A 71,389-nucleotide genomic window follows, 5' to 3' on the forward strand; every position below is an offset into this window, starting at 1 on the left:
TTTATACTTTGCGTGTCTGTGTGGGAGCAACCTGTTGAAATCTTTACTTAATATAGAGCTGATCTTCTGTATATAAAGATAATTAAAAATGAATCTTAATGAAGAATGGGATGGGAGAGGGAGTAAATGATGGGATGGTTTGCGGATGGGAGGGTGGTATGAGGGGAAAAACCTCTATAATCCAAGAGCTTTATTTTCAAAATTTATATTTATTAAATAAAATTTTCTTTAAAAAAAGAAAGAAAGATACATAAAAGATCAAAATCAAATTTGCAATGATGAAAATGCATGAGATATAAACACTGGATATCAGGTGCAGTTATTGGTAGACTGAATCATGGAAGAAAAGATTCCTGACCTTAAAGATGAACACATTGAAACTTTCCAAAACTACATGAAAATTTTTACAATGCAAGTTGTTTATGATATTCAGATATGATCTGTATAACAATAATAGTACTAAATGGTAGAAGAGGAAATAGAGTTATATGGAATGTAATGTTTGTATCTCATTAATTTAGATACTATTAATCTGAAGTTGTTTCATATAAAACATATTGTACACAGTTCAATACTTTTAAAGATTTATGTATTTGTTTGTTTGAAAGGCAGATTTACAGAGAGAGAGAGAAAGAGAGAGAAAGATGGAGAGGCAGAGAGAACAGTCTTCCATCCACTGGTTCACTCCCCTAATGGGCACAATAGCTGGATCTGGGCCAATCCAAAGCCAGGGGCCTGGAGCTGCTTCTGGGTCTCACACGTGGGTGCAGGAACAAAAGTACTTGGGCCATCTTCCACTGATTTCCCAAGTGCATTAGCAGGGAGCTGGATTGGAAGTGGAGCAGCCAGGACTGGATTCGAACCGGTGCCCCTATGGGATGTGGACACTGCAGGCGGCCACTTTACATCTATGTACAGTGCCTTCCCTATAAATATTAAAAAAAAAAAAAACAAAAGCAAGCAAGAAAGAAGGGTACTTGTCATCCCTCATCCTATTCCAAGAAGCCCAGCGTGGAGAAAAACATTTTGCTTCCCTTACTTAAGTCCAGTGCTTGGACTTGATATCCAGCACAAGGCCTGCCATGTTAAAAAACCAGTGTCTAACAGGGACCCACAGCTCTGTCCCTGGACTCCTAACCACAGGCTAACATTTTGGACTTGCATTAACCCAGAGGTCAAGGGATCAACTCCACCACCCTTCCCCCAGTCTCTGGAACAAAGCAGAGCAAGACACAAGCCAAACAGGAGTAGGGTAGGAGAGGGAACTTAGGACCTTGCCTTACAGCTCAGAGCCAGGTGGCAGCAGTGAGACCCAACACCTGGCGAAGCCCAAGCCTTCTACCTACAGGTCAGAACTTGCAAATGAAGCCTCAAGAGTTCCCCTGGCATTGGAGCTCTGTGTTTGCAGTGAGACAGACTTGTTTCAGCATGTATTACTACCAGCTTCATAGGGGTCTAGCCTGCACCCCCAAGACTACCCAGCCCAGGAACTGTGAAACCCACTTGTGATGTAGCTGAGTGACAATCTGTTTGGCCAAAAGGCTGTCTTTAGTGCCCCTTCCCTTACCTTGGGCAGAAGGCAAGGAGCTACAGGACTCTGAATTGGAACTCAATGCTGGGCTAATAAAATCTACATTGGCCAAATCCTAATGGTCTCTGTCTATACATTAGTGGCTGCAGGCAGAGCTTCTAAGACCTGCTCCAGCACCAGGCAAAGACTTGTGCCCCACAGGGATGGGCTTATCTCAGTGTATATCACTGCCAGCCTCGTGTGTGTCGGGCATACATCCCTGGGATTACACCTGGTCTGTTGACTGTGTGTCCCAGGTCAGCATCAGGTAGTCCCAGCTCAGGAGTGTGCCAGCTCAGTATCAGCCTGACTACCCACGAGGATGCTCTTATCACCCCTTCCCCATCCTTGGGCAGATAGCAAGGAACCATAGGACTGTGTTTGGGAAGGCAATGGAAAATGGCTCAAGTACTTGGGACCCTGCCACCTATATTTGAGACCAGGATGGAATTCCTGGCTCCTGGCCTGGCTACTGCATGAATTTGGAAAGCTAACCAACAGATTGAACCCTCTCTGTCACTGTGCCTTTCAAATAAATAAATCATTTCTTAGAAGTTTCAAGGGAAAGAAACAACACAAAGGAATCCCAGTACACCTGATTGCAGACTTCTCAGCAGAGACAGTACAGGCCAGCAGGGAGGGGATGAGACACTGTCACAGTTAAAGGAATAATACTGCCACCAAGAACACTGCACCCAGAAAAGCTATCCTTTAGATATGAAGGAGAGATAAAGACATTGCCAGACAACAAAAGCTGAGAGAATTTGTCACCACCAGACCTGTCCTACAAGAAATGCAAAGTTTCCAAACTGAAGTGAAGGAACACTAATGAGTAGGAAGAATATAAAAAGACTCTCTGGTTAGAGTATCTATACAAATATAGAAATTCAGTACGTTCCAGCATAATGATTTTCATGGTGTGTAATCTATTCATATCTTTGTTGTGAAATAAACATATTAGTATGTTATGATGGGCAATATAGAAAGATGACAGCACAAACATTCAAACTATGAGGGAAAATGATGTACATTGAATATTACTTTATATTACTAATCTCTCTTTATTTTCCTATTTTATGATCCTGTTAAGTTTCTATCATTTAAAGTAGTTTGTATAACCAGAGCATGATTATGTAAGCCTTGTGCATACATAATTATATAATAGACTTACCAAAAACAATAAGCAAAGAACAGAAACGCAGTACAAGAAACATCACTTTCCTATAAAGGAAGATTATGAGACAGGGAGAAAGGTAGGGGATAGGATGGAAGGAGGAAGGAAGGGAGTTAGGGAAAGAGGGAAGAAGAAATTAGAGAGAAAACTAAAACTAGAAGGCAATATTAAAATTGCATTATAAGACTTACTTACCAATAATTACCTTAAATGTAAACGGATTAAATTCTGGCCGGCGCTGCAGCTCACTAGGCTAATCCTCCGCCTGCGGTGCCGGCACCCCATGATCTAGTCCCAGTTGGGGTGCCAGTTCTGTCCCAGTTGCTCCTCTTCCAGTCCAGCTCTCTGCTGTGGCCCAGGAAGGCAGTGGAGGATGGCCCAGGTGCTTGGGCCCTGCACCCGCATGGGAGACCAGGAGGAAACACCTGGCTCCTGGCTTCGGATGGGCACAGCGTGCCGGCTGTTGCAGCCATTTGGGGGGTGAACCAATGGAAGGAAGACCTTTCTCTCTGTCTCTCTCTCTCACTGTCTAACTCTGCCTGACAAAAAAAATGGATTAAATTCTCTAGTTAAAGGTATAGAATGACTGAATGAATAAAATAGTAAAAAAAAAAAATCCAACTATATGCATTTTACAGGACCCTTATTTCCCTTAAGGACACACATTGACTGAAACTGAAATAACAAAATAAGATATTCCATACAAGTGGAACCTAAAAGAAACCACATGCAGCCTCACTTACATCAGACAAAAAATATTTTACATGCAAAGCACTAAAACAGGAAAAGAAAGGTCATTATATAATGATAAAATGTTAGTCCAGTAATAATACATATGCACCCAACATGAGAGCATCCTGATACATAAAACAAATATTAATAGACCTAAAGAGAGAGAGACTCCAATATGATAATAGTAGGGGACTTCAGCGCTCCCCCTTCAGCAATGGACAGATCATCCACTCAGAAAAACAACAAAGAGGCGTGAGCTTGAGTTAAGCTGCCTCTTCTGACTCCAGTCCGTCTGCCCTGCTTCCGATCCTTCTCCCCGACAATCCCCAAGGAAGGCAGCAGAAGATGGCCTAAGTCCTGGGTCCCTGCCACCGGGAATTCAGCCCAGCCCTGCCCTGTGTGCAGCTATTTAAGAGTGAATCAGAGGACAGAAGATTTCTCTCTGTCACTCTTTTGCTGTTACTCTCACTCTCTCCCTACCTCTGTCTTTCAAATAAATAGGTCTCTCTCTTTTCTTGTAGAAAGCTTTTATTAATAAATATAAATTTCATAAGTACAAATTTGGGATTATAGCGGTTCTTCCTCCCATACCCGTCCTACAACCCCCAAACCCAAACCCACCTCCTTCTCCTTCTTCCATCCATTCTTTATTAAGATTCATTTTTAATTATCTTTATATACAGAAGATCAACTCTACATTAAGCAAAGAGTTCAACAGTTTGCTCCCACACAGACATGCAAAGTATAAAGAATTGTTTGAAGACTAGTTTTACCATTAATTTGTACAGTACAGCACATTAAGGACAGAGGTCCCACACGTGGAGTAAATGCACAGTGACTCCTGTTGTTGATTGAACAATTGACATGCTTATTTATGACGTGAGTGATCACCCAAGGCCCTTGTCATGAACTGCCAAGGCTATGGAAGCCTCCTGAGTTCACAAACTACGACCTTATTTAGACAAGGCCATAGTCAAAGTGGAAGTTCTCTCCTCCCTTCAGAGAAAGGTACCTCCTTCTTTGATGGCCGCTTCTTTCTGCTGGGATCTCACTCACAGAGATCTTTCATTTAGGTCATTTTTTTTTTTTTGCCACAGTGACTTGGCTTTCCAGGCCTGAAATGCTCTCATGGGCTTTTTAGCCAGATCTGAATGCCTTCAGGGCTGATTCTGAGGCCAGAGTGCTGTTTAGGACATCTGCCATTCTATGGGTCTGCTGTGTATCTTGCTTCCCATGTTGGATCGTTCTCTCCCTTTTTTTCTATCAGCTAGTATTTGCAGACACTAGTCTTGTTTATGTGATCCCTTTGACTCTTAGTCCTATCATTATGATCAATTGTGAACAGAAATTGATCACTGGGACTAGTGAGATGGCATTGGTACATGTCACCTAAATGAGATTGAATTGGAATCCCCTGGTATGTTTCTAACTCTACTGTTTGGCGCAAGTCAGCTTGAGCATGTCCCGAATTGCACATCTCTTCCCTCTCTTATTCCCACTCTTATATTTAACAGCAATCACTTTTCAGTTAAGTTTCAACACTTAAAAATAACTGTGTATTGATTACAGGATTCAACCAAAAGTATTAAGTAGAACTAACAAACAAAAAATACTAGGAGGAATAAAGTATTAAGTTGTTTATCAATAGTCAGGGCAAGGGCTGATCAAGTCACCGTTTCTCATAGTGTTCATTTCACTTTAACAGGTTTCCTTTTTGGTGCTCAGTTAGTTGTCACCGATCAGGGAGAACATATGAAATTTGTCCCTTTGGGACTGGCTTATTTCACTCAGCATAATGTTTTCCAAATTCCTAACAGGGATCACTTTTCAGTTAAAATTTAAACACGTAAGAACAATTGTGTGTTAATTACAGAGTTCAATCAATAGTACTAGAACAAAAAAAAATACTAAAATGGATAAAGTATTACATTGTACATCAACAGTCAGGACAAGAGCTCATCAAGTCACTGTTTCTCATAGTGTCCATTTCACTTCAACAAGTTTCCCCTTTGGTGCTCAGTTAGTTGTCACCGATCAGGGAGAACATATATTTGTCCCTTTGGGACTGGCATAATTCACTCAGCATGATGTTTTCCAAATTCCTCCATCTTGTTGCAAATGACCAGGTTTCTGTATAGTATTCTATAGAGTATCCAATTTCTTGATGTAGCCACCTATTGCTGTAAACTTGCCTCTTAATACTCCTTTGGCTGTATCCCATAGGTTTAGATATTTTGCGTTGTTATATTCATTTGCTTCCAGAAAGGTTTTGATTTCTCTTTTGATTTCTTCTATGACCCACTCTTCATTCAAGTGCTTGTTGTTTGGTTTCCATGTGTTTGCATATGCTTTAGAGATTCCTGAGTTGCTAATTTCCAGCCTCCTTCCATTGTGTGCTAAGAAGCATGGTATGATTTCAATTCTTTTGGATTTGCCTGACTACCCAGGCAAATATTATACCCAGTAGGTATAATATTCATCTACTCTGTCCCAAGGACCACACAAAGGATCTGTGTAGTCCTCAGTGTAAATTCCAATTCCTCTGCAATGTCTCTTACTGTGTAGCCAGGGCTTACCGAGCTTGTGGCATCTTCTGCAAGACTACTCAAAGTCTCAGCCACACTGTGAGTTCTCCCATACTCCCTCAGTTTTGCTTTTTTTTTTTTTTCACAGTCTCAGGTCAGAAGCGTCACATAGTCACAGTTTCTAGCCACCTGTTATCTCTCTCCATCGGAGTCAGGAGTCTCCACTCAGCTGATAGCCGGGCACAGACACGAGCTGGTGCAGCTGTTTCATATGTCCAAAATGGCACCTGCTCTATCTGCTTGTATGGCTTTGTAAGGTGAGTGGAGAGAGACAGAATCGTGTCCGTACTGTTCCTTTTATTTTTCCTCTCCTCTCGTTAGGCAGGTGTACTTCCCCTATGGGGCTTCAAGCCTCGTTCCCTCTAGGCTCTTCCTGCCACTTTTCTGCCAGTGTCTCAGCTACTGCGAGTTCATCTCACCTCATTTTCCAGCGCGGTAACAGAGCTCTTGGCTGCTGGAGTCCTGAGCCGTGGGCACCCTCCACATAGGTCCTATGCCCTATGCCCTCCACATAGGTCCACCAAGTTCCTCTAATTACAGAAGAGATTCCTCTTCCATTGTTTCCCTAACTCTTCCCTGAGACTATACCATCTCCACTTTAATTAAACTGTCTTCTCCTGCCCTCTCTTCTTCCCTAGACTCTTGAAAGGAGATGGGCTTGCTGTAGCCCTGTGCCTCCAGGGCAATGGCCTTCGGGCCATGTGCTCTAGGCTTCCTGGCCTAGATGCTCATCCACATGGCTGGTTCCTGGTGCTGGGTATGAACCCCTATTCACCTCTCTCTCTTAAATAAAGCTCTCACTCTCCTATGCATCTTTCTCACTAAATAAAAGCTTAAAATGTACAAAACAAACAAACAAACAAACAAAAAACTGTCTTCTCCTGGACTAGATCAGTAAGCTCCCTCCACATTCCACCATCTTGGAACCTCCTTTTTATGTATCTTTCATGTCTATTTTGAAACTTTTGAAGTTATGGAATGTGTTTAGAGTAACTATTAAACTTTCATTTCTGCTCATTATAACCTCTGTGTCAGTCTTGGCTTAAATTAATTTCCTTTCTCTATCTTATGAGTGGTATTTTCATATTTTCATTTCATGCCTGATTATTTTGATAGTAGACATTGTAACTTTACAAGGTTATGTGCAAGAGATATTAATATACCATGATATTCTTGAATACCTCTTATTGGAAAAATTTAAGTTATTCAGGAGATGTTTGAGACTTTGGGGTTTTATTTTTAATATTTGCTGGAAAAAGCATAAACTGTTTATTCCTGGGCTAATTATTCACCCCTCCTGACTCAAAACTCTTCCGAATAGTCTGTCGAATCCCAGCGATTTATGAGGCTCATTCTGGCTGCTGGGAACAGGCACTATTTCCAGCTCTGTGTAGCACTGGGCACTGTTACCTACAGACTTCAGGTGATTCTTCCCCTGTACTAGACTAGTTCCCTTACGTGCATGAAATAATGAGCTGAAGACCCCAGGGAGGCCCTATGCAACTTCCTTTCCTGTATTCTATCTTTTCTTTGTGCCTTCATCTTGCATGTTCTCACTGTTGAGGCTTCTCCAAATTCACACCTCTGTCCCCTCCACTCAGTGAGTCAGCTGTGCTGTTAGGGCTCCTCCTCCCTCACTGCATCCTGCAAAACCTGTCCAGGAGGGAGCTGGATAACTGTAGCCCTTCCCTCTTTCAATTCCTTCTCTCTCAGAGATCAGAATTCCTGTTGCCCAGTGTCTGGATACTTGTCTGTTTTTTCCTATGTCAATGTGAGTCTGTAGTGTTTAAGGCACAAAAATAAATCCAATTCTTCTTATTCTATCATGTCACAAAACAAAAGCCAATGAACTGAATTTTTATAGCCAATTATTTTTGATAAAGATTTATTTATTTTAAAGGCAGAGCGACAGAGACAGGGAAACACACACACACACACAGGGAGAGAAAGATAAATTTAATTCCATGGGTTCACTCCCAAATGACTGCAATAGCTGGGGCTGGGAGAGGCTGAAACCAGGAACCAGGAATTCCATCTGGATCCTCCACAGGGGTGGCAGCAGCCAAGTACCTGGACCATCCTCTGCTGCTTTTCTTAGGCCTTAGCAGGGAGCTGGATTGGAAGATGAACAGCCTGGACTCAAACCGGTGCCCACATGGGATGCCTATGCTGCAGGCACCTGCCTCGGATTCTGGTTCCTTTAAAAGGAATGGAGAAAGACAGAAAGAACAGCCCAGAAAACAGGCCCAGAATAAGGACAAGGGCTGAATAGGTCTGAAAAGTCCTGTCTTGACACCACAGGGACTACTGTCAGCAGGGGCTACTCTGGGCCTTGTGAGACAGGAAAGACAAGTCACCCTGCTGTCAGAGACAGCAGACTGCTGGAGAAGAAAGGAACCTAGCTCATAACAAGAGCAGGCATAGTCCTCTATGGAACCCAATACTGAAAAGGTTAGAGCTGAGGGCTTGCCCACACGAGCTCTGACTGCCCATGGTGCTAGTGTGAGAATAAGGCTTGGGCTTTATCCTGAGTTCCCGAGATCACAGATCCTGGCTGGACAACTACTACTGTGGCACAAGATCAAAGGGGCAGCAAAGGTGACACGAGGATACCTGTTGTCCACTGTGTGGATAGCTGTCTATTTTTTCATATGCATACCTGAACTGGTAGAATTTAAGGCATAAGAATAAATCCAAACTTTGTTATTCTTTTGGGGATCAAAGCAAAAGCTAATGAACTGAATTTTTAGCAAATCATTTTTAAATAAATAAATATTTATTAGAAAGATGAGGAGAGAGAGATATTTTTCCATTCACTGCTTCACTACTCGATTGGCAGCAACAGTGCTGGCTGGAACAGGCTGAAACCAGGAGCCAGCTACAAAGCGATTATGTCAAAGTCCACGATGGAGTGAGCATAACTGGGCCCGGCTGCACAACACTGGGCCCCTCCTCAAGATTCCTCAGTTTCTGTCCCTGCCTGTAACAGACTCAGCATAGCAAACACATGGATCCCAGAGGTGCTCTGGTCTTCTTCCATTTGTTTCACCTCTAAAATTGGAAGGCTCTTCTTATCCTTTCATTAATCCATCAACTTTTCAGGAGAGAATTTTAAAAGGATATTTATATCCAGACTCTTACTCCCAATAGGGAAGTAAGAAGTTGAAGTCCAATGTTGCAGTTCATAGTTAAAACGATGGAGACATCCCAGCCCCATGTAGCTGGAACAGGAAGTTGGTTGGGAAGAGAATACAGGTCAGTGTTGGGGAGGCTTTGGTGGGCATGCAAGGCCAGCATCCCAGCATCCTACTTCATGCCAACAGGAGCACTGTCACACCGACACATTCAGATACAAGCTGAGAAGGAGAAGTCAGGAGCTCTTAAAGTCCATGCTCGGCCGGCGCCGTGGCTCAATAGGCTAATCCTCCACCTTGCGGCGCCGGCACACCGGGTTCTAGTCCCGGTCGGGGCGCCGGATTCTGTCCCGGTTGCCCCTCTTCCAGGCCAGCTCTCTGCTATGGCCAGGGAGTGCAGTGGAGGATGGCCCAGGTGCTTGGGCTCTGCACCCCATGGGAGACCAGGAAAAGCACCTGGATCCTGGTTCCTGCCATTGGATCAGTGCGGTGCGCCGGCTGCAGCGGCGGCCATTGGAGGGTGAACCAACGGCAAAGGAAGACCTTTCTCTCTCTGTCTCTCTCTCTCACTGTCCACTCTGCCTGTCAAAAAAAAAAAAAAAATCCATGCTCGGATTGGGCGGGATTTGAACAAAGCTTGCGTCACGCAGTGCCACACAAGGGATGTCTCATGCTGTAGCAGCAAACAATGAGAAACAACTCAGATCAGTCACTGTATGTGGTGACATTTGGACCAGCCCACCACACACTCACATTCAAATCTGAAGAATTCCCCTCTGCCCTGACCCTTCTCCAGTTCTCACCTGTAGAAGCTGTGAGAGACGTATCAGAATCCTGGGTGCTGTCGCTGCCTGGGTTGGAATAAAACAGGATCTGGTCAGAGCCCAAGGCGGTGTGGCTGCAGGAGGAATCATGGGGGGGCAGGTATGCTCCCCCATGGGCTCCTGGTACACCATCCCAGGAGTCTCAGGGGTCACCCACGTCACACTCACCTGTAGACTCAGCATACCTCCTTCCATTATTAACTGTAGAATGAACATAATACGCATGAGGCCAAGGATAAGGCAAGGCCATGAGGTCCTGGACCCCAAGGATGTTTCCAGAACATGACTGCAGGCCCAGGGCAAGATCAGGAAACAGGAGGACAGGAGAAGAGAAGGAATGGAGCAACCACCTCCCTGGAGGTCTGTCCTCAGTAAGGGGCTTTCCCCAGCGACCTCCAATGCTGGGAATCAGGTCCCCATCACGGCAGTCATCAGGGTGATGCTTCACCTTCATTCTCATACACACTTTGTAAGAGAGCACCAGCTAACAGGGCCCCTAGCCTGATAAGCATGTGCATGCATGTAAGCACATGTATGACTGGTACTTCCCAGTAAGCAGGCAGCAGCTCCCAGTGGGACAAGGAAAACTCAGCCTGCAGCCTTCACCCCTCCCTACCTGAGCTCTTCCTCTTCCTCATCACAAATGCAACCACAGCTGCTGTGACCACAGCTCCGAGGACCAGGCCAGCAACTACTCCCACATGAGCATGGTGGGCTGAGCAGGAGGCTCTGAGAGGGAAGGAAGGGGAGGTGAGGGCTGTGACCCCAGGGCTCAGCCCTGCCCCTGCTAAAGGCCCCAGCAGGGCTCTGCCCTCCCCACAGAGGCCCCGCCCCTCCTGCCCTCCTCACCCCATCTCAGGGTGAGGGGCTCGGGCAGCCCCTCGTGCTGCACACGGCACGTGTATCTCTACTCCTCCCCAGAAGGCACCACCACAGCCGCCCACTTCTGGAAGGTTCCGTCACCCCCAGGCCTGGTCTCCACGAGCTCCATGTCCTGGGTCTGGTCCTCCCCATCCCGCTGCCAGGTCAGTGAGATCTCCGCAGGGCCCAGCACCTCAGGGTGGCCTCCTTGTCAGAGATGGGGTGGTGGGCCACATGTGTCTTGGGGGGATCTGAAGGGAAGATTCAAGAAATTCAGAGGTTTTTCTGGATCTCCCATGGACCACTGAAGTAGCCCCAGGACCATCCTAAGAATGGACAGGACACTTGGAGTGGGGCAGTGAGTGCAGACCTCAGACACCAGGCTGGACTCAGATATCTGGAATAATCGCCCATTCCTGTAAAGTTCTAGAATCAGAGTGAGCCCAGGTATGAAGCTCAGGTCTCAGAGAGTTCATGTCTGACCTGAGTGGAGGTCAAAGACTGGAAAGGGAAATCAGTCCTCTGGAGACCTCGGGTGGGGGCCCTGACACCCAAGGTTGAAGGTCATACGGCTCAGTAATTTCGGGGATCCTCTTACTTTTCAACACGGCAGAGACTGGATCCCTTAATGATCCCAGAGAGGAGCACAGGCCCTCAGATTCACTGCTTCACACAGGATCTGGAAACCCAGCAGGATTCTTCCGCCTCCGGAGCTGAGGGAGGCAGTGCTCTAAGCTGGATACTCTCTTGTTCTCTCTCTTGTGAGACTCGGGCTGGGAGACTGACCCGTGATAGGGAGGTGCCCCGTGGCCCCACGTACCTACGCGCTGCAGGGTCTCCTTCCCCATCTCCAGGAACCCACGGAGCCACTTCACGCACTCGCCCTCCAAGAAGGACGTGCACTGCTCCCCATCCCACTCGGGCTTCCAGATGTTAGGCCTGGTGTCCACCACGGTCCAGGAGTGCAGGTGCTCATTTAGGGCAAGGTAGTCGGCGCCATCGTATGCGTACTGACTGTATCCCCGGAGGAAGCGCCCATCCGGCCCCACTTCGCAGACTGGAGTGTGTGAGACCCTGGCCCCGCCAGTCCTGCGGTCAGCCTGGGCACCACAAGCCAGTCACCCACTCCACCCAGAAACAAATGCACCCACTTACTGCCCCCGCCCCCAGAGTCCGACCAGAGAGGATGATGGTCCTCGCCTTTTCCCACCGCAACTGAAACCGAACCACAGGGAATCCCCGGGCTCTTGCTGGGTGAAGGAGATGCGCGCGTCCTGGGGCCACAGGGTGAAGCTCTGAGGAGACTCTGGCAACCCGGGAAGGGGAGAGTTCGCGGGCTGTGATCGGCCCGTGTCACTCACCGGCCTCGCTCTGGTTGTAGTAGATGCGCAGGTAGTTCAGGACCTCGAGGTAACTTAGCATTTCGCCCTTCAAGATCTGCGTTTGCGTGTCCCAGAACCCGGGCTCCACCTGCCGCCCCCACGGCTCCCGAGGCTCGGCCCTGGGACTCGCGGCGTCGCTGTCGAAGCGCCCGCATTGCGTGTCGTCCACGTAGCCCACGGCAGTGAAGCGCGGCTCCCCCAGGCCAGCCCGGGACACGGTGGTGTGGAGAAATCTCATGGAGTGCGAGCCTGCGGGCGACAGGCGTTGGGGTCCGGCTCAGAACTCCTGGGTCCGAAGTGCAAAGGACTCAAGGTAGTGAAGCTGCAAAAGGTGACTGCACAAGGGACTGGGTCAGGGGAGGGAGCAGGACCGGCGCGGCCGAGGTGGTGGCGTCTGGGCCGGGGGCTGAGGAGATGCCGCTGCCCGGTCCCCACGCTCCTGCCCCACAGAGGTCGTCTCCATCCCGACCCCGTACTCACCCGCCTGAGTCTGGGTTAGGGTCAAGGCCCCTGCGAGTAGCAGGAGGAGGGTCCGAGGCATCAAGGAAAACATACTGCAGTTCTAGGAAGAATCTGAGTCCCAGCGGCTCCGGGGATTTTATAGCTGAATTCCGGCGGCACTGATTGGCTCCTCTGGAAACCTTACGTCCAATGGGAGTGAGATGTGGGCGCGCGTCATGAGTGTCCAGGCAGAAGGATCTGGCCCGAGTTGTGAGAAGGGAAGTGAAACTCTGGGACGCGGGGACTACCCGCCGCTTGGCTTCCCCGGCCCAACCCTGCCCTCGGACCGCGACCCTGAGCGCCACGCCAGAATCTGAGACTTTGACCCCAGGTTTCCATGGGACCTGGCACCAAGGCTCCTTTCGCAGCACCTTCCCGAGGCAGGGCGCGGGGCCTAAATCAGCAGGTATCAGACGTTTTGGCTCTAGGATCTCAAGTGTGTTCTTTGGAATTAATGATAACCCCAAGGATAATTTTGTCTTCCGTTATATCTACCAACTTAGAAATGACAATCATTTAAAAGATTTAACATGTTAGAATATCCCATGGCACATTCAAATAGTCTCTCCTCTCTCTTGCAGGCAGCCCGTCATCGTGTTCCACCATGAGGTCTTGCCAGAGGACCAGTGCCAGGGCCTGGTGCGTGAGCCTCCAGGGCTGTGAGTAAAATAACCTCTCCTCTTTACAGAGTTATACTGCCTCAGGTGTTTCCTCTTGGGATTAAAAACCGCTCAGTACATGGAGCAAAATTGGAATAAGTCAAGGATAGCCTACAGACATTTTCAGAGGCTATGGTGTCAGTGTCTTACTTTCCGTGTCCCTTAGACCTCCTCATGCTGGATGATGGGAAATGAAAATGGTGGAGAAAACCTAAGGGGGAGCCAACAGGATGAAGGCAACCGGGGAGCCTGCATAAGGGAGAAGCCAAGGGCTGTTCAGGGAGAGTGAAGGAGGTCCATGATGTCAGCCCTTCCCAGGTGTGTAAGCATGGAGGCCACGCCTGGCCCGGCCAGAGCTGTGGGACAGGCACCTTCACAAAGATGACGTGGTGGGCCACTGAATGTGCTTGGATGTCTTCATGAGAATAAAGTGCATTTGTGTTACTCTAGCATAACGCTACAGACGGGGTAAATGATACAGAACAGAGGTTCATTGTCACAATTTTGCAGGCTGTGAATTACAGGATCAAGGTCAAGGCTCTGGCAAGGACCTTCTTCCTGCACTCTCACAGCCCTGGGGGTAAGGGTGCAAGCGAGGGGGCCACAGAGGCCAGAGTGGGAACACTGCTCCTGGCCTGATGGCGTTCAACGTTAGCAAGTGTGGAACCCTCTGGACCCACACAGATCCCATCAGCCCCATCTCCTAACACCACCACATCAGGGATCACGTTTCCAACACACAGACTTTGATAGACACATTCTAACCATGGAGCAGATCCTAGAAGTGAGTTTGGGAGAAAGTTAGTAATGAGTACAAAAGAAACTAACCAAGTTAAGGAACAGACATTGGTTAACTCCAGGGAAATGAAAAAGTCAATTAAACAAAAGATAAGTAATTATAGCTACTAATCTGCTTGTTTCTAGCATTTGTGTAGTCATAAGAATGTAAACACCGAGGGGCCAGCGCTGTGGCACAGTGGGTTAACGCCCTCGCCTGAAGTGCCCTCGTCCCATACGGGCGCGGATTCGAGACCCGGCTGCTCCACTTCCGATGCAGCTCTCTGCCATGGCCTGGGAAAGCAGTAGAAGATGTCCCAAGTCCTTGGGCCCCTGCACCCACGTGAGAGACCTGGAAGAAGCTCCTGGCTCCTGGCTTTGGATTGTTGCAGCTCTGGCTGATGCAGCCACCTGGGAAGGGGAGACAGGAAACCTGAGAAACATATACAATGTAGTCTTTTTTTTTTTTTTAAGACTTATTTATTTGAAAGTCAGAGTTACACATAGAGAGAAGGAGAGGCAGAGAGAGAGAGGTCTTCCATTCGCTGGTTCACTCTCCTATTGGCAGCAACAGCCAGAGCTGTGTCAATCTGAAGCCAGGAGCCAGGAGCTTCTTCCCAGTCTCCCACATGGGTGCAGGGGTCCAAGGGCTTGGGCCATCTTCTACTGCTTTCCCAGGCCATAGCAGAGAGCTGGATCAGAAGTGGAGCAGCCAGGATCAAACTGGTGCCCATATGGGATGCCAGCACTGCAGGCAGGGTTTAACCCACAGGCCCCCAAGCTTCATTTCTTTTTTTCGAAACGGATATCCCGATGATCCATAAGCGTATATTGAAAACCGTCTTTTCAGGCTGGCGCCGCGGCTCACTAGGCTAATCCTCCGCCTTGCGGCGCCGGCACAGCTGGTTCTAGTCCTGGTCGGGGCGCCGGATTCTGTCCCGGTTGCCCCTCTTCCAGGCCAGCTCTCTGCTGTGGCCAGGGAGTGTAGTGGAGGATGGCCCAGGTCCTTGGGCCCTGCACCCCATGGGAGACCAGGAGAAGCACCTGGCTCCTGCCATCGGATCAGCGTGGTGCGCCGGCACAGTGCGCCGGCTGTGGCAGCCATTGGAGGGTGAACCAACAGCAAAAGGAAGACCTTTCTCTCTGTCTCTCTCTCTCACTGTCCACTCTGCCTGTCAAAAAAAAAAAAAAAAAAAAAAAAGTCTTTTCTCCATGAAATTATCTTGGCACCTTTGTTGAAAGCCCATTGAAAATAATAGTGTGGTGCCACAATGGGATCTTCTTCTGCTACAGTGATCTAGATATCTAACTTTAAACTGATTCCATGTTCTGTTGATTACTATAGCTTCATAGTAAGTTTTGGAATAAAAGCTTTCCAATTTTGTTCTAGTTTTTTCAAAAGTAGCTATTCTACGTCTTATGTCTTTCTCTAAAAATTTAAAAATCAACACGTGGCGAGGCCAAGGCAACTTCGGCTGGCTGACAAGGTCACAGCAGAAGGTCTGTCTCAGCAAGGCGTGAGAATGACAGCTGAGGTCCTCTTGGCGGTTTTAGGTTTGTTGGGAACTACACTCTGCATAAGCAAGCTGGAGCTTCCTGGTGGTCCTGCTAATGATTGCTGTATTCCTAATTTTAGGGAAGAATGCTTAGTCTCATAATCCCCAAAATGTCCATTGCTTTGTAGAATTTTAATCAAGCAGAATGTTAGTGTAGGAGAAGGGGTTGATGCTTTATACAAGGTTGAGCTGTTGTGTAAAAGAATTAAAAGGCAACAGGCTCCCTGGTATATACTTCCCACTAGAATAAAGATAAGTGTTATTAAAGCTTTAATTCAATATGTGCTACAAATATAGCAATGGTTAAAAAAAAAAGGGAGAGAATGATCCAACATGGGAAGTGAGATACACAGCAGACCCATAGAATGGCAGATGTCCTAAACAGCACTCTGGCCTCAGAATCAGCCGTTAAGGCATGCGGATCTGGCTGAAAAGACCATGTGAGTATTTCAGGCATGGAAAGCCAAGTCACTCTGGGGAAAAAAAAACCTAAATGAAAGATCTCTGCGAATGAGATCCCAGTGGAAAGAACGGGTCATCAAAGAAGGAGGTACCTTTCTCTGAAGGGAGGAAGAACTTCCACTTTGACCATGGTCTTGTCTAAATATGATCAGAGTCAGTGAACTCAGGGGGCTTCCATAGCCTTGGCAGCTCATGACAAGAGCCTAGGATGATTACTGATGCCATAAACAAGAGTGTCAATTTGTTAAGTCAACAACAGGAGTCACTGTGCACTTACTCCTCATGTAGGATCTTTGTCGTTAGTGTGCTGTACATTGAGATTTAATGCTATAACTAGTACTGAAGCAGTCTTTTTCACTTGATGTTTCTGTGTGGGAGCAAACTGTTGAAATCTTTACTTAATGTATGCTAAACTGATCTTCTGTATTTAAAGAGAATCGAAAATGAATCATGATGTGAATGGAAAGGGAGAGTGCGAGGGAAAGGGGAGGGTTGCGGGTGGGAGGGATGTTATGGGGGGGAAGCCACTGTAATCAATGGGCTGTACTTTGGAAATTTATATCTATTAAATAAAAGTTAAAAAAAATCAAAAAAAAAAAAAGGATGTCAAAACTGTGGAATAGATCTAAGGGACCTTTAGATAAGTTCAATAAACAATTAAAGAGTTACCGAAAGAACTGCAAAGAGGGGATACATTTAAAAGAGGACATGCTTTGAACTTGGGGCTTCTAGTAAAGGTTAGAGTAGGAAGGTAATATTCTAGCTTCTGTAATCAGTTTCTGCATAGCTCAGCAGCACTCCAGGTCTTGACTTTTGTGGGCAGCCCGTAATCTCGCACCTGCCTGTCATAGTAACCCATGCTCTGCGTATGTCCTTGAAAATCAAAGAAATTCTCACTAGATGAAAGTGAACAACAGACTTGTTATTGTAAGAAGAAAGAATCATTGTGTGACTTATGATATAAAGTCTGGTGCTTGAGAGCCAGAGTCATGCCATCAGCCTTGCTGTGAGTGTGTCTCTCATTTCAAGTGCCAACACCTCTCAGACCTTGGGACCCCTGGACCAACTGGAGCTGGTCTCTGGCAAACATGTCAATTAAAAAATAAACCACAAAGGACTTCATCTGAAGGGAGAGTAGTTCTGTCATTCTTTAACCCAGACTGTTTGCTTTAGGAAGTAAAGCAACATAAAGCCGTGGGTGAGTCGGTGAGCGAGGGAGGGCTGTGGTTGGTAGTTTTACAGACATTTAGAAGCCCGGGACTGTGGAGGCAGAGGGGCTAGGATCCTGTTCCCTTGGGCTGTCACTCATGGGGACTTTTTTTTTTTTTTTTTAATCTGATAAGGCACATTGACTCATTCCTCTTTAAGACATGAATTAGATAATGAGTGACTTTCCAGAGGAAGTGAGGTGGCTATCACATCTTGAGGATTTGGGAGATTATAGGTGGGAGGGGGGTTAATAAAAAAGATAATATCCTATGTTTCATCAACTATTTCATACTGAGTGTGTGAGAATGCAGACTGCCTTAATGGTAAGTGCTACAGAAACCTTAAAACTGTATTTGATTTGGGAATTTTTCATTCTTTTTGTACTTACATGTTGGATTGCTTTGTAGTTTTTAATAAAATAATTCTCAATTTTTTTTTCTTTGCCCTCCACTGTGAGGGTAAATATTAGCCTTCCCGCCACCATCATCAGTCTGATATAAAACATTGCAAGGGTTACAACTTCCTCTTTTACAACCTGAATCAAACATGAACTTAAACAGAAGGCACTGAGCCATTCAACAAGTCCTTTTGGAAGCCACGCCCATTTTGATTTGCTACTTGTTCCTCGTTCCTGCTGCCTTACCTCAGGATCTCTTTGTCAGATGCAGCTTCTGTGGGCTGCGGAAAGCTGGCTATATGGAGAAGGTGCTTCCAGCTGACATTCCAGCCTGGATCCAGAGGGATGGCTGCTGCTTTTTATGGTCATGTTCTATGTTAGTGTTTGCACTCAAGTAGAGAGAGCTCGATTGAAGCTGCACTGGACGGTTCTTTTCGTTTGTAAATTTAGCTTTTAATTGGAAACATTAAATAAAATTGATCAATGTAGGGATGATTTTCATCTTCTTTTATTTATTTATTTACTTGACAGAGTTAGACAGTGAGAGAGACAGAGAGAAAGGTTTTCCTTCCATTGGTTCATCCCCCAAATGGCCGCCACGGCTAGAACTATGCTGATCCGAAGCCAGGAGCCAGGTGCTTCTTCCTGGTCTCCCATGTGGGTGCAGGGCCCAAGCACTTGGACCATCCTCCACTGCCCTCCCAGGCCACAGCAGAGAGCTGGACTGGAAGAGGAGCAACCGGGACTAGAACCCGGTACCCATATGGGATGCTGGCGCTGCAGGTGGAGGATTTGCCAAGTGAGCCACGGTGCTGGCCCCAATTTTCATCTTAATAATATCGAGTTTTTCAATCCATACACATGGTATGGCCCTCTGTTCTTTATGTCTTGTTATTTATTTTTGCACTATTTTGTAGTTTTGAGGGTGGACTTGTATCTTTTTAATTAAATTTGTTTCTAAGTATTTTTTGTTACTTCTAAGTAAGGTTTTTTGTAGATTTATAGGAAGTAGTAAAAATAGTACAGAAGATTCTGTTACCAGGTGCTTATTAATAAATTTAGAATATTAATAAGCCTTTTGGGTTCTTGCCATGAATTCAGAGAATTCTGAATACTGGTGCAAATAAATGAGACAGCATGATACATTTTTAAGCTTTTTATTCAGTGAGAGAAATGCATAGGAGAGTGAGGGCGTTATCTAATCTAAGGGAGAAGTGAAAGTCTGGAGATTAGGTTGGAGTTCACACCAAGCAGAAAGCAGGCCAAAAGCCACGTGCAGCAAGAGTTTTGAGCAGCTATTAACAGCTTATCATGGGCAGCGGAGCAGAGACAGAGAGCGATTTTGGGGCATTCCTGGCCTTTTATATGCTTTTCAAAGGGGAGTGGTTATATGGTCTGGTGGGCAGATGGGCGTCCAAGTGTGGTCAGGTAGGGACATGAGATCAAACAAGGGCGTGGTGAAGGCGTGGTCTTCCAGCTTACAGAATTAATATGTTTTGTTCAATCTGCCTGCCTATATCAGTTCCATTTAGTCTTTGCCCTATTTTCTCTAATTTTTAGCATGTTGAATAACCATTGAATATTTGTTATAACTAAGAAATGATCACTTTTATAACTGAATAAGCTGAATAGTTTTTTTGTATTTTACTAGTTTTTCTACCAATAACTCTTTTCTATATCAGGATCAAATCCAGGATACTACATTGCTTTTAGCTGAAAAAATGTTGATGTTATTGTAAATGGAGGTTATGGAAATATTTCCCAATTGCTTGTTGTTAGTACATAAAAATAAAATTGATTTTAGTGTATTAACCATATTAATCTGTGGCCCTGCTAAGTTGATTTATTAATCCTAGTAACTTTTGGGAGTGCTGAAAGATTTTTAATATGCATTATCATGCTTTCTGCACAGAAGGGCAGATTTATTTGTCTATTTAGAAGTTTTAATTTCATGTTTGTACTTTTTGCGTTGGTTAGGGCATCCAGAACAAGACTGATTAAATGGTGAGATCAGATATCTGCTTTGTTGCTGATTCTAGGAAGCAAGCACTGAGCCTTTGATCACTGAGTAGATGTCTATAGCCAGGTTGAAAAGTTCCTTGCTATTTCTAGTTTGCTAGAAATTTCATCATGAAATGATGTTGAATTTGGACAGGTGTTTTTCTGCATCCATTGTAATGAACGTATAGCTTTTGTCTTTCATTCTAATACTTTGGTGAATTGTTTTACAAGTGTTTAACCAAACTTGCTTTCCTATGATAACAATAAAACTGATGTGCAGAGATGTGTTTGTTGCTATGAATTTTAAAATTTGATTTCCTGATAGTTTGTGTCTGTGTTCCTGAGGGATACTTGTCCATTTCTTCCCAGTGATGTTTTTCTTTGGTTAGTTTTGGATCAGGATGATGGTTCTCTGGTGTGCCTTTCCCCCCTGTAGTTCTGAGCCTAGCACATGTTCCTACTCCTTCTCCAAGGTTACAGGTATTTTTAATTCTCACTACACTGTTCCTCATCCCTGGAACAAAGCATTGTGGCCACCTCACCAAGAGGCACTCCTTGTTCACATGCAGTCTCATGGGAAAAACAGACACCAGTGTCCTCACAGCTCTTCAGGGTTTTTGTTAACCATCACCTGATTCCAGTGTTACCTATCCTGTTATTGTGTTAATGGGGCTGTAAAGATTATGGAGCCTATAAATTTCCTTTACCAAAATACCTAGAAGAGTTAATATTTCATCACTCAATACATCACCAAGTTAAAAGGAACTAAACCCATATCAACATGGACAGATCTCAGAAAAAAGCAAGTTAGAGAATTGTGTATATATCCAAAATTGTGAATTTTGGAATACGTGAACAGCACATATTGAATAAGAGAAGGAAGTCATGGAATAGAGGAAGCACAGGACCTTGAGCTGGAAAAGAAAAAATAAAATCAACTCATTTAATGCCATGTAGAAAAAAAAATCAAAGGGGACATCTATATATGAAAATCCATAGAAGACCAGGAAAGACATTTTTAGAATGCAATGAAATTTATCAAATCAAAATAAAATACTCCCTGCACTCAGACGCAGGAAGAGGATGCACTTGCTGAATCTGTCAGGTGAATGTGTGTTTTTCTCCTCTTTGCTTGTGGGGTAGGCAAGGAGAGAGAAGAGCTGGAAGGTGAGGAAAATCAGCTCCCTTCACCTACTGAGGTGCTGTCCTCCTTCCAGCCACATTTGTACGTCCCCACTGTTCTGGGGAAATGATTTACAACAGCAGTCTTTCTGCTAAAATTGGATCCCCTTGCCTCGTGAGCTAGTAGGCTGGGCTGAAGTCCCAGACCATCATTTAACTGTGCTCCAAATTTGACTTAAGTTTTATGGGTTCCTTATAAATGAAACAAATCAAGTGATTTTGGATTGTTTATAAATTTATTTTAAATGTTCTCAATTTTTAACAGGTTTAATACAGTATATTCCAAAGGAAAACTACATTATTTTGTATTTAACCTATGTATTTATATTCAAGCATAAAGTCAGGCTGTATCACTTTAAAGAAATTTATTTCCATTAGTTTGAAAAAACCTTTTTCTTAACCATGAAGGCACATTGATTAGCAAAATTTAAAATGATTTATTTACTTATTTGAAAGGAAGAGTGACAGAGACATCTTCCATCTAATGAGTCATTCCCCAAATGGCTATAACAGCTAGGATTAGTCCAGACCAGAGGCAGGAGCCAGGAGCCAGGAATTCTGTCTGGCTCTCTCATATGGGTAGCAGGGACCCAAGTACTTGAACCATCATCTGCTGCTTCCCAGGCACATTAGCAGGGAGCTGGATTGGAAGCTGAGTAGATAGGACTCAAACTAGCACTCTGGATGTAGGTGTCCCAAGCAGATTGGGCCACAATGCCCTCCCTGTTGCTTTTGTTTTCTATACCTATTGAAGTAAAATTCTTCTTATATCTTTTAGGGTGATGAATTACATTAATTGATATCTGATGAATGAAGTGATAGCTGTGTGATTTTTATACTTAAGTATATTGCAAAATTCCATATGCTGATATTTTTCTTAGGAATTTGCTTGTAAAATTTTCCAGGTATTTTCCTCTTGTATTGTGCTTCACAGGTTTTGTTATCAAGGTTATGAGATGGGGAATACTAACTCTTTCTATGTCTCTGGAGGAATTGGTAGATGATTGGAATTGTTTCTTTTAACAAATTTTTATTTTAAATTTTAAAGTAAATTTTAACAGATTGAATGTGATTTGTAGATACAATTATTTAAAAAAAATTTTTTTATTTATTTGAGAGTTACAGACGGTGAGAGGGAGAGACAGAGAGAAAGGTCTTCCGTCCGTTGGTTCACTCCTCAGGTGGCCGCAATGGCCGCAGCTGCGCCGATCCAAAGCCAGGAGTCAGGTGCTTCTTCCCGGTCTCCCATGTGAGTGCAGGGGCCCAAGGATTTAGGCCATCTTCTACTGCTGTCCCAGGCCACAGCAGAAAGCTGGATTGGAAGAAGAGCAGCCGGACTAGAACCGGCACCCATATGGGATGCTGGTGCTGCAGGTGGAGGATTAACCTACTGTGCCACGGCACCAGCTCCTGTAGATACAATTCTAAGAACATAATGATATTCCCTTTCTCCCTCTTTCCCACCCTCCTTTTTTCTAGTTTTTGAGATAACATTTAAATTTATGTTATAGTAAAAGGCTTAATAATTCACCAAATAAGAAATTTGACAAGTAAAAAGCAAAAAACCCTAGTTCCATGGGATATAGACAATGGTTATAAAAAAATAATTGAATGGAGCCGGCGCCGCGGCTCACTAGGCTAATCCTCCGCCTAGCGGCGCCGGCACACCGGGTTCTAGTCCCGGTCGGGGCGCCGGATTCTGTCCCGGTTGCCCTTCTTCCAGGCCAGCCCTCTGCTGTGGCCAGGGAGTGCAGTGGAGGATGGCCCAGGTGCTTGGGCCCTGCACCCCATGGGAGACCAGGAAAAGCACCTGGCTCCTGGCTCCTGGCTCCTGCCATCGGATCAGCGCGGTGCGCCGGCCGCAGCGCGCCAGCCGCGGCGGCCATTGGAGGGTGAACCAACGGCAAAAGGAAGACCTTTCTCTCTGTCTCTCTCTCTCACTGTCCACTCTGCCTGTCAAAAAAAAAAAAAAATTGAATGGAAAAATGAAAATTTCACCCAAATACAATAAATTTTAAAGGAACCACAGATCATGAAAACTATGTTAGTGTAATATTGTTAATCATTGGTTTGACAAAAGTATAAAACAAAGGTTTTTTAAAAAAATACTTTATTTATTTATTTGCCTGATAGAGTTACAGACAGTGAGAGAGAGCTGTGTCTATTTTGCTGCAAATGGTTGAATTTCATTTTTTAAAAAGGTTTATTTATTTGAGAGGTAGAGTTACAGAGAGAGGGAGAGACAAAGAGAAAAGTCTTCCATCTGCTGGTTCACTCCCCAGATAGCCACAATGGATGGATCTGGGTCAGTATGAAGCCAGGAGCCAGGAGGTTCTTCTGGGACTCCCACGCGGGTGCAGGGGCCCAAGCACTTGAGACATCTGCTGCTGCTTTCCTAGGCCATAGCAGAGAGCTGGACCGGAAGAAGAGCAGCTGAGACACCAACCGGTGCCCATATGGGATGCCAGTGCCACAGGCAGAGGTTTAACCTAATACATAACCACAGTGATGGCCCCTTTTTTATAGTTGAATAATATTACATCATGTATATACACCACGTTTTCTGTATGCATGCATCTGATGATGGACACCTTGGTTGACTACAAATTTTGGCTGCTGTGAACAGTGCTTCTATAAACATGGTGGTGCTGGTATCTCTGATTCATTCTGTTAAAGACTGTTGGATCATATGGCAAGTCTATTTCTAGTTTTTAAGGAAATCTCCACACTGTTTTCCATGGCCACTGCACTAATTTACATTCCCACCAAGAGGGTATAAGTGTGGAAATATTTTTTGTTTTGCAAAGCTTTCTCAAAAAATCTCCTGGGCACAGGAGAAATTAAGGTTTCCACTGATACATTCTTGCTAAAGAAAAACGGGGAAGTAGAAACATCACATTGAGCAGAAAGTTGAAAGGTACAATTTATTGCCTACAGGGTAAACAATGGTCTGATGTTAAGGTCTTACATAAACTTAGGTAGTAACCAAATGTTTGGCCAGAGTCCAAGTATGTGGAAGAACAACTGGTCGCAGGAGTTTTGGAGACATACATATGCGTAGAATTCTTGCAACAGGCCCAGAATGTGGAGATGCGTGCATCTCAAGGAAATGTTCAGCAAAAGAACATTGAAGAGGAGACTCATATTGAGTCTCTGTACTTGTTGGTCATCCTGTTTCTCAGCTTCCCCAATTTTTGATCAGTGGAGTAACAAAAGATTCTAAACAAGAACAGTCTCGCCACTGTCTTGCTAAACTGGCCTTGTTTTTTGCAACTCATTATTTCCTTCCTTCCTTCCTTCCTTCCTTCCTTCCTTCCTTCCTTCCTTCCTTCCTTCCTCCTTTTTTAAAGATTTATTTTATATACTTAAAAGAGTTACAGAGAGAGGCAAAGACAGAGAGAGGGAGCAAAAGGTCTTGCCACTCCCCAAATGGCAGCAATGGCTGGGGCTGGGACAGGCTGAACTCAGGAGCCAGAATCTTCTTCTGGTATCCCATGTGGGTTCAGGGGCCCAAGCACTTGGGCCATCTTCTGTTGCCTTCCTAGGCACATTAGTAGGGAGCTGGATCAAAAGTGAAGCAGCCAGGTCTCAAACCAGTGCCCATATGGGATGCTGGTGCTGTAGGCTGTGACTTTACCTGCTATGCCACAGAGCTGGTTGCTCTCATTTATTTCTAACCAAACTCACTGGGACATCTGAATCCTTAACCCATAAAATTTGTTCCTTGGGTCCTATTGGTTACTAAATATGCACAGCTAAACACATAAAATATACTAGTTAAAACTGTTGGCTATTTGTTATGTGAAAAAATGTGGTTGTAAATGGCCTCGACCTTGCAATATCAAGCATTTGAGCATAAGCAATGGCAGTGGACTTCTACTTACTTTTACTGATGGATATAGATACAGGCTACAGAGATTTTGTATTGTTTGGTCTGATTTTTCTTTTTTTTTTTTTTTTTTTTGACAGGCAGAGTGGACAGTGAGAGAGAGAGACAGAGAGAAAGGTCTTCCTTTGCCGCTGGTTCACCCTCCAATGGCCGCCGCTGCAGCCGGCGCACCGCGCTGATCCTGGCAGGAGCCAGGAGCCAGGTGCTTTTTCCTGGTCTCCCATGGGGTGCAGGGCCCAAGCACCTGGGCCATCCTCCACTGCACTCCCTGGCCATAGCAGAGAGCTGGCCTGGAAGAGGGGCAACCGGGACAGAATCCGGCGCCCCAACCGGGACTAGAACCCGGTGTGCCGGCGCCGCAAGGTGGAGGATTAGCCTATTGAGCCACGGCGCCGGCTATGGTCTGATTTTTCAAAAAAAAAAAAACCATTACTATACAGGTAAATTATCAGAGCAGATTTCTCCATGCTGTGGTTTGTTTATGTCCCCCCAAAGTCCATGTATTGAAAATGAATCCTCTGATTCGTATGTTAGTGATATTAGGAGGTGGGGCCTTTTGGAGGTAATTACCCATGTTGCCATTAATGGTCTTACAATTAGAGGAAGAGAGGAGTGGGCATCTGGTTCAGCAGTTAAGACCTCACTTAGGATGCCTACATCCTATAATTGAGGTGCCTGGGTTTGAGTTCCAGTTTCCTGTTTAATGCATACCTTGAGAAGTAGCAGGTGATGGCTTAAGTCTCCTGGCTTCCTCCTGACCCAGGCTCTGCTGTTGTAAGCATTTTGGGGAGTGAACCAGCTGATGAGAGATCTGTCTCAGATGTCGTAGTCAATTCCTATTAGTGGCAGAGGATGCAAACCTATGACACAGGTATTCCTCATCATTTGTCTCAGTGCCAAAGACAAGGACAAGGACTAAATCAAAGGCAACAAGAAAAAAATTAATAATGGCATGTACTTTAATAATTATTTTAATGATTACAACCTTTCCACTATAGATAAAGCAAATCAAGTATTATCATTCCCATTTTAGAGACAAAAGCAGAGAGGGCAAGAGATTCCTGACTCTACCACACTGCTCTGGTCAGCTAAGGGAATCTGGAAACCCATCAGGACAATCTAGCTAAAGTAAAAAGTTACGAATGATGTAGAAGAATAGGGACAAATGAAAGAAAGAGAGAAAAAAATGAAAAAGTAAAGATAGACTGTGCCCCTCATGTCACTTCTCAGGGTCTCAGTGTAAGTCTGGATCTCATGCAATTAAGCCACAGGAAAGGAAAAATTCTCCCAGTGAAGGAAGATGAGAATTCGTAGATGAACTCTTGAGTTCTGGCATTGGTAAAGGTTACCTTCCCTCCATCATAATCCAAAGCAACTCCAATCATTCTTGGACAGTAGGACAGAATCTGGAAGGGATCAGAGCCAGTGCATACACAGACCCCAGCTGAAGACAGCTGCAGAGTCCAGAATCCCTCCTCAGGGGTGAAGTTGAGAAATCCTCTTCTCACCACTGACTCTCTTGCCACCCCTACTATGCAGAATTTGGACCATAGTCCATTTTCCTCCTCCAACTCTTCATTCTCATTTCTATATCCAGGAGAACCATATTCATCAGTGATGCCTAAGAATCCACTAAAATAGCTACTGCCAAACACACCTCTGGCTCCACCCCTGTACCGCATTGCTTCTTCTTCCTCCTCTGCTCCCCACCAGATTCTGTTCACTTTGACTTCCCAGTACACTTTGCCCCATGTGAAGCCATTGCTGCCCAGCACAGCAGGCTCAGGATCAAATCGCTGACCGTGTTGGTATTTGTTCATCCATAAGCCAGTGAATATCATACTCTTCCCATTTGGAGACACTGAGAGGTAGCCATTGGCTGTCTGAGAATTCAGGATGATCTTCACTGTAAGGACAGGGGATAAAAATGTGGCATCATAAAATATACCAAAGGATATTTTACCCATATGCTCTGGGGCCTTTCTGACAATGCTGACACACCCTTTGGGGACCAGGACAAAGAATGCCTTAGACCTTGTGCTCACACTACTGTTAGCTCCCATATCTAGAAAGTGGACAGAATGTGGGAAGACAATTCAAGGGCACAGGCAGCTTGATGATATCTGTGAAGAGAAAGAGGGAAGGACTGGAGTCATTCTATCTGGGGAAAGCACCCCAAAAGTTCCTGGGTTGGAAAACTCAGGGATCAGTTAACAGATAGGCACTACACAGGCCTTCCTGTTTAGAGAGATGATCCAGGTAAAGGAACTTCACAAAGAAAAAATGGAAATTTCAGGTGAGAAATTTCTCTTTAGAGCAAAATAAAACAGTGTAAGTCCCCCTCCCCAATACTTACTTGTTTTATATTCCAGATCTCTCATCAGCTTTCCTAGAGTGAATGGAGAAAAAGACAGTAAACAATTCTGACAATACGTCTTTCTAGGTCAAGTTCTCTTACTGTTGACTAACACAGTTGTTTTTTTTTTAATATTTTTTATTTATTATTATTTTTTTACAGGTAGAGTGGATAGTGAGAGAGAGCGACCTAGAGAAAGGTCTTCCTTTTGCCGTTGGTTCACCCTCCAATGGCCGCTGAGGCCGGTGCATCATGCTGATCCAAAGCCAGGAGCCAGGTGCTTCTCCTGGTCTCCCATGGGGTGCAGGGCCCAAGCACCTGGGCCATCCTCCACTGCCTTCCTGGGCCACAGCAGAGAGCTGGCCTGGAAGAGGAGCAACGGGGACAGAATCTGGCGCCCCAACCGGGACTAGAACCTGGTGTGCCGGCGCCGCAGGTGGAGGATTAGCCTAGTGAGCCGCCTGACTAACACAGTTTTAAAAGATGACAGGACACCCATGGAAGTGCAAATGAAACAGAGAAATCAGTGCAGGAGACACCCAGAGCTGACCAGCTGAAAGTGAGTCATTCAGATTCTGTACCAATGACAGCCAAGTGGAATCATACGGTATTATTATCTTTTGTGACTGGTTTATTTCACTTAGTAAAATGCTCTCAAGGTTTATCTGTGGTGGAGCACATCTGAATTTCTTTCCCCTTTTAGGTGGAATAACATTCCACTGTATGTGTATGCCACATTTCCTTTATCCATTCCTCTACAAGTGGACATTTGCACCTCTATTGCACTAACACCGCTAGAAACATGGATGTGCAAACGTCTCCTCAAGATCCTGCCTTCAGCTCTGGGATATATACTCAGAAATGTGATTAACAGATCATGTAATAATTCTATTTTTAATTATTTTGAGGAACTGCCATGCTGTTTTCCTTAACCTCCCAATATTTTTATTTCTACTATTACTTATAAATTATCTTATTTTTAAACCAACTCTGGGGCCTATTTACTTATAATTCTACCTTAGTCTTAGTAACATTTTTAGACTGTTGTGTGGAAGGTTCTCTGGTTTAGACTTAGATTCCCTTCCCAATGTTTCTGCCCGGTATGCACAAGAGCAAGAAATTCTAAAAGTTAAGGTTAGAACCAACATCAAAAGAAGTATCAAAATGAAAGAAGATTTCTAGGCTCAGAACATCTTCCTTCATCCATTCCTTTACCATGGAATCCTCTGAGTCCTTTCTCTAAAGAAGCAAGTTTATCTGAAAATTCTTCTGCTCGTTTTTTGATTGCAGGACTGATAGGCTTTTCAATCCAGAACTTCTTCCGAGGATACCTAGAGAAAGTAGAGTCACAGTGGGAAGTACCAAAAGAAAGACCTATATTCCCACTGTTACCACCTACACAGGTGCCTTACAAATACAACTAACAACAGGCCTGGGGGCAGAGGGTGAAAGCTACATTTCCAAAAGTCAGCTCCAACATCAAAGTGTAAGTAGACAGCTCTGAAGAAAGGGCCATCTACACCCCAAATATGTCATTTATATATGATGTTTAAAGCAAAAGGTCGGGGCTGGTGCTGTGGCATTGTGGGTTAAGCCACTGTCTGTAGTGCTGGCATCCCATATGAGCGCCAGTTCATGTCCTGGATGCTCCATTTCTGATTCAGCTCCCTGCTAATGTACCTGGGAAAGAAGTGGAGGATGGCCCAAGTTCTTGGTCCCCTGCCACCCACGTGGGAGACCCACAAGAAGCTCTTGGCTCCAGATCAGCCCAGCTCTAGCCATTGTGGCCATTAGGGGAGTGAACCAGCGGATGGAAGTTTCTCTCTCTCTCTCTCTCTCTCTTCCTCTACCTCTCTGTAACTCTGCCTTTCAAATAAATAAGTTAATCTTAAAATAAAAGCAAAAGTTCAATTTTTTGGCCTTAGAATATCTTTGAAACATGCTGGTAATGTCATAGTTTCTAAAGAAATTATTTGAAGATATTTATTAAATAATGGTAATTAAGATAAAGCTTTGAATTTAAAATTTTAGAAGAAGATTTCAAGTTAAAAAAAGATAAAAATGGGAAGAGATAAATAAGCTAACTACAGAATGAAAGAAATCTGAGGTGTTGATCTTATTATCAGAATTAAAGAAAGAAAAATATAACAATAAAGGGTATTTTATGTTACTTAAAGTATTATAATCTATAATTAAGATATAACTTTCCTAAAGCTCATGCAGAGGAGAAAAAAGCATCAAAATATAAAAAGCAAACACTATAATAAGAAAAATATTTCAGTAAGGGGCCTCTCTTAGCCCAGGTTATATTAAAAAGTTAAAAAAATAAGTATCACAATGAAGCATTTAAATAACAAAATTACAAAGGAAAACATCATGGAGATAGATGAATATCAAATCTTATTCGAAGAAAACAGTGAATGTACCTTATTTTCAAGAGTTTGGAACAATCACAAAGATTTACAACATAGAAATCTACAAAAAAGTCTAGAAGAAAGCAACAGTTTTTTCTAATTACAAGATTAAAAAACTAAGGAAACAAAACATCTACTAACAAACAACATCAATGACAAATAACATTCTTAAATCTTATGTTAAAGAGCAAATCAAATTCAAAAGTTCAAAATACCTAGAAAACAATAAAAATAAACAATATTATGTATTTTATAATACTAGATATTAATGGTATACAGCAAAGGCAGGGCATACAGCTAAAAACCAACAATCCATTAAAAATAGAAAAAAATGGGGGCAGCATTGTGGTGCAGTGAGCCTAAGTTACCACTACAATTCCAGTATCCCATATCAGAGACTGAGCCTTGGCTGCTCCACTTCCAATCTAGCTTCCTGCTTGTGCCTGGGAAGGCAGTGGATGATGGCCTAAGTGCTTGGGTCCCTGTCACCATGGGGGAGACCTGGATGGAGCTCCAGGCTCCTGGCTTCAGCCCGTACCAGCCTTGGCCATTGTGGTCATTTGGGGAGTGAATCAGCGGATAGAAGATCTCACTCGGGGCTGGCACTGTGGCACAATGGGTTAAAGTCGCGGCCTGCAGCACCGGCGTCCCATTTGGGTGCCAGTTCAAGTCTCGGCTGCTCCACTTCTGATCCAGCTCCCTGCTACGGCCTGGGAAAGCAGTAGAAGATGGCCCAGCTCCTTGGGCCCCTGTACCCACGTTGGAGACCCAGAAGAAGCTCCTGGATCCTGGCTTCCAATCAGCTCAGCTCTGGCTATTGCAGTCATTTGCAGAGTGAACCAGTGGTTGGAAGACCTCTCTCTGTCTGGCTCTACCTCTCTCTGTAACTCTGTCTTTCAAATAAATAAAATAAATCTTTTAAAAAAATAAAGATCTTGCTCTCTCTGTCTCTCCTCTGTCTGTAACTCTGCCTTTCAAATAGATAAATATTTTTTAAAAAGGTAGAAAGTAGATGAAATAGAAGTAGAAATGCACAAAATAAGAGGTTTTAAATGTTCATATATAAAAAGTAAAATGAATACATTTAAACATATAATTTTGGCTGTGCAAATAATTTCAAAAATATGGTGATTTTCTAGGAGATATAAATACTAAATATTCCATTAAATAAAAACTGTCAGAATGCATTTATTAAAAGTGTAGAAAGATTGAGAATTAAAGGATAGAAAAAGAAATACTATGCAAACGAGTCAAAAGAAAGCTGGGATAAGTTTATTAGTATCAGACAAAATATGTCAAGGCAAGAAGCATTACCTAGTTTGTTTGAGCCTCATTTCTTATGTGATTACTCATCTGTAACATGTGTGTCTAGTCCCCCCAGCTAGGATCTGGTAACCTAGCTCATTACTTCCTTTATACCCAATGTCCGTTTCACAGACTAAATGCTCACTAAACGCTGAGTCCTGGCCGTCTTTGGAGATGAGTGGTGTGCAATCAAAGTGCTTGACTTTTTAATCTGTCTAAAGCTTCTGTGTATCATATGGATATGGTCTTGAAAACTGTCGGTGTTAAGTGTTTAACATACGTATCCTCAGACCCACTATCAGACACATCATTGATCCTATGACCTACACAAGTGTCTTCTTTCAGTGAACAGTCAGAGCACAGGAAATCATCACTGTTGAGCATGGAGGGCAATCTGATAATGAAATGTGCTGTGTAGGGGAAGCTGTGACCAGGAGTAGCAGCTGGGAACCATGTGGGAAAGACAAGAATGAAAAGAAATTGGGTTTTAGAATTCTAAATTTTCTCTAATACTCTTCTATAATCTCCCATTTCATTTATTTCTTAGCTCATTACCATCCTTACATGAATTTCATGAATAATTTTTCTGTAACTCCATTCCCCATTTCATGGAATACCTTTCAACTTACCCTAGTAGGAGTCTCTCTTACCTTGAAATAACCCACTTTTGGGGCTGGCGCCATGGTGCAACGTGTTAACGCCCTGGCCTGAAGTGCAAGCATCCTATATGGGTGCCGGTTCAAGTCCCGGCTGCTCCACTTCCGATCCAGCTCTCTGCTATGGCCTGGGAAAGCAGTAGAAGATGGCCCAAGTCCTTGGGACCCTGCACCCTCCTGGGAGACCCAGAAGAAGCTCCTGGCTTTGGATCGGCAGAGCTCCAGCCATTGCGGCCAACTGGGGAGTGAACCATCAGATGGAAGACCTCTCTCTCTCTCTCCCTCTCCCTCTCCTCTGTGTATCTCTGACTTTCAAATAGAAAAATAAATCTTAAAAAAACACTTTCTAGTCCTTATCAAATTTAAATAACAAGAAAGAGAAAAGAAAGAGACATCATAAGTAGTTTAAAAAAAACACACAAAAATGAAGAAGCATTTACCTGCTTAATATGTCACTTGGATCCTGAAAGGAAGAGGACAAACACTGTCACAGAAATAAGGTGCTCAGGAGCCATCGCCACCCCTGGGTGTGCTCAGGAGCCATCGCCACCCCTGGGCACACTCAGGAGCCATCGCTATCCCCGGGTGTGCTCAGGAGCCATCGCTATCCCTGGGCGCGCTCAGGAGCCATCACCATCCCTGGGCACACTCAGGAGCCATCACCATCCCTGGGCACACTCAGGAGCCATCGCCATCCCTGGGCACACTCAGGAGCCATCACCATCCCTGGGCACACTCAGGAGCCATCACCATCCCTGGGCACACTCAGGAGCCATCACCATCCCTGGGCACACTCAGGAGCCATCGTCATCCCTGGGCACACTCAGGAGCCATCACCATCCCTGGGCACACTCAGGAGCCATCGCTATCCCCGGGTGTGCTCAGGAGCCATCGCTATCCCCGGGTGTGCTCAGGAGCCATCACCATCCCTGGGCACACTCAGGAGCCATCACCATCCCTGGGCACACTCAGGAGCCATCACCACCCCTGGGCACACTCAGGAGCCATCGCCATCCCTGGGCACACTCAGGAGCCATCACCACCCCTGGGCACACTCAGGAGCCATCGCCACCTCTGGGCATACTCAGGAGCCATCACCATCCCTGGGCACACTCAGGAGCCATCACCATCCCTGGGCACACTCAGGAGCCATCACCACCCCTGGGTGTGCTCAGGAGCCATCGCCATCCCTGGGCACACTCAGGAGCCATCACCATCCCTGGGCACACTCAGGAGCCATCGCCATCCCTGGGCACACTCAGGAGCCATCGCCACCTCTGGGCATACTCAGGAGCCATCACCATCCCTGGGCACACTCAGGAGCCATCACCATCCCTGGGCACACTCAGGAGCCATCGCCACCCCTGGGCACACTCAGGAGCCATCACCATCCCTGGGCGTGCTCAGGAGCCATCGCCACCCCTGGGCACACTCAGGAGCCATCGCCACCCCTGGGCACATTCAGGAGCCATCACCATCCCTGGGCACACTCAGGAGCCATCGCCATCCCTGGGCACACTCAGGAGCCATCGCCATCCCTGGGCACACTCAGGAGCCATCACCATCCCTGGGCACACTCAGGAGCCATCGCCACCCCTGGGCACACTCAGGAGCCATCACCATCCCTGGGCACACTCAGGAGCCATCGTCATCCCTGGGCACACTCAGGAGCCATCACCATCCCTGGGCACACTCAGGAGCCATCACCATCCCTGGGCACACTCAGGAGCCATCGCTATCCCCGGGTGTACTCAGGAGCCATCGCCATCCCTGGGCACACTCAGGAGCCATCGCCACCCCTGGGCACACTCAGGAGCCATCACCATCCCTGGGCGTGCTCAGCATGAAGGGGTGATCAACAGCATTGAAGAGTGCATTATTCTGATGGGCCTGAACCTGCTCTGCTCTCCCCTGTGGTACCAGCTTGCAGGGACACATGCTTCTCCCTCTTTTCCTCCTTTGAGTTCTAGACTCTCCAGGAAACCTTTCCTGATCCACACACAGACAATAATCCACTAAGAACCTCTGTCTATCAAGACTGAAATCTCATCTGCCTTGGAAGGTCTCTGTTGACCCCATCTTAGCTATCTCAACTTCCTTTTAACTTGTCCCTCATTTAAACTCCCTCACCAGAAAGGTAGTTCTCTTCACTTTACTTACATGTCCCTTTCCTATATTCCCTTCAGCTTCCTGTCCTTAGCTTCCTAAGCAACTACATTCACCTGCCCACATGCACCAAGTTTATTATCACATTCATTTACCTAATTCTAACCAATCTACTTCCCTCCCCCACCAAGTAGAATGTTCAGCTCTTCCTTTCTGATAATCCAAATCTATATATTTTCTTCAGGGCCAACAGCAAGAGCTTATTCTTATGTGAAGACTTCCTTGACTAAATTCTAGCTTTTCCCAGAATTCCTGTGGCCTCCAGTCAGGTCACAAGATTTAGCACTCAATTATTTGTGTATGTCTTGCTACTACACTATATGGTCTGCATATTACAGTCCCCTGCCGATGGCAATGCAAGGCTTTAAACCTATTGGTGGACTGAAGAACTTATTAAAGCACTCAACAAATGAGAATAAAACATTGGCTGTCTTGACTCCTGGTCCAAATCTCTTGCTAAGGAAGAGGGAACACTGCGGCTTGGAGCAAAAGGATTCAGATAGAGTTTGGCTGGTCCCTCACCTGCAAAAGTTCAAGTGCTGGCTGCCGAGCCTTCTTCTCTAAGTCTGTGATCAAAGCCCCGAGCCGGACCACCTCCTCGGAGCCCTTGGTGACGTGGCTATTCCTCCCTTCCGTGAGCTCCTGCTCCAGCCCCACCAGCCACTCCAAAAGGTACTGCTCCCTTTCTCTCAAGAATTGATGGCCCTGTTCAAACACGGATGCGATGTCTTGCTTGTGGTTCTGGAATTTTGTCTACAGTAAATGCAGGAAAAGAAAAAGATGATTTGTTCTGAAAGGCTAGGAAACACCAGACATTTGTGACATACTCTGGGGATAAGTTCTGAATAAGAAGTCCATCCATTCACTGGCCATCAGGGAAATACAAATCAAAATCACAATGAGGTTTCACCTCACCTTAGAATGGCTTACATACAGAAATCAACTAACAACCCATGCTGTCGAGGATGTGGGGAAAAAGGAAAACTAATCCACTGTTGGTGGGAATGCAAACTGGTAAAGCCACTATGGAAGTCAGTCTGGAGATTCCTCAGAAACCTGAATATAGCCCAACCACATGACCCAGCCATCCCACTCCTTGGAATTCACCCAAAGGAAATTAAATTGGCAAATAAAAGAGCTGTCTGCACCTAATGTTTATTGCAGCTCAATTCACAATAGCTAAGACATGGAATCAACCTAAATGCCCATCAACGGAAGACTGGATAAAAAATTATGGGATATGTTCTCTATAGAATACTATACAGCAGTAAAAAAAAAGAAAGAAAGAAATCTGGTCATTTGCAACAAAATGGAGCAATCTGGAAAACATCATGCTGAGTGAAATAAACCAGTCTCAAAGGGACAAATAGCATATGTTCTCCCTGATCAGTGACAACTAACTGAACACCTAAAAGGAAACTTGTAGAAGTGAAACAGACACTATGAGAAACAATGACTTGGTCAGCCCTTGTCCTGACTGTCGAGGGACAATTTACTTTTTTATTCCTTTTAGTATTTTTTTATTCTACTTAATACCATTGGTTGAACTCTTTAATTAATACACAATTATTCTTAGGTGTTTAAATTTAATTGAAAAGTGATCCCTGTTATAAATAAGAGTGGGAATAAGAGAGGGAGGAGATGTACAGTTTGGCACATGCTCACTTGGACTTACCCCTAATGGTAGAGCTAGAAACATGCTAGGGGATTCCAAATCAATCCCATCAAGGTGGCATGTACCAATGCCATCTTACTAGTCAAAGTGATCAGTTTAAGTTCATAACTGATCATAATAATAGGATTAAGTGTCAAAGGGATCACATAAACAAGACTTAGTGTCTGCTAATAATAACTGATATAATTAAAAAGGAGAGAATGATCCAACATGGGAAGCGGGATACACAGCAGACTCACAGAACAGCAGATGCCATACAGAGCATTCTGACCTCAGAATCAGCCTTAAGGAATTCAGATTTGGCAAAAAAGCCCATGAGAGTTTCTCAGGCATGGAAAGCCAAGACACTGTGGCCAAAAAAAAAAAAAAAAAAAAAAAACCAACAACAACAAAAATGAAAGATCTCTGTGAGTGAGATCCCAGCGGAAAGAACGGGCCATCAAAGAAGGAGGTACCTTTCTCTGAAAGGAGGAGAGAACTTCCACTTTGACTATGGCCTTGTCTAAATAAGGTTGGAGTTTGTGAACTCAAGAGGCTTCCATAGCCTTGGCAGCTCATGACAAGAGCCTCGGGTGATCACTGACGTCATAAATAAAAGTATCAATTGTTAAATCAACAACAGGAGTCACTGTGCACTTACTCTCCATGTAGGACCTGTGTCTTTAATGTGTTGTACTATGAGAATTAATGGTAAAACTAGTCTTCAAACAGTTCTTTATATTTTGTGTGTCTGTGTGGGAGCAAACTGTTGAAGTCTTTACTTAGTATATACTAAGTTGATCTTCTGTATATAAAGATAATTGAAAATGAATCTTGATGAAGAATGGGATGGGAGAGGGAATAGGAGGTGGGCTGGTTTTGGATTTGGAGGGCGGGTACAGAGGGGAAGAACCACTATAATCCAAAAGCTGTACTTAAGAAATTTATATTTATTAAATAAAAGTTTAAAAAAAATAAGTCCATTCATTTCCTTCCCCCTCAACCTAGACACACACACACACACACCCCTACCCCATTCACATGTACACAGGGCATTCACTCAAGCCTTTTCTTACCAGCAGGGCCTGAATTTCATCCTCTCCTGTGGACTGAAAATTCTGAATTCTATCTCTGTCTCCCTTCAGAACCTTCAGGTGATTTAGAATTTTACCCTATGGAAGCAAACATGAAGAATCTCAGTATCAAGATGAAAATGGCCTCAATTAAGAAAGGGCACACAAAGTGATTCCATAATGAAATCAGATGGTGTTTGACCTTCCAGTGTGTAGTAAGAGTCACAGTTTCCATTCTAGTGAACGACGAAGAAACAAAATGAGAACTATGTTGGCTTATGGCAGCTGTCTAGAAGTGAGATAAAATAATCTACTATCATTATACAACCACTAAGAATTACATTATAGTTTTTAAGATGATACCTCAAAAAATTTGTGGAAAATAGAAACAAGTTTAGAGGCCAGCGCTGTGGCATAGCAGGTTAAGCTGCCGCCTGCAGTGCCGGCATCCCATATGGGTGCCAGTTCGAGTCTCAGCTGCTCCACTTCCAATCCAGCTCTCTGGGAAAAGCAGTGGAAGATGGCCCAAGTCCTTGGGCCCCTACACCCACCTGGGAGACCCGGAAGAAGCTCCTGGCTCCTGGCTTCGGATCGCTACAGCTGTGGCTCTTGCGGCCAATTGGTGAGTGAACCAGCGGATGGAAGATCTCTCTATCTCTCCTTCTCTCTCTGTGTAACTCTGACTTTCAAATAAATAAACAGATCTTTTAAAAACAAACAAGTTTATTTTAATGCAAAAATTCTTTGAAATCCATATATAGGATTTTTAAAAAAGATTTATTTATTTATTTGAAAGAGTTACAGAGAGAGAGAGAGAGAGAGAGAGAGAGGTCTTCCATCCACTGGTTCACTCCCCAAATGGCCACAACAGCTGGAGCTGGGCCAATCCGAAGCCAGGAGCCAGGAGCTTCTTCCAGGTCTCCCATACAGGTGCAGGGGCCCAAGCACTTGGGCCATCTTTCTACTGCTTTCCCAGGCCATAGCAGAGAACTGGATCAGAAGTGGAGCAGCCAGGACTAGAATCAGCGTCCATATGGGATGCCAGCACTGCAGGTGGCGGCTTAATCCACTATACCACAGTGCCAGCCCCTCCATGATCTTTTGGAATTATCCTTGTAAAAACTGAGAGATACCAGTAATACTAGTATTCTCTGTTGCTGATTTACATTTGATCTGAATGCCTTAGAAACTAAAGCATCAAGGCAATGGGACTACCATAAGCTGATATGGAAACAAATCAGTTTTATTATCAAATTCAGAGTGGCACTTTACCAAGAACCTCCCATACTACACCTGATCTTAGCCAAAAGGCAGAGAAACAATCCCATACTAAAGAATTTGGATCAGCCGGCGCCGCGGCTCACTAGGCTAATCCTCCGCCTAGCGGCGCCGGCACACCGGGTTCTAGTCCCGGTCGGGGCGCCGGATTCTGTCCCCGTTGCCCCTCTTCCAGGCCAGCTCTCTGCTGTGGCCAGGGAGTGCAGTGGAGGATGGCCCAGGTGCTTGGGCCCTGCACCCCATGGGAGACCAGGAAAAGCACCTGGCTCCTGGCTCCTGCCATCGGATCAGCGCGGTGCGCCGGCCGCAGCGCGCCAGCCGCGGCGGCCATTGGAGGGTGAACCAACGGCAAAGGAAGACCTTTCTCTCTGTCTCTCTCTCTCACTGTCCACTCTGCCTGTCCAAAAAAAAAAAAAAAAAAAAAATTTGGACCATCACCTCAGCCTTCTTGTTCATTTTTTTAAAAAATATTTATCTATTTATTGAAAGTCATAGTTACACAGAGAGAGAAGGAAAGGCAGAGAGAAAGAGAGATCTTCCATCATTGATTCACTCCCCAGTTGGCTGCAATGGCCGGAACTGTGCCGATCTGAAGCCAGAAGCCTGGAGCTTCTTCTGGGTCTTCCCACGCGGGTGCAGGGGCCCAAGGACTTGGGCCATCTTCCACTGCTTTCCCAGGCCATAGCAGAAAGCTGGATTGGAAGTGGAGCAGCCAGGACTTGAACTGGCACTCATATGGGATGCCGGCACTGTAGGCGGCAGCTTTACCCGTTACGCCACAGCGCTGTCCCCTGTAATGTTTATTATTAAAGAATAAAAACAGAACAAGTGTGGGTATGGATGCAGACAGGGAACCCAGATGCACAGCTGGTAGGAATATAAACTGATAGTCATTATAAAAGCAGAATAAATTTTCCTCAAAAAATTAAAAACATAACTACCGTATGATCCAGAAATCCCACTTCTGGGTATTTGTTTTATTATTATTATTATTATTATTATTATTATTTCTGGGTATTTATCCAGAGTGAAATCAGTATCTCAAAGAATGTCTGCACTTCCATGTTCAATGCAGTGTTATTCACAATAGCAAACATGTGATAACAATCTAAAGGTCCAGCAATGGATGAATGGATAAAGAAACGTGGTATATACATACAATGGAGTATTACCCATCCTTTAAAAAGAAGGGAATCCTGCCATTTGCGGCCATGTGGATGGACCTAGAAGACACATGCTTAGTGAAGTATTGTATCTTAGTATCATATTGTATGATCTAACTTGTATGTGGGTCTAAAATAGTCCATGTAAGCAGAGAGTAGAATGGTTGTTGCCTGGGGCTCCTGGGGAGAGGGCCTAGGGCGATGACAGAGTGAACAAAGTTTCAGTTATGCAAGGGAGATTCTGGAGATCTCCTGTGCAGCATACAGCTAACAATTCTGTATCATATACTCAAGATTTGTAAAAAGGGTGGCTCTTTAGTGTTGTTACCATACACACACACAAAGACATCATAATAAAGGGAGTGAGAAGAAACTCTGGAAAATGAAGGGTATGTGTATGGCTTTGATGGTGGTGATGGTTTCACAGGTATATACTAACCCCAAACTCAATGATTTGTATACATTAAATACATACAACTTTTTATATGTCAATTATACCTCAAAAAGTGGCTTTAAAAGTTGGACCTTATCCTGAAGGTTGAGAACTTTTTTGGCTACCAGGACAGAGCTGAGGTCCCACGGGGTTCTCACCCGATAAGGCTGTGCAGCCTTCTCCAAGAGAACGGCGGCGTGGTGCCGGTGCTCCCGGGACTCCCGACACATCACACACAGGATCTGCTGGTCGTCCTTGCAGTAGTAGTGCAGCTTCTCCAGGTGTCGCCCACACAGCTTCGCTGCCTTCTGCTCAGGCGGTCTTTCCTCTCTGGGTTGTCTCTCCTCATCTACCTTCATCCTCCAGATGTTCTCCACCAAGCTGGCCATCTGCCACACATGGCGCATGTTCTCCTTCTTAAAAGCTGCCTTGCAAAGAGAACAGTTTAACGGCTGCCTAGAAGATTCACAGACCTTAATGATGCAGTGGTAGCAAAAGACATGACCACAGTCAATGGTCACTGGGTCTCTCAAGAAGTCAAGGCAGATGGAGCACAGCACCTCGTCCTCCAGGTTTCTCAGCGGGGAGGCAGCAGCCATGCCCACTGCACTCAGGTCCACACACAGAGCCCTTTCAAACGAGGAATCACTTTCTGAGAAGACATGAAGAGAAATAGGAAGTTGCGAGTTTAATAAACTTCAATGTGGACCTGTGAGAAAAGAGCTTTCATGTTCAGACTGTTCCTAACTTTTCCTCAAAATCCAAGTTCTTTCCAGGGCACTAATCAGAACAGGTTCCAGCCTGCAGGATGAAATGGTGTCCCTATCAAGCAGCTGGTTCTGCTAGAAGCATTTCCAAGTGAAATCATAGCTCAGAGTGAGTTCATAGATGTAATGAAGCGGCAGTATGCCAGGTTATGAGAAAGTAAATTCACAACATAGCCCAAAGGATATATCTCTAAGCTCCTAATCCACTCAATACAAAATATGTGTTGTAGTAGAAAATAAGAATTACAGAATTTATGGCTGTATCCTAAACTTCATCTGAGAATACAAGAATTAGATATCAGAAACCACTAGGATCAGTCACAGGTATATTATTCACACACTGAGAAATCTTATCATCAAAGTTTAAATTATTTTTAAACATGTTTGAAACATTTCAGTAAGCAATGTACCCACATCTTAGTCTATTATGTACACACACATATATGCTGAAATATAGTTTTAAAAATAAATAGTATTTAAACATGTTTGAAACATTTCAGTAAGCAATGTACCCACATCTCAGTCTATTATGCACACACACATATATGCTGAAATATAATTTTAAAAATAAATAGTATTGGCCGGCGCCGTGGCTCAATAGGCTAATCCTCTGCCTTGCGGCGCCGGCACACGGGTTCTAGTCCCGGTCAGGGCGCCGGATTCTGTCCCAGTTGCCCCTCTTCCAGGCCAGCTCTCTGCTATGGCCCGGGAGTGCAGTGGAGGATGGCCCAAGTGCTTGGGCCCTGCACCCCAAGGGAGACTAGGAGAAGCACCTGGCTCCTGCCTTTGGATCAGTGTGGTGCGCTGGCCGCAGCGCGCCGGCCGCGGCGGCCATTGGAGGGTGAACACATCCATGTATATTATCACCTTCATCCTTGCCATTCCTCAGGAATGGGTACCAACAACCACCTCACCATCCAACCCCTCCATTACCTTGGTGGGATTATAGACTATTCTCCTTCTCTACCACCCTTACATCTGGCCAGCAAATTGAATAATACAGTATTTGAGAGAAAATGTCACTGCATGGCCTCAAAAGCATAAAGGAGATGAAATAGAAGAGATTCAGGGAACTTGAAGATAATGTAATAAAATTATCCAGTCCAAATCACAGAGAAAAACGAAAACAAAAACAGAAACATGAACTTGGTGGCCTATGGCACAATCTCAATAGGTCTAACATCCATATCATTAGAATAATAGGGAAGGAGAAACAAACTGGTGAACAAAAACTATTTAAAGAGTGGGTGAGGGGCCTGTGCTGTTGCTTAGTGGGTTAAGTCTTCCCCCATGCGGTGCTGGCATCCCATATGGACACTGGTTTGAGTCCCAGATGCTCCACTTCTGATCCAGCTCTCTGCTATGGCCTGGGAAAGGGGAAGAAGATGGCCCAAGTCCTTGGGCCCCTGTATGCACTTGGGAGACCCAGAAGAAGCTCCTGCTCCTGGCTTCAGCTTGACTCAGTTCGGCCATTGCAGCCATTTGGGGAGTAAACCAGTGGATGGAAGACCTTTGTCTCTGTCTCTCCCTCTCTCTATCTGTAACTCTACCTCTCAAATAAATAAATAAATCTTTTTTTAAAAATGGGTGAAAACTTCTCAAATAGAGCAAAAGACATTTCTGTCAAGAATCTAAATACCAAAGAAAATAACTTCAAGGAAAACCATATCAGATACATCAAAATCAAGTTGCTACAAACTAAGGGAAAGAAAAACTCTTGAAAGCAGAAAGAAGAAAATGGCATTTAAAAAAAAGATTTATTTGAGAGGCAAAGTTACAAACAGAGAGAGGGAGAGACAGAGGGAGAAGTCTTCCATCCTACGGTTTAATCTCTAAATGGCCACAATGGCCGGAGCTGAGCCAATCCGAACCAGGAGCCAGGAGCTTCTTCTGGGTCTCCCAAGTAGGTGTAGGGGTCCAAGCACTTGGGCCACCTTCCACTACTTTCCCAGGCTATAAGCAGAGAGCTATATTGGAAGAAGAGTAGCTGGGACTCAAACCAGTGCCCATATGGGATACCAGTGCTGGCTCCAAGAAAACAGCATATTACATCAAGGAGAGAACAAATCAAAATGTTGGTAGTGGGGCTGGCGCTGTGGTGTAGCGGACAAGGCTGCTGCCTACAGTGCCAGCATCCTATATGGGTGCTGGTTCAAGTCCCGGCTGCTCTACTTCTGATCCAGTTCTCTGCTATGGCCTGGGAGAGCGGTAGAAGACAGTCCAAGTCCTTGGGCCCCTGTACCCACATGGGAGACCCGGAAGAAGCTCCTGGATCCTGGCTTCAGATTGGCACAGCTCTGGCCGTTGTGGCCAATTGGGGAGTGAACCAGCAGATGGAAAACCTCTCTTTCTCCTGCCTCTACTTCTCTCTCTGTGTAACTCTTTCAAATAAATAAATAAATCTCTTACAAAAATGTTGGTAGATATTCCAGCTAGAAGCCACAGAGGTCAAAAGACAGTGAAAAAAAAAGACAGTGGAAAAATATCTATAGAGTGGTGGGAAAACACACACACACACACTTGTCAATCCAGAATTCCACACCACAAAAATATCCATGAGGAATGAAAGCAATAATTTTCAGGTGAAGTAAAACTAAGAGAACGTATCACCAGAGAACCTGTTGTAAAAGAATTGTTAATGAAAATTAGTAGTGGTAAGAAATGATACCAAAGGGAATTCCAGAACTTTAGGAAAGAAGGAAGGACATACATGATAAATATTTGCATAAATAAAATAATCTACTTAATATCTCACAAATTCTGTTACATAGTTTTTTTTTATTTTTAAAAGATTTATTTATTTTATTATTTGAAAGGCAGAGTTACAGAGAGGCAGAGGCAGAGAGAAGGAGAGAGAGAGAAAGAGAGAGGAGAGAGAGAGAGAGGTCTTCTATCTGCTGATTCACTTCCCAAATGGCTGCAGCAGCTGCAGCTGTGCCTATCTGAAGTGAGGAGCCAGGAGCTCCTTCCAGGTCTCCCATGCAGGTGCAGGGTCCCAAGCACTTGGGCTACCTTCCACTTTCCAAGGCCATAGCTGGATTGGAAGTGGAGCAGCCAGAGTTCGATCCAGCACCCATATGGGATGCCGGCACTGTAGGTGGAAGCTTTACCCGCTACACCACAGCACAAGCCCCAGGAGTTTTGGAAGCAAAAATTATAATATTGTTGGGAAGGATTATAATATATAAATATAATACATAAAACAGTGTAGGAAAGGGGACCTGTGTGGTTGTAAGCCTTTTATATATTACTTGAAGTCATAAACTTTTAACTCTAGACTACGAACAGTAGGGATATTGTAACAGAGACCACCCATTAAAAAACAGAGATATAGTCAAATGCTAATAAGCAAATTAACTTGGAATAATAAAAGATATTCAAACAACAAAAATATACAATTTCATGGAAACCAAAACCAAAATGCATTTCTTTGAAAAGAACAATAAAGTTTATAAAGCCTTCACTAGTATAACAAATAAAAAAATATGGACATAAGTAACAATAAGAATGAAAAAAGAAACTTTTATAAAGGTCCTATGGGTAATAAAAAGACAATAATGGAATATTAAGAACACTTTACTCATATTCAATGAATTAAATGAAACAGACTAATTTCTTTAAATATACAAACAGCAAATATTATTTAAGAAGAAATCACATAAATAGCTCTTTATTCATTAAAGGAATTGAAAGTAACATTAAAACTTGCACTAAGAGGCTGGCGCCGTGGCTCACTTGGCTAATCTTCCACCAGCGGTGCTGGCACCCTGGGTTCTAGTCCCGGTTGGGGCGCCGGATTCTGTCCCGGTTGCTCCTCTTCCAGTGCAGCTCTCGGCTGTGGCCAGGGAGTGCAGTGGAGAATGGCCCAAGTGCTTGGGCCCTGTACCTGCATGGGAGACCAGGAGGAAGCACCTGGCTCCTGGCTTCAGATCGGCACAGCGTACCAGCCGTAGCGGCCATTTTGGGGGTGAACCAATGGAAGGAAGACCTTTTTCTCTGTTTCTCTTTCACTGTCTAACTCTGCCAGTAAAAAAAACAAAAACAAAAACAAAAACAAAAACAAAACAAACAAACAAAAAAACACAAGCACAAAGAAAGCCACAGGCCCATGACTTTGCTAGTGAATTCTACTAAGTGAATTCTACTAAGCATTTTTTTTTTTAATTTATTTGACAGGTAGAGTGATAGACGGTGAGAGAGAGAGAGACAGAGAGAAAGGTCTTCCTTCCGTTGGTTCACCCTCACTTATAGCTTTCTTTCCTACCTACTGGCTCCTTCAGCTCTACTTCCCTGAGGGCTAGCAGAACTGGGCCCTGGACTTTGGGACTTTGGAGCCCCTCTCCTCTAGGAAATTGAGAATGTTACTACCTTCATGTGATATCTCCTCAGTGTGAGCACAAAGGAGAATATCACCCATAGCAAAATTTTTGTCTCCTATCTAAAACATCATCCAGTCCGTTGATCTTAAAAGATATCAGGGGAGCTCCAGTGATGCAAGACGGCAACAACCATGGACTTGAACAATTTATAAGAACCAAATATATAGCCCCAAAACAAAATGTGGACCCAAATACCCAGGAGCACCTTCCTTTGTATCATCTGCAGCAAAAATCAAAATGGAGTCCATAGCTCCAACAGAGTGGTGGACCCAAGAGCCATACCAGTGCCAGCAAAATGGCAGAATTCATACAGCATCGAAGTCATCCTGCAAGAGCCATGGTGCTCGATGTTGTCTGCAGAAATATCAAACTCTCCCAGTCACTCGAAGAACAGTGTTACAGCAACCAACCAAAAAAAGAAAACCAGAGGTCCTTCCCCTCTGTCTCCACTCGACCCAAACAGTCTTTATAAACTTTCCGCAGTGGTAAACTCTCTAGATACATCTTGTAGGCCTCAAAGTACTGGAAAGGAAGCTCTATTCAAAGACAACCCAGGCTGGCGCCGCGGCTCAATAGGCTAATCCTCCGCCTGCAGCACTGGCACACCAGGTTCTAGTCCCGGTCAGGGTGCCGGATTCTGTCCCGGTTGCTCCTCTTCCAGTCCAGCTCTCTGCTGTGGCCCGGGAGGGCAGTGGAGGATGGCCCAAGTCCTTGGACCCTGCATCCGCATGGGAGACCAGGAGAGGCACCTGGCTCCTGGCTTCGGATTAGCGCGGTGCGCTGGCCTCTGTGGCTATGGGGGTGGGGGTGGGTGAACCAATGGAAAAAGGAAGACCTTTCTCTCTGTCTCTCTCTCTCTCACTGTCCACTCTGCCTGTCAAAACAAAACAAAACAAAACAAAGACAACCCAGCCCAGTACTGTACTAACCCCTTGTCCATTTGAAACACATAAGTTGTGCTATAAAAAATAATCCTGCCAAGTACAACCACCATCCACACAGGTGAACTTCTGGGATCAAGAAAGCATATTTAGACTGATTCCCATCATAACTGGTGGACACAGCCAACCCTGCTGTGAAAAGACATCACACAGCCACCATGCTGTGAGATCTCTGTCCTTTGGGTATTTGTTGAGGAGGCAGCGGACCAGCAAGACGCTCAGGGGTCACTGAAGACTCAGGGTATGGAGGACAAGTAGAGGAAGTAGAAGGATTACAGGGGGTCATTGTGGTCCTGAAGATAGGCTTTATAGAGGTCTGGATTGTCCTGTAGTCCAAAGAAAGCTGGGATTGAGGGACTTCAATTGCTTCCCTGCTTTACAACAGAAAAGATACAGTTGAAGAATGGTATTATAATTAATAGTACCCTCTGGAGGCCAACTTTCTCCACCCTCCAGCTTGTAACCAGGCCAGGCAGTGATGCAGAAAAAGATCAGGTACTTTTTCTTAAAGAGGTCAAAGGACTCCCATTATCTGAGGATGTGCCCCAAGGGAGTGCCTGCTGTACTGAGTTTGAGACATCTGATGCTTTCTCTTTGCTTGAGATGTGTCTCTGATGCTCTCGCTTGAGTTTCAGATGCCTCTGTGATGCTCTCTCCTGAGTTTGAGATGTCTGATGCTCTGAGCTCGGGCTGTCTTTCCGACAGTCTCTACTGAGCTTAGATGTCTCTCTGATGGCCTCTTGCTGCTGTGGTGTAACCTGGGATTTATATTTGCCAGAACAGCACAAACTGGAAGTGACCAGTTCCCTTTACTGGCAGTATGCTAGAACTAGGCCTCAGTCTGTGCAAATACATATGGTTGCTTTGTCCTCTTACATGAAAAGAAACAGTAGTCCTACACCTCCTAACCTTGAGCCACATCTTATAGGCCTGAATTTGCAGTGAGCCTCCACAACAAGAGTCTTAACAAGGGGTTTTGAGCTACTTTGGAAGGAGAGCACTAGAGAATATACTGCAGGACCTGTTTCTACAAGTCCAGGTCACAATGGGATCTACACTTAAAGAATTGACTAGACCGGGGGTTGGTGCTGTGGCTGCTCCACTTCCGATTCAGCTCTCTGCTATGGCCTGGGGAGGAAGCAGTAGAAGATGGTCCAAGTCCTTGGGCCCCTGCATCCATGTGGGAGACCTGGAAGAAGCTCCTGGCTCCTGGCTTTGGATCAGTGCAACTCCGGCTGTTACAGCCAATTGGGGGAGTGAACCAATGGATGAAAAACCTCTCTCTCTCTCTCTCTTTCTCTCTCTCTCTTTCTCTCTCTCTCTGCCTCTCCTTCTCTCTCTGTGTAACTCTTTTTTTACTTTTTATTTTATTTTATTTATTATTTTTTTTGACAGGCAGAGTGGACAGTGAGAGAGAGAGAGAGACAGAGAGAAAGGTCTTCCCTTACCATTGGTTCACCCTCCAATGGCCACTGCGGTCAGCACGCTGCAGCCGGTGCACCGGGCTGATCCGAAGCCAGGAGCCAGGTGCTTCTCCTGGTCTCCCATGCGGGTGCAGGGCCCAAGGACTTGGGCCATCCTCCACTGCCCTCCCGGGCCACAGCAGAGAGCTGGCCTGGAAGAAGGGCAACTGGGACAGAATCTGGTGCCCCGACCGGGACTAGAACCCAGTGTGCTGGCTCCGCAGGTGGAGGATTAGCCTATTGAGCCGTGGTGCTGGCCAATCTTTAAATAAATTAATTAAAACAAAAAAAGAATTGACTAGATGGAAAAGGCCACCTGAGTTAGCAAAGGGGTACCTAAATCCTGACCCCAAATCAACTAGATATTCAAGGAGATACTGACTAGTGGAACCAAGAATTTGAGTTTCTAAGAAATGAGGAGGTGGCGGGACAGAGTGCATCCACAGTCCACAGTGTAGTGAGGCAGAGTAAGAGTTGGAGATCTTGTCAGAGCCTGGGGTAAAGTAAGGAGTCACTGGGACATTGAGCCCATAGCCTTGCTCTAGACCATGCCCAGTCTCATTGACAGATTGAGCTCCACAGAAAGAACAGACTGTGGGAGTCAGGAGTCCAATCAAGCAGGCTTTGAAAAGCACCAGACTATTGCCCTGGCCTGAATTTCCCAATTACTCCAAGACCTTCTTCCACTGTCGTGTGACAGTTGATCCCTTCGAAAAGAAACTGAGTCAGAATAGGACCAACATTCCCAAAGCCAACTGGTAGAAGGGGATTGATCTAGTGTTTCTCAGCAAGCCTGATTCCTGAGTCTTAAGACTGGCCACCATGCTAACCGCTTTTAACTGGCTGCCAGAGACCCAACATCCTTGAGAGTGAGGAGTGTGAGGCTCTCCAAAACACAGAGGCAGAAGCAGTCCACTTGCTCACCCATCTGAGGAAGCGACCCAGTGCTGAACTGAATCAAGTCCTAGTCACAGCACCACGCTGTTGTAAGATGACAAGGGCGATCTTGGCTCTTGTCTCACATAGAATAATTTCCACGTGGAGAGGGACAGTAAACAAAGTGAAGTTTATTGAGAGCACAAAGCCTCCTGCTGCATCAGTCAGGAGGGGGACTCTAAAAAAGGTGTTGCCAGGGATGCTCTTTTATATGCAAAGTGGTTCTCCCTGATTCTGAGAAGTGAGTACAGATTTTACCCTTTGCATGTGGCAGAATAACAACCTATTAGAAGGAAGGGACAGCAACCAATCAATAGGCAAGAATAACAATCAATCAGGGAACTGAAAGTGTTTGCTGGTGAGATATGCTACATGAACCAATCAGGGAACTGACATTGGAGTTTTGCACAAAAGCCTGCAGGGTGCCCAATCAAGCCCCATCAGCAGACTCAACATCTAAAGACTATATTGTATATGTTTCTCAGGTCTCCTGTTTCCCCTACCCTCTGGGCTCTTGGAGAGTTTCATCATGGTTTTGTTTTTTGTTTTTTGTTTTTTGCCATGTTTTTCTTTCCTTTCCAGGGACCCCTGGAGTCCCTATCAAGAAGACCTAAATAAATGATGAAATATGCTATATTCATGAATTGGAAGACTCAATATTCTTAAGATATCAATTCTCCTCAAACTGATCTATTGAAATGCCTATGAAAATTTCAGAAAATTTTCTTGTTAAAACTTCTAAAGCGGATTCTAAAACTTTAGTAGAACAAAAGAGAAACAGCCAAAACAATTCTGAAAAAGAAAAAGTTGAAGTCCTCACAGTACCTGATTTCCAGATTTACTGTGATGCTATAATATTCAAGAAAGTGTGATTTGGGGGAAAGAATTATATATATATGTGTGTGTGTGTGTGTGTGTGTGTGTGTGTGTGTGTATATATCAATGGACATAACAAGGTAAAGAAATAGGTCCCCCCCATGCATATGATGTGACTTCAAAAAATTCATTAAAATTTTTTTATGAAAAAACTATTCATGGATTTCAAAAAAAATTTGCAACAAATATAAATTTATCAGGGGCCAGCAGTGTGGTGCAGTAGATTAACCCTCCACTTGCTATGCTGGCATCTCATATGGGCACTGGTTCTAGTCCAGGCTGTTCCTCTTCTGATCAAGCTCTCTGCTATGGCCTGGGGAAGCAGTAGAATATAGCCCAAGCACTGGGGCCCCTGTACCCACATGGGAGATCTGGAAGAAACTCCTGGCTCCTGGCTTTGGATTGGCTCAGCTCTGGCAGTTGTGGCCAGTGGATAGAAGATCTTTCTCTCTGTCTCTCCCTCTCTGTCTGTAACACTAGCTCTCAAATAAATAAATAAAATCTTTTTTTAAAAAAAGTATAAACTTATCTTTTAATTCCATTTCCACAAACTTTTAAAAGTATACTTGTATAATAAATGTTATACAAATATATAATAAATATTATACATGTATAATAAATGTTAACACATTATGATATGCCCAACATCATTCATCATGAGGGAAATATAAGATAGAACCACAATGATATATCAATATACCTATTTAAATGGATAAAATGAACAGCAGCAGCAACAACAACAAAACCTTACAATCAAGAGCTGGTGATGATATGGAGCAAATGGAACTCTCATACACTGCAAGTAAGAATACAAAATGATACAGTACAGGCACCCTTAAAAACAGTCTGGCGAATCTTGTTAAGTTAAGCATACACTTCCCGATTGTGCCAGCAATCCCTGTGCTACGTGTTTATGGTGTGAAATTATTAAATATTTCACACAAATATTTCTAACAAACATATTCCTTTTGCTGAGGAATTAACAATCAGTGGTACACTGATAAAAGAGAACAATACTTAGTCATAAAAAACAATGAATTACTGATACACTCAACAACGTGAGGGAATCTCAGATGCATTATGCTAAGCTAAATTCAAAAATGTAGATACTGGCCGGCGCCACGGCTCTATAGGCTAATCCTCCACCTTGTGGCACCGGCACACCGGGTTCTAGTCCCGGTCGGGGCACCAGATTCTGTCCTGGTTGCTCCTCTTCCAGTCCAGCTCTCTGCTGTGGCCCGGGAGTGCAGTGGAGGATGGCCCAAGTCCTTGGGCCCTGCACCTGGCTCCTGGCTGCAGATCAGCGGGGTGCGCTGATCACAACGCGCTGGCCGTAGCAGCCACTGGTGGGGGGGTGAACCAGTGGAAAAAGGAAGACCTTTCTCTCTGTCTCTCTCACTGTCCACTCTGCCTGTGGAAAAAAAATGTAGATACCAACTCTATGATAGTCTTGCAAAGACAAAGCAATAGGGAAGGAAAACTGAACAACTATTGTTCCAAGCTGGGGTGGAGATGACAAAGGAGCACATGGGAATTTTGGGGGTGATGGGTTTGTTTGTATATTTATTGCAGTACTACACTAACAGGGTGCATTTTACTATGTGTGAATCACATATTAATAGAAAATGGGAGCGCGAAGCAAAAGAAGTTAAAGCATCACACAGTGTTACACAGCACCAGCTATGAAACGCTACCATATTTTAAAAGATCTATTTATATGGCTCAGTGGTAATTCTAAGCAATGGGAATATACTCCTATTTTTTCCTTCCCTAGTCCCAAAACTGCTCTGAACAATCTTGGTAAAGTACTACAGCCCCCAAATTCCTTATCTGTAAGGAGATTTTAAAAAGGCTTTTCACTTCGTGATGGGTAATATTTTTTATATATTGTCATTCTCTAAACATCCCTGATAGACAGGCATCATCTCCATTAATTACAAGAAGAAAAAAAGTATGAGAATTCAAACAACAGCTAAGGGTAGTAGCCATGATCTAAGCTCAGGTCTGTTCCTCTCCATAACTACATCTCAGTCCTGGGATAACCACTAAAGAACATAAGCCTGAGTTTAGGGCACCCAGGGAAGATGGCCTCCACATTTTGCTCCCTTGCTATCATGTCCTTAACTCTCTTGTTGCCATGCTCGAATGTAGTCCTTTGTTTTCTTTCATTGTCAGGTGCATTTTTCCTTTAATTGTATATATAGCACTGTGAGTGACTAAACTTTAAAAGCTTGGTTGGAAGGTCAGCTAACACTTTTGTTTCTGTCACCTGGAGCGAGACGCAGCTAGCTTGCACTGAATTCATCAGGCGACTTAGAAGGACACTTAGGACCTTCACATCAAACCATGAAAGGACAAGTAGGTATCATTGTCGGGCTGTATTTAGGACAGCAATTGGCCTACATCCAGCTCTGATTCTCCACACTTCTCCCAACCCCACTATCACCTCCACTGAAGAGGGGTAACAATAATAATACCAATAATGCCCCAAATTCCAGCGGACTGTAGAAAGGATTAAATGGGATCATGTAATAAATGAAACTCACTCTGTAAAACAGAATGTCCTAAAGAATGCTGGTTGCTATTTCCACAGCAACTGACCAGGGCTCCTGTTTTGTTTTTAGCCAGCCTCTGAGCCCTCTGGCCCTCTTGTTCCTCCCTGCCCTGTCTCTGCACCTGGCGCCCCACCTTCGCCCGGGCCCGCGATCATTTGGGCCACCTGCCTGCTCCATGGATCCCTTACCGGCCTGGATGAGACCTGAGCCCCTCAGCCCTGCCATGACACTGCCCCCAAACACTCACCAGCACCCCGGCCACGCAGGCCCACCTTCTGGCCCCTCCGGTAATCCCCCCGCCCAGGCAGCCCGGGGCTGCAGCCGTTGCTCTGGGACCCGCGGGTCCGCCCTCCAGCAGCTGCTCGCGCCCAGGTCACCTCGAGAGAGAGGGAAGGCCCGGTGGTGCCAGGCGGATGAGGGGACTACGAATGTTTTCACAGTAATTCTGTTTGTACCGTGCTGTGCTGTGCAGCAGTTCTGTCAAGTAGGTCTCAAAGACGCTAGTAGTCCCATTTTACAGGTCTCTTGAGGGCAGAGCGATCCTCAAGGCCAAGGCCAACTGGCCAAGATGGCGGGCATCAACCGCGCAGTCGCGGGGGCCGCAGAGAGGCGCCCTCTGGTTGCCTGGCAATGCGGGCTCGCGTTCCTAAGGTGAGGATTTCTCCCTCTGTGCTGGTGGAGTTAGGTGCTTCTGCCGTTCTCATCACGGGTTGGCATTTATACTTTTTAAAATCCCCAGTTCACCCCTATACCACTTCTGTAGAGATCCTGGAAGCGCTGGAGTCAACCGATTGCCGAGACTGCCCAAAGTGAATTAACATCCAAGATGGGAGGCTGTGGCGGGAGATGCGCGCTGGGCCGCTGGAAGACTAGGAACTGTGACCCAGCTTGTCATGTAACAAACTGAGAGGTGGTGGAAGTGACACATCCGGAGAGCCGGCTCACTGAACCGGGACAAGAAGCCTGATTGTGTGTTAGAACTGGTTCTCTCAGCTATATCCATTAGCATTCTAGAATTCTTGCCGCATAGTTTCCCTAGAGGACCATATGAGACCTTAGCAACCCTTCTTGGAATGCCAGGCTGAAATGACACCCTAACGGACAAGAGGGACTGCGTTTTAGAGCACCAAAAACTCCATCTTGAGAAAGAACCCCCAAACACACCATGAGACTATGGTCTGAAGCTAACTGTGGTCTAAAACTAAGACAATAACAGTACACTACTTACTGTTTGGCAAAACATAGAAATCGCCTAACATGATCGTTCAAGTTTAAGGCATGTAGGTTGCACCTGGATTAATGTTAAGATTATAATTTGGGCTGACATTGTCGTGTAATAGGCTAAGCTTCCACCTGTGGTGTTGGCATCCCTAATGAGCACCGGTATTCAGGCTGCTCCTCTTCTGATCCAGCTCCCTGCTGTAGCCTGGGAAAGCAGTAGAGGATGGCCCAAGTCCTTGGGCCCCTGCACCTGCGTGGGAGACCCTGCAGAAGCTCCTGACTCCTGGCTTCAGATCAGCCCAGCTCAGACCGTTGTGGCCATTTGGGGAGTGAACCAGCAGATAGAAGACCTTTCTGTCTCTCTCTCTCTGTCTGTAACTCTACCTCTCATAAATAAATAAATAAATAAATAAATAAATAAATAATATTTTTTAAAAATGGTGAAACTGGAGACATTACTACCGATCTTAAAAGAGCAATTTTACACCAAGAAGATAATCTAGAGGATATCAAGAAATTCCTTGAAACATTCAAATTACCAAATTCATTTGAAAAATCAATTCAAAAAATCTCAACAGCCCTATAACAAGTAAAGAAAATGACTAAGAAATCAGAAACTTGTCAATAAAGAGAAGTCCTAAATAGAGGTCTTTATGGGTGAACTCGATCAAACATTCAAAGAAGAATTATTGCTAATACTTCTCAGACTTTTCCAAAATGTTGAAGAGAAGATGTGTTTTTATGTTCTCTCTCTCTCTCTCTCTCTCAAATAAAAACTATATGTAACTAAACAAAACAAAATTGTGGGGCTAGTGCTGTGGCGTAGCAGGTAAAGCTGGCGCCTGCATCCCATATGGGTGCCAGTTTGATCCTGGCTGCTCCACTTCCGATCCAGCTCTCTGCTGTGGCCTGGGAAAGCAGTAGAAGATGGCCCAAGTCCTTGGGCCCCTGCACCCATGCGGAAGACCCGGAAGAAGCTCCTGGCTTCGGATTGGCGCAGCTCCGTCTGTTGCGGCCAATTGGGAAGTAAACTAGAGAATGGAAGACCTCTCTCTCTCTCTCTCTGCCTCTCCTTCTCTCTCTGTGTAACTCTGACTTTCAAATAAATAAATAAATACATCTTTAAAAAAAAAAAAAAACTGGTGATGGATGTTTAACTTAGCAGTTCCAACATGAGTTAGGGTGCTCTCATCCCACATCAGAGTGTCTGGATTGGATGCCAAGCTCTGGCTCCTGACCTCAGCTTCCTGTTAATGCAGACCCTGTGAAGTGGCAGTGAGAGGCCAAGAATGGGGTTCCTGAGGGCCAGTGCTGTGGTGTAGTGAGTAAGGATGCTGCTGGCATCCCGTATGGGTGCTGGGTTGTGTTCCACCTGCTCCACTTTCTGTCTAGCTCCCTGCTGCCATACCTAGGAGGGTAGCAGAGGGAGGCCCAAGTGCACGGGCCTTGCACTCATGTGAAAGATGTGGAGGAAGCTCCTGGCTTCATCCTGGCCCTGCCCTAGCTTTTGCTGTCATTTGGGGAGTGAATCAATGGATGGAAGATCTCTGCCCCCCTTCCCCTCCATTCTCTCTCTTTGTAAAACTCTGTCTTTCAAATAAATAAATATACTTTTAAGGGGAAAAGAAAGATTTGGGTTCCTGCCACCCACATCAGAGACCTGGATGAATTCTCCTCTCTTGCTTTTGGTGCAATCCAGCTCCAGCTGTTGCAGGCATTCAGGAGAGTGAACTGGAGGATAGGAACTTGTGTGTGCTCTGTCTATGTCTTACTCTCTCTCAAATTAAAAAAAAAAAAGTAGTCAAAATGAATCAAAGACCATTTAAGCTAAACACAGTGATAAAACAATAAAATTCTTAGAAGAAGCCTAGTGAAAATTTAATATGTTGAATTTGGCAATGATTTCTTGGATACAATTCCAAAAGCATAGACAATAAAAAAATAATAAACTGCCTTTTCCAAATTAAGAGCTTCTGTGCATCAAAGGATACTATCAAGAAAGCAAAATGGCAATGTATAGATAGGGAAAACATTTGCAAATAATATATCTGAAAAGGTATTGATATCTAGAATATGTAAGGAACTATTATGGCTCAGCAACAAAAAAATATGACTCAGGTCAAAAAGGAGCAAAGAACTTGAATAGACATTTCTCTAAAGAAAACATGCAAATGGCTGATGAGAACATGAAAAGATTTTCGCCATCATTAGTTACTAAGGCAATGCACATCAGAATCACAATGAGATACTGCTTCACAACTATTAGAATGACTATAATATGGCCGGTGCCGCAGCTCACTTGGCTAATCCTCCACCTGTGGTGCCGGCACACTGGGTTCTAGTCCCGGTCGGGGTGCCGGATTCTGTCCCGGTTGCTCCTCTTCCAGTGCAGCTCTCTGCTGTGGCCCGGGAGTGCAGTGGGGGATGGCCCAAGTGCTTGGGCCCTGCACCTGCATGGGAGACCAGGAGGAAGCACCCGGCTCCTGGCTTTGGATCAGCGCAGCACAGGGGCCATAGCGGCCATTTGGGGGGTGAACCAACGAATAAATGAGGACCTTTCTCTCTGTCTCTCTCTCTCTCTCATTAACTCTGCCTGTCAAAAAAAAAAAAAAAGAATGGTTATAATATTTTTTAAATGGAATATAAAAAGTGTTGACAAACATGTGACGTTGGATCACTGTGTATTGCTGGTGTGAATGTAAAGTGGCACAGCCACTGTGGAAAATACACTGGTAGTCCTGAAAAAGTCACACACGGGGACAGTGAAGGGGAGAGTGTTGTGGATTGAACTGTTACATGGATTACCCATATCCCATATCAGAGTGACAGTTCAAGTACTGACTCCAATCTAACTTCCTGCTAATATTATCTTGGAAGGCAGCAGATGATGGCTTAAGTACTTGGGCTCTTGCCACCCATGGAGGAGACCTGGATGGAGTTCCTGGCTTCAGTCTTGGCTGCGAAAGGCATTTGAGGAGTGTGCCAGTAAATGAAAGATATTCTCTCTCTCTCTCTCTCTCTCTCTCCATCTCACTCTACCTTTCAATACAAAAAAGTTAAACAGAACCACTGTATGATCCAACAACTCCCTTTTAGGCATATATCCAAAAGAATTGAAAGCAAGTCTTTTTTTCAACTTTTGTTTAATAAATATAAATTCCGACAGTACAACTTTTGGATTATAGCGGCTTTTCCCCCCATAACCTCCCTCCCACCCACAACCATCCCATCACCTACTCCCTCTCCTATCCCATTCTTCATCAAGATTCATTTTCAATTATCTTTATATACAGAAGATCAACTTAGTATATACTAAGTAAAGATTTCAACAGTTTGCACCCACACAGATACACAAAATATGAAGTACTGCTTGAGTAGTATTTTACCATTAATTCGAATAGTACAACATATTAAGGACAGAGGTCCTACATGGGGAGTAGGTGCACAGTGATTCCTGTTGTTGATTTAACAATTGACACTCTTCTATATGACATCATAAATCACCCGAGACTCTTGTCATTAACTGCCAAGGCTATGGAAGCCTCTTGGGCTATGGAAGCCTCTTGAGTTCACAAACTCCGATCTTTTTTTTTTTTTTTTTTTTTTTTGACAGGCAGAGTGGACAGTGAGAGAGAGAGACAGAGAGAAAGGTCTTCCTTTGCCGTTGGTTCACCCTCCAATGGCCGCCGCGGAGGCGCGCTGCAGCCAGCGCACCGCGCTGATCCGGTGGCAGGAGCCAGGAGCCAGGTGCTTTTTTCCTGGTCTCCCATGGGGTGCAGGGCCCAAGCACCTGGGCCATCCTCCACTGCACTCCCTGGCCACAGCAAAGAGCTGGCCTGGAAGAAGGGCTACCGGGACAGAATCCGGTGCCCCGACCGGGACTAGAACCCGGTGTGCCGGCGCCGCTAGGCGGAGGATTAGCCTAGTGAGCTGCGGCGCCGATCTTATTTAGACAAGGCCATAATCAAAGTGGAAGCTCTCTCTTCCCTTCAGAGAAACGTACCTCCTTCTTTGATGGCCCCTTCTTTCCGCTGGGATCTCACTCACAGAGATCTTTCATTTAGATTTTTTTTTTATTGCAACAGTGTCTTGGCTTTCCATGCCTGAGAAACTCTCATGGGCTTTTTAGCCGTATCTGAATGCTTTAAGGGCTGATTCTGAGGCCAGAATGTTGTTTAGGACATCTGCCATTCTATGAGTCTGCTGTGTATCCCGCTTCCCATGTTGGATCATTCTCTCCTTTTTAATTCTATCAGTTATTATTAGCAGACAATGGTCTTGTTTATGTGATCCCTTTGACACTTAATCCTATCATTATGATCAGTTATGAACTTAAACTGATCACTTTGACTAGTAAGATGGCATTGGTACATGCCACCTTGATGGGATTGATTTGGTAATCCTCTGGCATGTTTCTAGCTCTACCATTAGGGGTAAGTCCGAGTGAGCATGTGCCAAACTGTACATCTCCTCCCTCTCTTATTCCCACTCTTATTTATAACAGGGATCACTTTTCAATTAAATTTAAACACCTAAGAATAATTGTGTGTTAATTAAAGAGTTCAACCAATGGTATTAAGTAGAATAAAAAAATACTAAAAGGAATAAAAAAGTAAATTGCTCCTCGACAGTCAGAACAAGGGCTGACCAAGTCATTGTTTCTCATAGTGTCTGTTTCACTTCAACAGGTCTCCTTTTAGGTGCTCAGTTAGTTGTCACTGATCAGGGAGAGCATATGCTATTTGTCCCTTTGGGACTGGTTTATTTCACTCAGCATGATGTTTTCCAGATTGCTCCATTTTGTTGCAAATGACCAGATTTCTTTCTTTCTATTTTTACTGCTGTATAGTATTCTATAGAGAACATATCCCATAATTTTTTATCCAGTCTTCCGTTGATGGGCATTTAGGTTGATTCCATGTCTTAGCTATTGTGAATTGAGCTGCAATAAACATTAGGTGCAGACAGCTCTTTTATTTGCCAATTTAATTTCCTTTGGGTGAATTCCAAGGAGTGGGATGGCTGGGTCATGTGGTTGGGCTATATTCAGGTTTCTGAGGAATCTCCAGACTGACTTCCATAGTGGCTTTACCAGTTTGCATTCCCACCAACAGTGGATTAGTTTTCCTTTTTCCCCACATCCTCGACAGCATGGGTTGTTAGTTGATTTCTGTATGTAAGCCATTCTAAGGTGAGGTGAAACCTCATTGTGATTTTGATTTGTATTTCCCTGATGGCCAGTGAATGGATGGACTTCTTATTCAGAACTTATCCCCAGAGTATGTCACAAATGTCTGGTGTTTCCTAGCCTTTCAGAACAAATCATCTTTTTCTTTTCTGTATGTAAGCCATTCTAACCGGGGCGAAGTGAAACTTCACTGTGGTTTTGATTTGCATTTCCCTGATGGCTAGCGATCTTGAACATTTTTTCATGTGTATGTTGGCCATTTGGGTTTTCTCTTTTGAAAAATGTCTGTTTAGGTCCTTGGCCCATCTCTTAACTGGATTGTTTGTTTTGTTGTGGTGGAGTTTCTTGATCTCTTTGTAGATTCTGGTTATTAACCTTTTTCGGTTGCATAATTTGCAAATTTTTTCCCATTCTGTCGGTTGCCTCTTCACTTTCCTGACTGTTTCTTTTGCAGTACAGAAACTTCTCAATTTGATGTAATCCCAATTGTTAATTTTGACTTTGACTACTGTGCCTCTGGGGTCTTTTCCAATAAACCTTTGCTGTGCCTATATCTTGAAGGGTTTCTCTGATGTTCTCTAATAATTTGATTGTGTTGGGTCCTAGATTTTGATCTTTAATCCATGTTCAGTGGATTTTTGTGTAAGGTGAAAGGTAGGGGTCTTTCTTCATGCTTCTGCATGTGGAAATCCAGTTTTCCCAGCACCATTTGTTGAATAGACTGTCCTTGCTCCAGGAATTGGCTTTAGATCCTTGATCAAACATAAGTTGGCTGTAGATGTTTGGATTGATGTCTAGTGTGTTTCTATTCTGTTCCATTAGTCTATCCATCTTTTCTGTACCAGTACCATGCTGTTTTAATAATAACTGCCCTGTAGTATGTCTTGAAATCTGTTATTGTGATGCCTCCTGCACTGTTTTGTTGTACAAGATTGCTTTAGCTATTAGAGGTCTCCTGTGGCTCAATATGAATTTCAACATCATTTTTTCAGATCTGAGAAGACTGTCTTTGGTATTTTGATTGGTATCACATTGAATCTATAAATTGCTTTTGGAAGAATGGACATTTTGATGATGTTGATTCTTCCAATTCATGAGCATCGAAGATTTTTCCATTTTTTAGTATCCTTTTCTATTTTTCGTTTTGACAGGCAGAGTTAGTGAGAGAGAGAGAGAGAGACAGAGAGAAAGGTCTTCCTTCCATTGCTTCACTCCCCTAATGGCTGCTACGGCCAGCTTGCTGTGGCCGGCACGCTGCGCCAATCCGAAGCCAGGATCCTGGTGCTTCCTCCTGGTCTCCCATGGGGTGCAGGGCCCAAGCACTTGGGCCATCCCACATTGCACTCCCGGGCCACAGCAGAGAGCTGGACTGGAAGAGGAGCAACCGGGACAGAATCCATCACCGCAATCGGGGCTAGAACCTGGGGTGCTGGCACCGCAGGTGGAGGATTAGCCAAGTGAGCCATGGCGCTGGCTCTCTTCTATTTCTTTCTTTAAGGCTTTGTAATCGTAGAGATCTTTGACATACTTGGTCAAGTTTTTTCCAAGGTATTTGATTGTTTTTGTAGCTATTGTGAATGGGATTGATCTTAGAAATTCTTTCTCAACCGTGGCCATTGTCTGTGTATACAAAGGCTGTTGATTTTCGTGCGTTGATTTTATATCTTGCTACTCTTCTATAAGTTCCAATAGTCTCTTAATAGAGTTCTTTGGATCCCCTAAATAAAGAATCATATCATCTGCAAAGAGGGATAGTTTGACTTTTTCCTTCCCAATTTGTATCCCTTTGATTTCTTTTTCTTGCCTAATGGCTCTGGCTAAAACTTCCAGGACTATATTGAATAGCAATGGTGAGAGTGGGCATCCCTGTCTGGTACCAGATCTCAGTGGAAATGCTTCCAACTTTTCCTCATTCAATAGGATGCTGGCCGTGGGTTTTTCATAAATTGCTTTGATTGTATTGAGGAATGTTCCTTCTATACCGAATTTGCTTAGAGTTTTCATAATGAAATGGTGTTGTATTTTATCAAATGCTTTCTCTGTATCTATTGAGATAATCATATGGTTTTACTTCTGTAGTTTGTTTATGTCATGTAACACATTGATTTGCGAACATTGAACCATCCCTGCATATAGGGATAAATCCCACTTGGTCTGGGTGGATGATCTTTCTGATGGGTTGTTATATTCTATTGGCCAGAATTTTATTGACATTTTTGCATCTATGTTCATCAGGGAAATTGGTCTGTAATTCTTTCAAAGCTGCATCTTTTTCCAGCTTAGGGATTAAGGTGATGCTGGCTTCATAGAAATATTTTGAGAGGATTCCCTCTCTTTCAATTGTTCTGAATAGTTTGAGAAGTATTGGAGTTAGTTCTTTAAATGTCTGGTAGAATTCAGCAGTAAATCCATCCAGTCCTGGGCTTTTCTTTGTTGGAAGGGCCTTTATTACTGATGCAATTTCTGATTCAGTTATGGGTCTGTTTAGGTTTTCTATGTCTTCCTGGTTCAATTTATGTAGGTTGTAGATGTCCAGGAATCTATCCATTTCTGATAGATTTCCCTGTTTGTTGGCATACAACTCTTTGTAGTAATTTCTGGTGACTCCTTTTGTTTCTGTGGTGTCTGTTGTTACATCCCCCTTTTCATCTCTGATTTTATTGATTTGGGTCTTTTCTCTCCTTTTTTTAGTTAGTTGGGCCAATGGTGTGTCAATTTTTTATTTTTTCAAAAAAACCCACTCTTCATTTTGCTGATCTTTTGTAATGTTTTTGGATTCAATTCTGTTGATTTCTTTTCTAATTTTAATTATCTCTCTTCTCTTACTAGTTTTGGGCCTGGTTTTCTGCAGTTTTTCTAGATCCTTGAGATGCATTGATAGCTCATTTGTTTGGTGCCTTTCCAATTTCTTGATGTAGGCACCTATTGCTATAAACTTTTCTCTTAACACTGGAAAGCAAGTCTTGAAGAAGATCATCTGGGCATCCAGGTTTCATAACAGTATTATTCATAATAGACAAAAGATGAAAACAAGTGTCCATCAACAGATGAATGGGTAAGTGAATCAATTCATGCACACATGTACAATGAAACACTATTCAACCACAAGGAGGAATGAAATTTTTACATATGGTTCAACAAGATAGACCTTGAAAACACTATGTTAGGGAAATATGCCTGATTCAGAAAGACAATATTGTGATTCTATTTGTATGAGTTACCTACAATGGGTATATTTATAGAACAGAAATTTGAGGAAATGTTGGGCATTGCCTAAAATCTCCATTACAATATGGCGCCTGGTGGATGTTTGAGGGGTGTGTCTGTGCCTGCTGCGGTTAAGCTACCTAAGATCAGACCACTGGCAGGGTTAGGTCCACTTTAGTTCCAGACACGTGGACAGTGCATGATCCCTATACTTTGCTTAAGGTGCCCCTGTGCATGGTCCACCCATGCCTGCATGACCTTTTCACTGATTGGCTCCCCTACTGTGCATGTCCTTTGTAAGCTTTATAAGGCTGTATGCTTTTTCAATAAAGTGGTTCCTGCTTCGACAGAACTCATGGTGCTTGTGGTGTGTTCATCACCCATCAACCTTACCTCTCCCATTTGCCTTGTTGGGGAGTGTCTGTAGTGGCCCCTGCTGGTCAGGGGCCAGCCTAGGGCTTGAAACCCCGACAAGGAAATGTTCCCAGGAATTGAGAGCCTAGTAGTGATGACCGCCCATTATAGGAAGGAGTGAGACACTTTTTTAACTCTAGACAGTGCAGAGAAATCTGGGTACTGAAGATCACTTTGTATATTGACACACACACTCTCCATCCTGTGCCTCAGGATTCCATTCTATCCCAAACAATGTCTCATTCTGGGCATAACAGACCTGCTGGTACCGACAATTCAACTCTTTCTGCAGTTCTGTCTATCTGATGTTAAATCCTGAGCCAGGTCTCAGCTTTCCCTGCCTTCCTGCTGCAGGAGGTAAGAGTCTCTTCATATGCTGCCACCTAGCCCTTAACTGTTGATTTATTACCTTCAGCTTTTCCCTAAAGGCTATGAACGCTCCCCCACACAGCTATCCAATTCCATTAAAAATAATTCTATTTTATCTATTTTATCAAGTGATTCATAGATTGTATCCACCAGTACATTTCCTCCCATGGTACTTGAACCCAGTTCACCAGTCCTGGAAATTTTAGCAACTGCACTCCTACCTGTGTGGGGGCTACCAGTGTTCCTCCCACCACCAGTAATGAGGACAGCCAGCAAGTGGATAACAGACCTGTAAACTCCCATTTTAATGGCCACTTTCTCAGATCCCACTTCTGATGGCCTATGTCCCAGACTAAATTCCCTAAGTAGTGGACCCTGAAACAAAGATTACTGTGAAGAACGTTGTTAAGGAATATTCTCAGGATCAATATCTGGAAGAAGTGAAGGAAGAAGGATTGGGCAGAGGGAGAAGCTGGGCTGTGATAAAATCACAGCAAAAGCATCGATGATCTGAGGAGCTGATCTGAGCTGAGGTGCTGCTGCGGAGTCATCCCACTTTGAGGTGAAGACAGTAGATGTTTATAACCATATGTTGACCAATCATGATCTGTAGGCTGCCCTGGGAAGGGGGCCTGACACTGAGCAAGTCTGTTTAGCAGACTGCTAACTCTTGGTCACCGTGACTCAGCAGCTGAAGGAATAAGTGTGGAATTCTGAAGGAGGAGGGAGGGCAGAGATTCTGGGAAACACTTCTCATCATATATTACACTAATTATTTTTTTAAAGATTTATTTTATTTGAAAGATGGAGTTACAGAGAGAGGTAGAGACAGAGAGAGAGAGAGATCTTCCATCCGCTGGTTCACTCCCCAGATAGCCTCAATGGCCGGAGCTGTGCCGATCAGAAGCCAGGAGCAGGGTGCAGGGGCCCAAGGACTTGGGCCATCTTCTACTGCTTTCCCAGGCCACAGCAGGGAGCTGGATCGGAAGAGGAGCAGCCAGGTCTAGAACAGGTGCCCATATGGGATCCTGGTGCTTCAGGCCAGGGCGTTAACCCACTGCACCACAGCGCCAGCCCCTACACTAATTCTTGATGTTTGAATAGCATCTTGTTTGAATAACTCTTCAGGCTGGCAGTACTCAGGGATAATTAGGAACTGTGGCAGGCTCTTTTGTTTGGCTGCATGTCTTTATTTGCAGGAGCAGAGCATGGAGAGGAACATGCAGTTAAGCTAGTTTGAAGCCCTCTTGATTTTACCAGAGGTTAGGGCAGCACATAATGTTAAGCTTATAATAATTTTATAGTATCAGGCATATCAGCATAAAAATCATCTCAACAGTCAGAACATTTCAGGAGCTCAAGTCCCAGCAGCTCATTGAGTACCAGTCATGAAAATATGCCTTTCTTGGCAATGTTTCAGCAATACAAGCCTGCCTGCTCAATTAAGCTTTTTCTAGCACAGATACTTATTCTAGTATGAATTTGTCTTCCATTGCTTGTTCATTGTATAAGCTCTATGCTCACAAACATGCAGAATGCCTAGTCAATCATGAAGTTATCCCACATAAAGTTGCATTTTACAAGGGACATATTTTTCAGTAAAGGAAATATGGAAATAGGATTATGCCCATGAGTTTCACTGATTTTCATACATATCCCATCATGTATGAAGTTGATTTTATAAAATGATGTAGTGGATACTGAATTCTCACAACACCAACTGAAAGATAACCCACACTGCCAGCCCCGATTATTCTAGTCTTAACTTCTCTTCTGCAGTTAAATTTCTCCCTGTCACTCTCATAAGAACACTTGTGATTATATTTAGGGCCCAGCTGGAAAATTCAAGATAATCTTCCTGTCTTAAGAGCCTTAACTTGAGGACAGCTTTGTGGCATAGCAGATTAAGCTGCTGCTTTTCACCAGCATCCCATATTGGAGTGCCTGTTTGAGTCACGGTCTGTTTCTGATCCAGCTTCCTGGTAATGTGATGATGACTCAAGTGCTTGGGCTCTGGCCATCCATGTGGGAGACCAGAGAAGAGTTCCTGGCCCCTGGCTTCAGCCTGGCCCAGGCTCAACCTCCGCAGCCACTTGGCGAGTGAATCAGCAGGTGATTTCTCTCTCACTCGCTCTTGTGCTCTCTCTCTCGCTCTCTCTCTCCTCTTTCTCTCTGACTTTCAAATAAATCTTCAAAAAATATTTAACTTGATCACATCTTCAAAGTCCCTTTAGATATATAAAGAAACATTCACAGATTCTGAGAATTAGGACACAGATATATTTAGGGTACTCAGTTTAAAAAAAAAAACATATAGTGTCATCTATCCCACATCCAGAATGCACAGGACTGGAAATCAAGGGCTGGAGTTAGGACTAGCCCCTGCTGCTATTGGACTTAATAAGCTACTTGAAGGTTTTTTGCTTCTCAGATCTATGACCTTGAGCTCAGGGTCTTTATGAGTTCTAAGAGAGGAACACTTCTAGCAGGGGACACAGTAATAGTTCTTCTTAATTAGAAATTGAAACTCTGGCCATTTAGGATCGTTTGTGCCACCAAAGTAATAGGCCAAGAAGGGAGCCACAGTAGTACCTTGTGTAATTGGTTCCAGTTACCAGAGGATTATGTTTGGAATGAAGGGTTCTTGGGGGACCTCTTAGTACCTACTCTCAGCAGTCCTTGTTGATGGAAAGCTACACAACTCAGTAAAGACAAGACCACCAATAACTCAGATCCCAGGGGAATGAAAATGGATCCCTTCACCAAATAAAGAGCCTGGCTGGCTGAGGTATCAGCAGAGAGTAATGATGATATGGATAGGCAGTAGAAAAACACAGATATGATGGGCTGTCCACACAAATGTGAGAACAGCTATAGAAGTGAAGATTGCAGCAGCTATTTTTACATCTATTATTTATCCCATGCTTCTATCTATTACCTTAAATGAAAAGCATGGCGGTTACTGGTATTTCAGATTCCAAGTGACTAAATTGATGTTATCACATGATAATACATGGCTTTTCGGAAATTGTTATGTCTTTTATTTTGGTATACACAATAAGACTGGATGACAATGTCATGGGAACTTAGGTAGCTAGGGGAGAAGCTAAAGTTTGAAGGCTCCTTGGTGATCCACAGGACAGCACGGTCCATGTTTGACAGTTCCAGCTAAACTGCTGCTGGACTGCTCCTTTCTTAAAAAAAAATGGAGAGGTTGGCAAAGCTCTATAGTTGACATCCCAAGCCAAACTGCACTGAGGGTACTCTAGAGGTCGATGATTGACAGCTCCAGTCAATTCATGTTTCCATGACCACAGCCAACTCATCTACCCATGGTGGGACAGCTGCAGCTGCTCCATCTGATAGCCTAGCCTAGTTCACATGGTGGCCCCTCTCCTGTGCACCATCCAGGCTCCCTTCCCTTCCTGTGCACAGGCCAGACCCCCCCCCCCCTTTCTGTATACAGGGTGCAAGCACATCTCCCATGCACCAACAAGTCCCCAAGCCTTTCCTGGTAGTGAAACCACAAGTTCCACAATATTGGGGACTTGCAACCAGCACAAGCAGTGCTAGAGCCCTGCCCCAACCCTCCTTTTAAATACACAAATGGTCCTCACCCCCAGACATCACCTCCTATGCCTCTGTAGGATATAATGTAAAGACCTAACCATATTGATGGGGCTTTTTCCTTTGGCAGGGGCTTTTCTTTTCCACTGTTGGATATTTTTCTTTAATGAGGGATTTTTCTCTGTTTGGAGCCTTTCTGTATTTCTGCCTGTCCATGCATAACTTGGTTCTTTTTTTTTTTTTTTCAAGATTTATTTTGGGGCCAGTGTTGTGGCGTAGTGGGTAAACCTGCTGCCTGTGATGCAGGCATCCTATATGGGCACCACTTCATGTCCTGGCTGTTCCACTTCCAATTCAGCTCAAGCTAATGGATTGAGAAAAGCCGTGGAAGATGGTCCAAGTACTTGAGCCCCTGCCACCCATATGGGAGACTCAGAAGAAGCTCCTGGCTCCTGACTTCGGGCAAGTCCATTCCCTGGCAGCTGTGGCCATCTGGGGGAGTGAATCAGTGGATGGAAAACCTCTCTCTGTCTCTGTCTCTCTGTCTCTGTCTCTTTCTCTTTAGCTCTGACTTTCAATTTCACAAATAAATCTTTTTTAAAAGACAGAATTCATTTTATTGGGCCAGCATTGTGGCATAGTAGGTTAAGCTTCTGCCTACAACACTGGAATCCCATATGGGTGCCTGTTTGAGTCCTGGATTCTGATCCAGCCCTCTGCTAATGGGTCTGGGAAAGCAGAGGAAGATGACCTAAGTGCAGGAGATCTGGATAGAGTTCCAGGTTCCTGGCTTTGGTCCAGCCCAGCCCCAGCCGTTGCGGCCTTTTGGGAGGAACCAGCGGATAGATCTTTCTCCCTCTCTCCCTCACTGTCTCCCCCTTTCTGTAACTCTGGCTTTAAAATTAAACAAACAAAAAAGATTTCTGTTTTATGGTATTTGAAAGGCAGACTGCTGCTCATGTGGGATGCCGGGTAGTGTACAGATACCAGATGTACAGTGGGTGGTTTAACCTGCTGTACCCCAACACCAGCCACACCGTGTGATTCTTGGGCTTGTACTTTTGTTTTGCTGTGAACTTCCTTCTCTCCTGTACATCTTTATGCCTCTACCTTTGAATTATTCCGCGTGTACAGGGAAAAACCTACAATAAGCCTACCTGGTAGCACACCCCCTCCCCTCACTGCCATCCCACAACCGTAAGAAACCAAGAGCAGACTTCGCTGAAATATTTCCATTCATCCTCCAGATCTGCTCTCTACCCTTCTCTGTCCTACTCAGTTTCCTGAGCAGCTGACCTGTATGTACTAAATCAATAAACTCCTTTGCCCACTGGTTGGTCCAGCTAATGGTAAGTTCCAGCAGGAGACAGCACAGAAGGAGGGGAGTGGTCAGAGTGTTTATTCTCTCAGTTCTCTCCCTGCAGGCTTGCTACATGTTGGCTGACCCCTCAAGTGATGGTGACAGCTCCTGTCCCATGGATTTCTCCATGTGACCTCTGTCTCCAGGACTCAGTAACTACTCCAAGCCTAGGGATAGATAGCAGCCATTGCATTACCAGTCCTAGGAACTTCACTATCTCTTAAAATTATACCCCAAACTTGCCTATATCTTAGTAAATAGCCCTGTTATTAAACCCTCCTAAGACTACTGATTTTGAATGCTTGATCCATTTCTAGGACCCCATCTAAGGTACCTTGTATCAGTGATGTCAAACACATATTTCCTGTGATAGAAATATTCTATCCACATGGTCCAGTACAGTAGATGCCAATCACAGGTGTCATTAAGAACTTGAAATGTTACTAGTACAACTTGATTTTTTTTAAAGATTTATTTATTTATTTATTTGACAGTCAGAGTTACAGAGAGGGAGAGGCAGAGAGAGAGGTATTACACCCACTGGTTCACTCCCCAATTGGCTGCAATGACTGGAGCTGAGCCAATCCAAAGCCAGGAGCCAGGAGCTTCTTCCAGATATCCCACATGGGTGCAGGGGCCCAAGGACTTGGGCCATCCTCTACTGCTTTCTCAGACCATAGCAGAGAGCTGGGTCAGAAGTGGAGCAGCTGGGACTCGAACCAGCGCCCATATGGGATGCCAGCACTGTAGGCAGTGACTTTACCTGCTACACCACAGTGCCAACCTCACAACATGAATTTTACACTTAATTTAACTTTAAAAAGCCACATATTTCTAGCAGCTATTATTAAACAGCACAGCTCTATAGTTGCTTCCAGAGGAGGAAAAGTTGGGAAGATGCATTTATGTTTACCAAATCTATTTCTTCATGTTTGATACTCATGAGGTCTCCATTCCTGAGCCCACCTTTCAGTTGGATGGAATTGTTCAGACTAGTTCTACTCAAGGAGTGATTGGTGTGTGTCACTCTGGGTACGGGTGGCTGAGATCAGCTGTGCCTACTCCATACCATCTCTCTTCCTCTATCAGCTGGACAGATGCAGAGGAGCCAGTGGAGGGTTCTGAGGCTCAGGAAGACTCTGAAGTCCTGTAGACAAAACCATAGCATCGAAAGAGTCTTTGTCCTTTGGCAGGAATCAGAACCAACTCACCTGCATCAACCTGTGACCTTGGGACTGGTGTTGTGGCGTAGCATGTTAAGCTGCTGCCTGAGATGCTGGTATCCATATGAGCTCTGGTTCTAGTACCAGAGGCTCCACTTTGAGTCCAGCTCCCTGCTAATATGCTTAGGCAAGCAGCAGATGTCCCAAGTGTTTGGATCCCTGCCACCCTCATGAGAGACCCTAATGGAGTCCCAGGCTCCAAGGTTAGGCCTATTGGAGCCCTGGCTGTTCTGGCCATTTGGGGAGTGAACCAGTGGGTGGAAGATCTCTCTCTCTCTCTCTCTCTCTCTCTCTCTCTCTCTCCTTGTAGCTACTTTTCTTTCTGTAAATCTGCCTTTCTCAAATAAATAAATAAGTCTTTATGGTTACTGAGCCACAACATAGATGACCTCAGCTGGCTGTGGCTTTGACCTTGTGAGGGGACTGTCAGATAATCCCAGGGGAAGCAATGGTGTAACAGTGCCCATAAGGTGATGCGAATTTCATTCTGGGAGAGACAACAAGGGGAGCATCTGAGGGGAGGTGCAAGGGGCGGGACTCCCTTCAGAGGCCCCATCTCACAGGGAATCCTGTGGGTGGCTCATGTGTTACAGTCTTCACAGGTTAGCAATTGTGCAAGAGCCTCGGTGGACCCATGCAATGGGACAGAGAACACCTGTAGGGGCAAGGAAAACAGAGTGGTCCATGAGCATCAGGGGTTGTTGGGAAGAAGGGGAAAGTCAGAAAGACAGACCAGGGAGATCGCTAGGTGGAGACCGCCTCAGAGACCGGGTTTGTTGGGTCTGGCTCCAAAGCCTGAACTCCGAGCTTCCTCAGCTGCCCCGCCTGAGTTCTCAGTGGAGTCCTCAGAGAACGAAGCTGAAGAAATAGGATCCCAACGCCAGTCAACTGGAGCCTCTGGGGGAGTCACTGCTGTCCTGCCTCTGAGCGACGGGGTTTCCCACACCCTAATTTGAGACCTTTCAAACAGAAATGGGCGCAGAGCTGGCGATTCCAGGAAGTTGCCAACTATATGTTCCAGCACACGTATTGGAAAGGGGGAACCGTATCAAGACATGCCTAGACCAGCCGGAGAGAACTGCTCAATTATCTACCGCCTTGGGTCAGGGAAGTTTTTGTGAAGGAATCTTTTCAGAGTCCGCGACTGCTGTTAGCCACAGCTAAGAGGCAGAGTCCCGGTCACTGCGGGGACATTTGGTCCCTTTGTTTGCCGCCTGGTGGTTCTCTTCCACGAGATGGTATGTTTCCTGTATTTAAGTTTAGAAACCGGAAGCACGCTGGTTAGACAAGGTCAGTGCGACCCCTTCTGGTCATTGCTGATAACTGTTGATTGGGATCATCGTACTCCCCTTTTGTGTTCCTAAAGGTGAAAAGACTATCATTTTCATTCAGTAATTAAAGCAGGTGAGATGCTGCACACCTCACACCACAGCCCACCTGGTGAGAAGCCTCGGTGCTTTGCATCTCACTGGGAACCGTGGAGGCCCTTACAGGGAGATGGCTGCTGCCACTCCTCCACTCCTCCACTCCTGCAGATCCTGCTATGTACCTGTGGGTGGACCACCAAGCTGGCCCCCAGCACTTGGGATGCAGCTTGCCTATTGCTAACACATACTTTTCTTGAGTTCTCTGAACAAGATCAATTCCCTTTCTCTTTTTAAAGGTTTTCTTAAGTCCCTTTAAAAAGGGGGGGTTTACTTATTTATTTGAAAGGCAAGTTACAGAGAGAAAAAAGGACAGAATGCAAATATATATATACATACACATACATATATACATATATATGTGTGTATACACACACACAAACATATATATATATATATATATATATAGAGAGAGAGAGAGAGAGAGAGAGAAGTTTTCCATCCACTGGTTCACTCCCCAAATGGTTGCAACAGCCAGGGCTGGGCCAATCCAAAGCCAGGATCCAGGAGCTTATTCCGGGTCTCCCATGTTAGTGCAGGGCCCAAGAATTTGGGCCATCTTGCATTGTTTTCCCAGACCATAACAAAGAGCTGGATTGGAAGTGGAGCAGCTGGGACTCAAACCAGTGCCCATATGGGATGCCAGCACTGCAGGTGGCAGCTTTACCAGCTGCACCACAGCGTCGGCCCCTATTTTCATTTTTGAAGGGCAGAGAGGGGTACCCCTTTTTAGGATCGTTCTGAACAGATTTTGCAGTCCATTTTGTCTTGATACAACTGAAGGGCTTGCAAGTTAATTTAAGGTTTAACTACAGGCTTTTCCAAGGTCAGGCTTATAGCTGCCTTGGCAGTACAGTGTCCTCAAAAACTGAAAGAGTTTCTTGTTTACTTGCTTCCTGTGTCAATAACCACAGCCAGACTTATTTTCTGGGTGTAATTCTTGAGTAGTTTTTAGTGTCACACTCCCTTGAATGACTCATGCCTCTCTCTCAACTTAACAGCAGCAACGTTGGGTGGGATGACAACATCTTTTTAATTTATTTATTTTTAAAACATTTTTAAAAAATATTTATTTATTTATTTATTTGAAAGGCAGAGTTACAGATAGGTAACTTGAATCTATGGGTGCTGGTGTTCTGTACAGCAGCTTAACCCACAGCACCACAACCCTGGCTCTCATCTCAAGGACCTTGATCTTAATCACAGGTAACTGCAAAGTCCCTTTTGCCACATAAGGTGACATTGTCCCAGGTTCTGGGGATTAGAATGTGGACATCATAATTTTGTCTATCACAAGCAACTACAGCCTTATGTCTTACACTAGACAGACAAAAGCAGGTGGATTTCCAGAGTTTGCAGGGACTCACACATTTGGACTCAGTCTCTTCCCTTCAAACTCTGCTTGCAATCTGGTCATTTCTTTCCTGAATTTTCACTTTCTTATAAGATCTTGCTAAAAGTGACAAGGTGCTTGCAGCACTGGAAATAACCTGAATTTCCATGAATATATCAATCACTATCTACTCTCTGGTAAATCTGCACAGAAAATACTACACGGCAATAAAAAGGAATGGATTATTAACACATTCAACAACATGGATGAATCATAGGATAATCATATGTTGGATAAAAGAAGTCAGGGGCTGGCGCTGTGGCGTAGCAGGTAAAGCTGTCCCCTGCAGTGCCAGCATCCCACATAGGCGCCGGTTTGAGTCCTGGCTGTTCCACTTCTGATCCAGCTCTCTGCTATGGCCTGGGAAAGTAGCAGAAGAAGATGGTCCAAATCCTTGCGCCCCTGCACCATGTGAGAGACCCAAATGAAGTTCCAGGCGGTTGCGGGCATTTGAGGAGTGAACCAGCTGATGGAAAATTCTCTCTCTCTCTCTCTCTCTTTCTCTCTCTCTCTCTCTCTTTCTCAACTTCTCTCTGTAGCTCTGCCTTTGAAATAAATAAACTTTTTTTAAAGGGGGCATGGTATAATCATATGCAGAGGACATTTTTCAACTGTGAGCAGAGAGAGATGTGCTGATGGAAAGGTGCATCAGAAAGGTAGACGTGGTATTGCTGACCTTGAAAATGGAAGTAGGAGAGACCGGTGCTGTGGTG

The 71,389-nt window shown here is 44.6% G+C and overlaps 2 protein-coding genes and 1 pseudogene across 9 annotated transcripts; 1 reads left to right on the top strand and 2 right to left on the bottom strand.

Annotated features, from left to right (window-relative positions):
* Positions 1 to 8,815: 8,815 nt before the first annotated feature.
* LOC100348995 (RLA class I histocompatibility antigen, alpha chain 11/11) lies at positions 8,816 to 12,880 on the bottom strand. Its single transcript, XM_070074297.1, is given in 12 exon segments — positions 8,816 to 9,447; positions 9,799 to 9,868; positions 9,999 to 10,046; positions 10,188 to 10,220; positions 10,636 to 10,725; positions 10,728 to 10,748; positions 10,869 to 11,066; positions 11,069 to 11,131; positions 11,701 to 11,937; positions 11,940 to 11,954; positions 12,242 to 12,511; positions 12,743 to 12,880. Coding segments are annotated over 11 exon segments (1,053 nt in total). The 5' UTR covers positions 12,816 to 12,880; the 3' UTR covers positions 8,816 to 9,447; positions 9,799 to 9,863.
* Positions 12,881 to 17,790: 4,910 nt separating this feature from the next.
* On the bottom strand, positions 17,791 to 52,292 carry LOC100355132 (tripartite motif-containing protein 26). Of its 8 annotated transcripts, none has more exons than XR_007923300.2 (10): positions 51,766 to 52,290; positions 39,459 to 40,045; positions 36,523 to 36,618; positions 34,315 to 34,545; positions 32,067 to 32,089; positions 28,467 to 28,582; positions 27,252 to 27,284; positions 26,553 to 26,801; positions 25,607 to 25,731; positions 17,791 to 22,318 (listed from the first exon to the last, which is right to left on the bottom strand). XR_007923300.2 is itself a non-coding variant. In XM_051855810.2 (8 exons), the coding sequence occupies exons 2-8, from the start codon at positions 39,990 to 39,992 to the stop codon at positions 26,122 to 26,124; spliced, it is 1,665 nt and encodes a 554-aa protein (XP_051711770.2). In that variant the 5' UTR covers positions 39,993 to 40,045; positions 51,766 to 52,292; the 3' UTR covers positions 25,819 to 26,121. The 8 variants fall into 8 exon arrangements, 6 of the variants coding, with proteins under 6 accessions (XP_051711770.2, XP_051711772.2, XP_051711771.2 ...); XR_007923299.2 differs by having other exon boundaries at positions 25,607 to 25,755; XM_051855810.2 differs by lacking the exons at positions 17,791 to 22,318; positions 25,607 to 25,731 and having other exon boundaries at positions 25,819 to 26,801; positions 34,315 to 34,497; positions 51,766 to 52,292.
* On the top strand, positions 44,687 to 45,011 carry LOC138849884 (ubiquitin-conjugating enzyme E2 variant 1 pseudogene; annotated as a pseudogene).
* Positions 52,293 to 71,389: the final 19,097 nt, after the last annotated feature.

The sequence above is a fragment of the Oryctolagus cuniculus genome, chromosome 5, assembly GCF_964237555.1.
Source record: "Oryctolagus cuniculus chromosome 5, mOryCun1.1, whole genome shotgun sequence".
Classification (NCBI taxonomy): Eukaryota; Metazoa; Chordata; class Mammalia; order Lagomorpha; family Leporidae; genus Oryctolagus; species Oryctolagus cuniculus.

Bases quoted from the DNA above. Each gene is read 5' to 3' on its own strand.
- LOC100355132 (XM_051855808.2), bottom strand. From the start codon at position 39,992: ATGGCTGCTGCCTCCCCGCTGAGAAACCTGGAGGACGAGGTGCTGTGC. The intron at 34,546-36,522 runs GTAAGAAAAGGC...CATTTACTGTAG, and splicing joins ATGAAATTCAGGCCCTGCTG to ACAAAATTCCAGAACCACAA. The intron at 28,583-32,066 runs GTAAATGCTTCT...TACTTTCTCTAG, and splicing joins CCAAGTGACATATTAAGCAG to GTATCCTCGGAAGAAGTTCT.